We start from the raw sequence: 72,089 nt of genomic DNA, 5'->3' as shown, positions 1-72,089 counted from the left end.
ATTGACTACCACAGAAAGCTTAATAATGATATTTTGTAAACATTGATCAAGTCATTTCTCTTTAACATCACCGGTACTGCATTTTCCTTGAATATATCTGTACAGGCCTTAAATTTTTATGTAAATATGCAAATACATGTAACAGGGAAGTGCACAAAAAATTCACAGCATGAATTTCGGCATGCAAATATAATTTTAACCTGAGAATTAAGAAACAGATAAAATTCGATAAAAAGACATAATAACATGGTTCATTACATCTTTTTTTCTTTAATTTTCAAAAACGAATATAATTTGGTGTAGCAATCTTTTACGAATATTCAAAAATCGTTTTAACGCTTTAAATTCACATTAACTTTTAATGTATAAATTAGCTCTAATAAATTAATATATATTTTCTAAAGTCCTAAATGTCGAATTGGAGTAAACAAGTTTAATTCGTTAAAACAGATTAAGACAGAAAGATTTAAAAGAAGTATTAACGAAATCGATAATTCAATTAAATTATAGAACTCCAAAACATTTCTGTTAGGTTTAAAATGGTCCTCCGAATTTTTTTTTATAGGATTCTAAAATATCTCTATTAGGTCTTAAATGATTTTCCGTATTTTTGAAAATATCATTATGATAACATGTATGTTATCAAAAATATTTCTTATAAAGCGTAAACTGTTTGTTTTCACGGATCAAAATATAAATATTTAAATCATTGTAACATGGAATTTCTAATTAGAAATTTGTCATTGAATACCTTAAACGTGATGCATGGATAGAAATCTTAAGATAGGTATTGACAAGGATGTTCCTGTAACAGACACTCCTTGTCAAAACCGCTATCGAAGATGTTTTTCTATTCAACTAAGAAAAACTATTATCTTCAAATCTTCTCTAACAGAACTTGACAATTTTCCAAAGCTGAAAAAATGGATTTAGAATATAAAAAATTCTCGTTAATATATTTCATTAAGAATATTGGAAAATTCCTGTGCATGTACTGGTGGTTTTAAATTTAAATTTCATCTGATATTTCCCATACATAGTTATCATAACTTTCATTTTTTTTATTTTATTGTTTCAGAGAAAAGTTAAACCAAAAATTAAATCATAAAAAGACATATAATGACAAAGATTAATTTTTGGTGTGCACTCTTATTTTGGATGATCTGATTATCAGCTTTATGTTTGAAAAAGGTTTCCCCCTGAGTTACATAGAAAAAAGAACGCGCCAGGCTCCGTAGAAATGGGGAGACGCTTGTTTAAAAGTTTCTTCATTATTTTTGACTAAATGGACCAGATTGATCAAACTTTGGTCTAAACATCTTTTGCTATAACAACGTACGGAATTTACAGTCTGACAGAAAGTAGGGATGGATATTGTTTTGGTCTTATCGGGTAAAAGGCGTCACGATTGTCCGTTACCCAACTGACTTAAGGGAAATCCAACCAAAAAAATTATCGCATGCGAATCGATGCATAATTCTTATTCAAGATAAGAGACGATGGCATTCACTTAATTAATTGACGTGTTTGCCCTGAGGCGTGAGATTGTATTCAAATAGCAGTGGCTTGTCGTTGTCTAAGTCATACGGTAGATAGGCAGACGAGAGAGAGGGTCGGTAAAAAACAAAAGTATTCTTAGTTTGAATGCCACTTCCGATCCTGTTTGCTCGATAGAATCAAAATTTTACTTTTATTTATTTGGATAGACAACAGACACTTTCAAAATGCCTAAATTAAGTCTTTTGATTTTCTTTATTCTGCCTGGAATCGTTCTATGTGTGTCCAGTAGTTGTAAACAAGGTGGAAACTGTGTGCTTCCTGGATGCTATTGTAGCACATTCAAACACGAAATGGACACTACCAAAATACCGCAGATTGTATACTTTGGATTTGACGATGCCTTAACGACTGTGCTTCCAGCGTATTATGATCGCCTTTTCAATCACACTTCTAGGCGGAATCCGAACGGATGTCCCATTGGAATGACTCTTTATGTTTCTCATACATATACACAGTATCCATTGGTAAAACGTTATTACAAGGAAGGTCACGAAATTGCCGTGCACAGTGTTACTCACACGCATATTAAAACTCGAGCAGATCTTCAACGCGAAGCAGATAAACAAAAGAGAAATATCGCCAAATTTGCCGATATTCCCCTTGATGATATAATCGGGTGGCGGAGCCCATTCCTGGAGACAGCAGGAGACGAACAAGCAGAAGTCTTAAAGGGATTAGGATACAGATATGATATTTCTCTCACCTATAAGAGGTCCAAAATGAGTGGACAAAGCCCTTTTCCTTTTACTCTTGACTATGGTTGGACATTCTACTGTCAAATAAAACCTTGTCCGACAAGGTCCCACAGAGGGTTTTGGGAATTTCCTGTCAATTCATTAATGGATTATAAAGATCAATATCCATGCGGCTATGTAGATGGTTGTTACAATGCTCCAAAAACTGAAGAGGAAGCTTATCAATACCTGTTCAAGAACTTTAAAAGTTCATATGAAGGCAATAGAGCCCCCTTTGGACTTCACATGCACGCAGGATGGTTTTATACACAATTTCATTTAGATGCAATGGATAGATTTATTAACGACATATTAAAAAACGAAGATGTATATATTGTTCCAGTGAGACAAGCATTAGAATGGATGGAACACCCAACACCAATGAATGAACTTGATACTTTAGGAACATGGTCATGTCAAAACCCGAAAATTCGACCATCTGCTCACCATTCACAGCAACAACAACGACCAATGGCACCGGTGCCTCAACGCCCTAAATCATCAAAAACAACAACTACATCAACCACTACCACCACCACAACTACAACTACACCAAAACCATCTACAACGACTATCAAAATGCCTGTGTGGAAACCCACTCCTCCAAAAACCACGAGAAAACCTGCCTGGGCTCCACCCCCTCCCCCAAAGAGATTGCCATCGCCTCCAAAAAAGAATTTCTGGTCTTGGGTACAGCCAACAAAGAAATTTGAACCAAGCACCACGTCAACATTACCTCCAACAACTACTATTTCTACAACTCCTGTTCCAACGACAATATCAATTCCCAAACGTCCAGCAAATCCAGGTGGACCGTTTGTTTTAACATCGAATTCATTGAATCCTGAAAATATGAGGGAAAACTTTGCTAACAATCACAACATGATGCAAGCTTTGGAAACTTTCTCGTCTACTCCCCGAGTAATTGCCGAGGGTTTTATTGAAATTACACCTCGTCCTGACCTAGACAATAATGCACCAACTACGTTTCAACCATTGGGTGACGGATGCATACAGGGTGCAAATTGTCAACTGCCGTCTTGTCTCTGTAAAGGAAAGACTCCACCAGAACATATGGCTTGGACAGACACTCCGCAATTCGTCTATCTCACATTTGACGGGCCTATTCAAGAAAGAATATATCAGAAATACTATCAGATAATTGGAAACTCTAGGAAGAACCCAAACAATTGTCCTGTTGTATCAACCTTCTTTGTTTCTCAATCGGGTTCGTCAAATAACCTCATTAAACGACTTTATGACAGGAGCAATGAAATAGCACTTAAAGGATATGGTGGAATGCCGACGACTAATATGTCGATTTTTGAGGAAGGCATGATTGCTCAAATTTCAGTTTTACAGAGAATGGGCATTGATATAATCCAGGGCTGGAGAAGTCCTAATTTGAAGCCACTAGGCGATGAACAATTCAGGATTCTAAGAGACTACCAATACGTTTACGATGCCACGCTAACAACTCAATATCAGAAAGGTCCTCGATATTGGCCTTACACCTTGGATTTCAACAATGGAGACGAATGTGTTATAAAGAAATGTCCGAAAGAATCCTATAGTGGATTATGGGAAGTCCCTACTTCGCCTGTTTTGGACTATCTCGGACTCTATCCATGTAACTTTGTTGATGGATGCACCAATTCACCTACAACTGCAAATGACACCTTCAATTTCTTATGGAAAGAATTTACTCAACATTACACAACCAATAAGGCACCACTCGGTTTACATTTTCGGCATATTTGGTTCACACATCCTTTCTTTAATGATAATCTAGTCGGACTTCAAAAGTTTTTGGACAAGGTTGGTGAATATAAAGACGTTTATTTTGTTACCATTCGAAATTTGATAGAATGGATGAGACACCCTACAACGGTAGATCAGCTGAATAAGGGACACCTCTGGCAATGCTAATGGGTCGGCTTCCTCTACAAATTTCCATTCATTCCTTAACTAAATTTTGCCCAACCTTTTTAAATGCAAAATCTCAATAATTGTCAAACTAAAGAATATATTTTGGATAAGAGCGATCTGTGGTGTAATTTTTTATGCTAATATGTTGGGAATATGTATAAGGTGATAAAAATACACATAATGCACGAGCCAGAGCATATGGCAAAACCAATAACAGATCATGTTTCCGTATTTTATGACTGTTTTATGAGAGTAGCATATCAACGATCAATCCTCATTACTTGTGTATGAACTAATACAATTAAATAGAGTACACCATCATAAATTAAAAACACGCGTGATTTAATAAAAATTGCTAATTGTTTTCAGTAACAAATATAAAGTATCACTTGCTTTTCGAAGAAGATTTTTTAAATTCTTCAATTAGTAATTTTTCTCTCATGCAGAGGAGAACAATACGAAAATTTTTCTTTTGATTTTTTATTTAACGATTGATAAAAGCAACGATTATATAAAAATTATACACAATATTAATTATTCCTTTGTGCATTCATATGTCAGTATAATTATAGACATATCTAGAATCTCAGAAAAAATGAAATCCATCTTTGTGCTTTTTGCTGTGATATTGAACTTGCTTTTCTAAACGACACTGCCTGTGAGAAAAAAATATTGAAAAATATATTTTGTGAATATGAAATCTTAATTTGCATCATTAAATTTTAAAGGAAACTTTGGTATAAATAACTAAGTCATTATTGTACAAAAGCCGGTCTTAAGGCTGCTCTCATTTATAATTGTTTCTCTACCACAAGGTTAGTTTCTTTAAGTAAATTTACTGGTAGATCCACTGTTATTCAACGTAAGTTTTTCACCTGCCTTTTACCATTTTGGAATGCTAATCATTATCGCTAGTTCTAAATATATTTTTACGAGTTTTTTTTTTATGTCGCTTGATGATTTATATATTAAAATATGTTTATAAAGAAGGCGTTGGTTTGTCTCAGATATAATAATCACAAAGATAATCAAGAAAGAGGCGTACAGGTGGTGATTTTTCGATTAGAATCTAATGTATCGTGTGGTCCCTGACTTAGGTTTTTATTTCCATGTGGTCAGATTGTTTTTGTCTTTTAGAACAATGATCTGTTTCACACGTTTACTAATATATATAAAAAAATATCTTCATGGACTCCACGTTTGCCACAGACACTGGTTCCACCATAATGTTCCGTTGTGTATTTTTTTCCTGTTGAGGCTTAGTATAATTGCGTCAGATCGAGTCTTAATCGTGACTAGACTTCGATTATATAAGGAAGCATGCAAACTTTGCAAATCATTCAAATACATCGTGAATGATTGATGAACGTAAAGAAATAGCTCAACATAAAATTTAGGGTTTTGTAGTTGAGTGTAGATGTTCTTTAAATCTTGATAGTAATGACTTGATTGGAGGATACATGTATCGTTTGTGTGATATCATCAATTCAATACTACAGTTTTGAAAATTCATTTCTAGGAAAATTCTTATTTATCGTTTTTATTTTCATTGAAAATACAGAGGTCTAAATATTAATGTCACATTAAAATTAAAAAAAAATATTACTTGGTGAAAAATGAAAATTAATGTGAAAAATATTCTTCGCGTGTTTGCTCTGCTCCTATTTTGTATTGTTTTATGGACTTATGATCTTGAATACTGTTCGTTATCTTCATTTGTTTCATTGATCGACTCCCCACCCCCTCCCATAAAAATCTAAACGCAATACAATCTGTGAACATGGCATAAAACAAAACAAAAACAAACAGAAATTTCAGGGTTGGGATCAGTTATCTTGTAGATCGATCACACACGCAATGAGCCAGTACACTATATTGTCCCCCGCTGAAATCGGGTGATACAAACTTTGGTCTGTGTGTCCGTATGTCTGTCGGTAGTTCTGTCTATAACATTTATGTTTCCACGCGATATCTCGAGAAGCCTTTGAGCTTTTGCAATGACATTCAATATCAAAACTTCCTATTTATTTTGAGGTGAAGGTCGTTCTGTGTAAAGCTTTCATTTCTGGGTGATATCTCGAAAAGTTTTGCGTTTTGCAATTCAAAACTATAGCTTCCCATGGTCCCGCCCGCCCGTCCATCTTGTAGGCCGCCCCCTTTAGATTCACGCATGCTCTTCTTTTCTTAAGCGGGGGGGGGGGGGGGGGGGGCACGAATTCTTTTTTTTAATTGGTTCATGTTTATGATTCATTAAATTTTTTTCCATTTATTTTTAAGCATATAATGTATACCAGAAATTAAATATGTAACGTTAATTTTATGTTACAAGATATGTTAAATTATTTATTATCGAAGAATAAAACACTACGTTTTACTTGCCAATCATTAATAATTCATCCAGACCATTTCAATGTAACAGTACTATTTTCTTATGACACGGTAATCTGTTACTTTATTTAAAAAGTCAATATTTTTCCTCACATTTACGTGTTTGTACGTACTTAGAATAAATTTATCTGAATAAAATTGATTGATTTTGAAAATATATTTTCTTTGATGCTGTCACACATTTGCATTGATGTCTTTATGTAAGAGTATTTTAACCACAAAGAACTTTGACGAATCAACTGAAAACAAGATCCTATCCACGATGTCTACTGTCTTTGTTTCTATTATTATATAATCAACAACATTTTTAGGCGATAATAAATAATTTGAATAAATTGTACTATGGAGAGTTCAACTGCAAAATGCTAATGAATTGTCGGCTTATTATTTAAATGATATTTACTATTCTTCTTTACGTCCTAGACGTCAGCAAACTAATCGAATTGTTTTGTCCCGGACTAGAATGACGGTCTGTCATTGAGTAATTTGACAACGGACCTCACGTTTCCACATACATGTGTATGTCTATATTCTTGTGGACGACGTATTACAAATACAGACAGCAAGGTCCACGTTAATCCATGATTAAGTAATATAACAAGAGATATTTTTCCCTTTTTCGTAAAAGCAGTTTCATTTTAGTTACGAAATTTTGATTATGTTCTCAAAATCATCATAAATTTTTAAAAAATTGATGTTTTAAATTTCACTTAATCTGTTTCGTTATTTTTCGAAGTCAGCATTTTTTAAAATAGATAATACAGACTTTGTCATGTTCGGAGAAAACAATGGACACTATGGACTGTATGATCTACAATATATTTTGCAGGTTTCGTAATTTCCAGAAAACACTGTTTTCCCTTTTGCTTCCACAATAGTAATGGTATTAGTTGTAAACGCCGAACTTACAAGCTAATTCAAAGAATCTGTATCCTCCGTTTGAGAAAAAAGGAAGAGCATATCCGGATCTATGGATTTCGAAGGGGAGCATTTTAAGAAGGGCGGGTTGGGCCATTGGGAGTTACGGCATAAACATTAATTGCAAAAATGAAACATATGGAGATAACGAACAGTATTCAAGATTAAAAGTCCATAAAACAATACAAAATAGGAGCAGAGCACATACGAACCTCCAAAACATCAAAGAACTCGGTTCACTTCATATCATATTTGGCCCTGACAATTTCCAAAAAATTTAGTTCAAACTGAATCAAAACTATATAGTAGAAATAATTCTTGGATATATGCTTGCTTAAAATATATATTAAAAATTTGAGAATGTGTCCCTGTTTAACTATTTAGAAAATTTTAAAAATCAAAAATCAACTACAAAAGCATTTTTCAGGAATCAAAAATTTTCACTTTTTAAAAGCCTTTATGCAAAAAATTGTAATGGTGATATTGTGGGCCTCAAAATGTTTATTAAGTAGTTGATTTTAAACATTTTTCCGGCGCATTCTTCTTTTTGACCCCCAATAAATAGTTAAGGCATAGTATATCCAACATTTATTTCCACTATATAGTTTTGAGGTATATTTTTTGGAATATCATTGAAAAGTGAGCTTTTACAAACAGACAAAACGCAAACACTTTTACTCAAAATATATTGGCGTCTTCTTTAAGGCATAGTGAGTGGAGGTATATAATATCATTGAAAAGCTCGAACGCTTTTCAAAATATAGAGCGGAAACGAAATTGTTAAAACGGTCCTAATTCTCTCGACCTTTGACCTCTTGACCTCCAAATCGATGGGACTCTTTCATAGATCATTGGAGGTTGTGTAAAATTTCACTGCAAAAGCTTGTCGAGATATCGCGTGGAAACAAAAGTATTACAGACAGACTGACAGACAAATAGACCGAAATTTAAAATTCCCAACTTTAACTTGGGGAAAACAAAAATGTCTCTTCTAAAGTTTTATATTGTTTGCTTGGATCTTGCATCATTCTACATGATAAGGGATTTCATGTGTTCTAAATGCAGTCCAAGTGTGGAAAAACAAGACTCTAAAGTGACCTTAATCGACAGTCAAGCTTTAAAATCTCATACAAATCTAACTTTTTGTACTTAATGGTTCCCAACTTTATATTAAATCAGACTTATGTTAAAGCGAAAACGAGTTTGGTAAGAAAAAAATTATTAGTTGTTAAGGATGGCATTAAAATTATAGAAAGAAAATAAGTATAATATATTAAATTCAGAAAAAGTAATTAACCCTTCATATATGGGGCCAAATTTGTCAGTTTATATGAAAATAAGACCACAGCAATCATGGACATTTATATGGTAATGATGACAGGTTTCACTGTGACCTGTGGCAAATTATGATAAATGTTATCAGACAAGGAATAAAAATGAGGAATAAACGTCTCTGGGCTCAGTGAAAATCCATGTCGGACACCAATGGACTATATAAAACCTGTATTTTACACACAAAAAATAAGGCAAATGATTCCTTACAAGATGTGTATAGTGTAAATATATGCATTGTATAAACGTCTGAATCGCTCGCCTTTTGTGTTTACATGTTTTACATGCACTGGCGGTAGCTAATGAGATATGTCATGGTATGGAAGTCGGGCATTGTCAATTTGAATGTAGTTTCCTAATTGAAACATGCTTACTGTATGATACATTGAACAACACGGACATGGTTTCATCTCATCCTAAGGTTATACCATGTAATACAATGCAAAATAATAATTTGAGGTCTAAATTGACAAAGAAATCACAAAAATGATAAAAACTCATGAAAATGTACTAGTCCAATATATAGTGTATACGTCACTTAAAGTAGATTGAACAAACAGAATAATTTTTACCAACGGCCCAGCAAAGTTTAAACTTATATCACACGTTTTGACACTATCGAAATGCTATGCAATGCTTGAGAAGTGCTGCATAATCAAACCCTTTGAATTAAAACGGAAATATGCTTTACTTTGGATAACTTCCTTGACATTTTAAAATCGCAATACACCATTAATAGTACTGGAGAACACTTTTGATATTCGTTTCAAGATGAGGGAAATTCCTTCTATATTTGTACAAGCTAAATTCTATTCCGTTAATGACTAATTTATATATAAATAGACACGTTAATTAATACTTGAAAGGTGGAAAGAGGCCTTTATCAATTACTTGCATTTTTGGCAAGGAGAATGGTTGTTAAAGTTTTCTTCATTGACAGTAATTAACATTTTAGCGTTAGGAGCAGTACACAGACACACAGACCCTTTGTATAGGCTTTGGATGAAGAACCCTTTTCTGTGAGGGAGGGTGTTTTTACATGACAGTGATTGCTAATTATGTCACCATTTTCTGACATTATCTATGTGTTTTTAACTGATCAGTTATCTTTATATAGATATTGGACGACACATAAAACTGTATTTTTAGATTATTAATTAAGTACCTAATCATGAAAAATAATTCATAAGTCAATGCTTCAGAATAAGGTATTTCGTTTTTGAAAGAGGGTCTTATTGTATTTTACTAATATTGTAACTTTCTTTATTTACATCCTGTATATTCATAATTTGTAAAATATTGCTGTGCTTCCAATAATGCTCATTTTTAATGCTGCTTATACGTGTAAGTACGTACATTTTTATTTCCTTAATTCTCAATACAAAAACACATCAAATCGCCATTTTTTGGTCGATGCGATACGAATCCTGACTAACGTTTTCATGCAGATTGTTAATAGGTACTTATTACAAACTAAATTATTGGCAATTGGCAAATTTTCATTTTCCCGTTTACCCGCTGACAAGGAGCACGCAGTGGATGGAACCAGTCCACAGAGAATGCTTACCCTTCCATGGCACCTGATCCCACCTCTGATGCTTTTAGAGGTTTACTCAGCTCCCCATTTGTATTGTGTCAATGAATTTTTGAGCTTGGTTAATGTTTGTTACCTTTAGTTTTGCTGTGCTAATATATTTTCTTAGATAAAAAGTCTTATTCTGTATTTCAAGACACCCGACACACCTCTCCTGTGCCTCCCCTCTACCCATGTGACAACTTCTTATGATCGGAAAATGAAAAAAAAAATATTCCATCTGGACTTGATAAAACATACAGTTATGGAGACAAACGAAAAATATTTGAACAGATCACAATTCCATAAACCAATACAAAATAGAGGCAGAGCAACATACACGTACCTCTAAAACATAAGAGGTGGGATCAGGTGCCATGGAAGAGTACATTGTACATGAGCCTATCTTTTTTCGAGCTAACAATTTTCGTTTGAGAAATCGTTCGTCTCAGAATGATTTAAATTCAGAATCAGAATAACGATCTATTAAAAGGGAAATTCCCCATGTCGTCCTCATAGAAATACACGTATTTAATCACAGTTTATTAATAAAGATGTTTAAGAATTAAAGATATTTCAAGATCTCTTTTTCCTGACACATTAATCATGAAGCCCTGTATCATTCATGTACATGTATTGTTTCAAAGACCGTTTTTTATCGGTAATAAATATTAACTTAATAGAGATCCGAAGGTGTGAAAAAATAATTTATGTTTTGCTAATCATTATATCGTAAGCGAAGCATGGTAAAAAGACTGTTAGGCGTTAAGCCTAATGAAAATTATTTGAAATTAATCGTTTTGACATGAAATTGCAACATATCAGCACTGATACATGTAGGTATGTCAAACTATGCAAAATATATATTGAGAATATCAGTATGGTTTTTTTTCTTAAAAGGTCAAGGTCAAGGCGCCATGTAGGACGGGTTTAAATCGAGCCATCAAAAAAATGAGTGAAAATGTATGTTATTGAGTTATGAAGTAGATGGTTATGTTGAAATGGATGCACTGTATATTGGAGGTAGTGATTAAACAAAAGTTCACTTTCATCCTTCAATTCTCAAAAAGTTAGATCGAGCGAGTGACTACGGTGAGCAGGACTCACTGATTCACTGTATGTGTGCTGTGTATTCACTGCAGTTATTCCTTATAGGACATGCCTAAAACTAATAAAAAACAGTTTTCTAAGAATCAAGCTGGTAACATTAATACCCCAAACAGAGGACTTGGAGGTGGAAATAAACGTTTCAGGTGCGATCTCAGTGAGAGTGATACCTCCATGGCTAACTCTACAGGGCCCAACTTAGATCAAGATCTACATAAGTTAGATTCACTGCTCCACACTCTTTCTAAAGATGAAAACTTTACAAAAAGGGCTGTCTCTGTCATCTTAAATAACGATGTATTCAAATCACATATTTCTGATGCACTACTGGAAAAGGTTTCCTCTCTACAGACACAAGTCGATAGACTAGAGTGGCAGGTAGACGACTTAGAACAATATTCTCGTCGAAACTGTGTAAAGATAACGGGTGTCAAAGAAAATGAGGAGGAAAATACGGATAACTTAATGTTATCAATAAGCTTATCCTTGCCCCAAAAACCTATCCATATATAAGATTTCGAACCCATCGTGTAGGCAAGCAGCTTTATCATAGTGAAATTTACTTCATATTTGTCTATGCAAATAAGAGTAATCTGAAAGAATACAACAAAAATGAAATGAATGAACACAAAATTTTCATAAATGAAGCCCTGAAAAACGACGAATGGGCCTCTTAATAAGCACAAAAAAACTGCTCAAAGACCAACTTGTCGAGTCAGTGTGGACGTACGATGGAAAAATCATTGCGAAAACCCATAGCAGGAAAAGATGGACGATCACGCGATATTCGGACATCGAAAAATTAGAGGGCAACATTATGCGCGGCCCTCAAACCTCTACTCCAGCTGCGGCAGTGTTCAAATAAATATAATTTAAGACAACTTTGTGTCACACATACCTCTCTTCTCACTTGGATATAACTGGACTCCATCTTTCATAAGTTTCAGAAGTCTATTCTGCAATATCTTAAATGTATTATTTTTAGTAAGGGTTTTTCCCATACTAGGGTAAATACTTTTCTATAAATAGATGTTTACCTAAACACTATATTTTTGTATGGCTTAATACACCAAATCCCATACTGTACCTTTTTGTAAATGTGTTCTTACGTTTTCATACTCAGTTTACTGATACTCTTGTGTTTACAAGTCAAATTTGTGTTTTTTGTATATATGTTTTTTGTTCAGTTCGTATTCATTTCTTATGCGTTTTGTCTTATTCCAACCATACCGGTTTCATTTTTACTTTTATACACAGCATATCCGATGTGTGAATCCATGCCATCCAAATCAAATATAATGATTTTTGACACAAATGATTAAGGTGATTATAACTACTTTTAGGATGTCATGGATAAACTATCAGTTAGATTTTTGTGTATGTTTAAATCTACATTTTCGTCGTATTATTATATATATACTGTTAATATTAGGGTGCATAGAGACCAATCCTGGCCCCAGTTTTATTAAAAGTAGCCATAGTAGCAAACCTTTAAGTATAGTCCATAACAATGTTTGTAGTCTACTACCAAAATTAGATATCATAACTTCAGAGTTATCAACATATGATATTATTACCCTTAGTGAAACGCATTTAGATAATAGCATTAATGAAAATATTTCAATAGAAGGATTTCACCCACCTATTCGAAAAGATAGAAATAGACATGGCGGTGGTGTTGCTATATACATTTCGGACCAATTAGCTTACCATTTTCGAATGGATTTGTTTGATGGATTAGAAATTCTTTGGTCAGAAATACATAATGGCAAAAAAAAAATTTTATTAGCTGTACTTTATAGGCCCCCATCTTCACTAGCTAGCTGTTGGGACTTATTTAGCTCAAATTTGGAAAAGGCACTTGAATGTAATCTCCCAATATTCCTACTAGGAGATTTTAATGTTAATGTTTTGTCAAATCAAAGTAGCAGTTTCAAACTAATGCTACAAAAATTAAATTTAACAAATTTAATCGATTGTCCAACCAATTTTACAAAAACTGAGGGTACTTGCATAGATCTTATAATTACTAGCAATCCAACCTTGGTTGATAGTACATTTGTTTCAGCCCCATTTTGTAGTTCACATTCCCTTGTTGGACTGGACCTGAAATTCAATATACACAAACAATATGCATATAAGAGAGAAATTTTTGATTATAGTAATGCTGATTACAATAACCTCAATAATGATTTAGAAAATATAAATTGGGATTCAGAAGTTTTCAATACTACTGATGTAGATGAAATGTACTCTAATTTTACAAAAGTATTAACCAAAGGCATAGATAAACACATCCCTAAAAAAGCAATTACAATTCGACCAAAGGACAAAGTATTTATGAATAGTACAATTAGAAAATTGATGAGAAAACGAAATCGAATCCATCGTAAAGCTGTCAAATCAAAAAATCCACTTCACTGGGAAAAGTATAGATACCTGCGAAATCAGGTCATTGATGAAATTAGAATTTCTCGGCAAAATTATAACAAAAAACTTACAGAGCTGATAAATAAAACAATACCACCTGGTAAATGGTGGAGAATAGTGAAATCATTATCCAAACTAAACAATAAACATAAGCCAACACCTCCTCTTAAGGTCGATGGCCAAACACTGTTTCATCCCATAGACAAGGCCAATGCTATAAAAAAATTCTTTACAAATATCTCTTGCATTAACGATGAGCCTGATTTACCACCCCAGGGACCAGGTCCCCCCTTACATCATATGGAAACAATTAGAATTACAGAAAATGAAGTCTTAGACCAGTTACAAATCATCAATACATGTAAGCCATCAGGTCCTGATGGTGTTTCACCTCGAATTTTAAAATCTACTGCACAATCAATCTACAAACCACTGACAAAATTATTTAATATATCACTAAACAATGGAACTCTTCCTAATATTTGGAAAATTGCCCAAGTTACTCCTGTTTATAAAAATAAAGGAAATGCAGATGATGTCAATAACTATAGACCAATATCAGTAACATCTGTTGTTTGCAAATTATTAGAAAAAATTATTGTCAAGCATCTGCACAACTATATACTTGAGAACGATATACTATATAAGTTCCAGTCTGCTTTTCAAACTGGCGACTCAACCAGTAATCAGTTGGTGGTTTACCAACACTATCTTCTTTCATTAATGCTATTAAAAAGACTCATTATAGAACACCCAATAAACTTTTTAATCATGGAAATCGTAGTCAAAATATTATTCATTGTCAAGTAAGAAATAATGCTAGTAGTTTAAATGCTGATTTACAGAAAGATTATATAAGTGATTGCTCAAAATGTGAAAATTGTGATTTTCATATAGAAAATGCATATCATTTTTTCTTTGAATGCCCATGTTATGTTGAGCAAAGAAACACTCTTTTTCACTGTATATCTAGTATAGACCTGCAAAATCCTACATTTCCCTTAATCTTTTATTATTTGGTGATAGTAGTATTTCATATGCAAAAAATATGAAATTATTTTTGTGTTCACAATTATATATCACAAACCAAAAGGTTTCATAAATGAAGTGTAACAATGTAATACTTATTCCAGTTTATGTTTTAAGTTAAATACACATTCATTGTATGTTTATAAATTGCTGTAGTTCTCATTTTTTCGATTCAATTCATTTCCACATTTATAAACCGGTATTCATATGTTGTTTTTTTTTTCCTTTTCTATCTTTACTCATGTATCTTTCTTTCCCCTATGTTCTATTTAAATTTGTGTCTGTATACAACTTATTGGTCATATATAAACCTGTTACTATATGTGTATTAATTAACCTTGTACCTTTGGAGAGGGCTCATATAGGCTATGCCTGCTGCCCAATCCTATTATGTATTTTACATAATAAAATATGTTCAAATCAAATCAAAATCAGAAAAAATATGTGTCTGCGAAAAATGCATATATAAATGACAAATTCATTTTTTTTTACAACTTTTAAAAGAATAAATAATTCTGTGAAAGTGATGGAGCATAACGGTTAACAGTGCATGTTCGTAATCTCTTACAAAGTGTTTGGCGTGGAGAATTCCTGCATAGAGCCAATGTGTTGTGTTTAACCGTGTGTATAACATCAATAAATGTTGTTTGAAATTTATATTTTTAGCACTTTTTCGCATTTAATTTTTTTGTGTTTTTTTCAACAAGTTCATGACATTCATACATGTATGTTGTTCTTTACGCTCAATAATATGCCAGTTTATCTAAATATATAAAAATTGACGTCTCTTTGAAAAAGTTTTTCAATTGTGACTTCAGCTGGTGACCGTTAATCCAATTCAATCATTTAAGGTTTCTCTCTTTAAACAAAGGAATGATCCTTGAAGAATGGTGTTTTAACATCCGTCATAAAATAGGAAAAAAGCTTAAGAACTATACGCAAGTACTTAAATAAAACCTTCATATTATTTTGTAAAAGTGACAGATTTGATGAATCATTCCATCCGCTATTTTTACTCTGATTTTATTTTGATAGGTTATTGGATGATTTAAAGTTAGAAACATCTACAGAAATGTCAAGGAGGAGACAGAAATATTGTCATTGTTTAATATTATTGATGGATATTTTTTCGTACAATTTTTTTTTTGTAAATAGAACTAAAATACGCTTGTACAAACTCCAAATAAGTAGAATAAGAAGCTAGATGACTGTATTTTTTAACGTATGTATTACACAAAATACTGTCGACTTGGAACAGAATATTTTTGTCTACAATTTATTAATATCTACTAGCAATTATACACGTGCGAGTCATACATTTTGTAAAAATCAAAATTCATTTGAATATAATACATATGTATGAATTTTAAACTTTAACAGTGACGTAGTATCGTTTTTGACGGTCGAGGGGGGGGGGGGGAGCCAGAGAAAAAATTTACTCACTAGAAAAAGTTCACAAGCGAAAAAAAGATAATTTCCAAAACTCGAAAATCCTATTTCGTGTGTGGGTGGGTGGGAGGTGGGGGCAACACTTTCTTCACCAACTTCTTTCAATACCACTTTTTTTTCCCGCAATGTACTACAATTAAGGGGGGGGGGGGCTTAGAGGCCAACTTTTTCTTTCTTTACCAACTTCTTTCAATACCTAATTTTCCCCCCTCAATATACTAAAATAAGCTTATTTCAGTATACAGTTGCACAAAGTGGGGGGGGGGGCAAACAGCCTTTTAATGAACATTTTCAAAAGTATAAGTTGAGTCTGGGAAAAAAGTGGCCCCCCTGTTGCTACGTGCCTGTTTAAAGCTTATTTGAAAGTTGATTATGTTTTCAAAAGAAAGCACATCACTTTAAAATTGAGATTTTATTTTTCCTCTTTTAAAAGTGGATCCAGTAGAGTTTATTGCAAAGAGGAGACTTGTGGGAATAATTCAGGAAATTTCAAGAATAAAACGTTAATGTTGTAGTGATATGAACTAGGCGTGCCTCATGATATATTCGTATGGTTTCACGACTTATTAATTGCGTGCTAAATACATCAAAAATTGTACCTTTTTCATTGCCATAGATTTTCTCCGACCCCAAACTCTGCCATATTTAGAAAGGTCATAGGTTTATTTAAATGTTATGTTAAATACAAAACCACACACATAAAAAGTAATAATTTTATTTTTTTTAATTTTTTTTTGAAAGATGCGGAGAGAAAGAAATATACATAATATCTACACATTTGTGCAAAAGACAACGATCACTGGCACAGAAGGGAAAGTTCTAAAAACAAGAGGCCCACGGGCCTTATAGGTCACCTGAATATCCCAGAAAAACTTTCCAACAATTTAATTTGATTCATGTTTTAAACCAGAGGCCATGAAATTCACAATTTTGAAAAAGGCACCATTGCTTATCATAATTACACACTTAGATTGCTTACTTTGGTTACTTAATACCCAGAGGTACATCAGAGTAACAAAGAGAAAATGCATGTCCAATGTGTAACCAGTTGTGCACCCCATCCCCACGGACCATGGGGCTACATTTGGAAATTTTATCATGAATTTTATTTCATCATAAATTGTTGATTAATACCAAATTTCAAAGCATTAATTTATTTTCAGACTATGCCCCCCCCTTCCAAATACCTCTGACTCAGGGGCCCGGAAATTAACCAATTTGGAAAAGGCGGCTTTCTTCATCATAAATATGTACTTAGATCATTGGCATGATACCCAGAAGCAAAGGAAAAAAAATCAAATAATTCATGCATTTTCATTATTTAAACATTAGAGCCCCGCCCTAACATAAAAAGCCCTTACCCTGGGGCCCTGAAATTCACAAATCTCAAAGAGACATCCTTCCTCCTCATAACTACACGTGTATGTACATAGTTCTTTCCTTTAATACCCAGGCGCAGAAAAGAAGATTAGATTTTCAAAGAAATAATTCATTTTCACTATATAATCTTTATAGCCCCGCCCTAGCACTAGAACCCCTGACCCTGGGGCCATGAAATTCACAATTTTGGAAAAGGCCGCTTTATTCAACATACTAGTAACTCTGCACTTGGTTAGTTTATTTTACGCCAATGAGCAGAGAAGGAGAATTTCAAAGAATTTAGTATATGCATTTTCACTTTATAATCTATTTAATCCCGCCCTAGCACTAGAACCCCTGACCCTGGGGCCATGAAGTTCACAATTTTGGTAGAAGACGCAATGCTGATTACAATCATACCAACAATTTGACTGCTTGATGTCCAGGAGTAAAGAAGAAGATGTTTAAAGATTGCACTAATTTTAGTGGTTTTGGTCCCACCCACCAGGGGGGCAGGGACCATGAAATTCACAATTTACTCAGGTGACCTAAAAAATGATGAAATCCACATGCGCCTCAAACGGGGAAAATATACTATTGATATATAAAATAATTATTCAGTTTTTTTCGCTCATCAGTTTCAAAAGGACATTGAATATTAGCCCTTCATATTGATCATAGTGTTCTTCAATCAAGTTTTACCATTACAGTCTCTGGATGTACGAAAAAGTACAACATGTACACATGAAAATTGGGATTTAATTGACAGGAATTAAAAGAAATAATAAGCTTTTATCATTTTTTTTAAATCAAAGTGGAGGAATGGTGGTCAACATATCAGGTTCCTGCATGTGGATGTTTTGTGTTTGTTGGGAATAAGGAAAGATAACCCTTGCTGTGAACATTCTGATTACTTCAATCATTCTTCTCTCAAATTGTCGCGCAATTCATTGACATATAAATATTCCATATCTCTTTAATTTGAGACTGATTTCCTAAATTATCAAGGCACAAATACGAGAAAAATCGCAGTCAAATGTTACTACGTTTTTAAGAAAATATATAATGTCATTAATTCCTCTGAAGGGCCATTAATTTACATGTCTGAAAAATAATCTATTCTTAACACTGACCTTTCTGCAATTCTACGTAGTAAAAAGAAACTTGAAATAAAACATTGAACCAAAATTAAAAGCAAAAAACTAAAATCATGGGGGAAAATATACGATATCATATCCTCCATGTCGATGTTTGACATCTACATACCGGGTATCACATCACGTACGTGGTATGGTAATAAAATAACTCTAATAGAGAAGTTTATTGAAAACGTCCCAACAATGTATACATGTATATGCATTGTAGACATACTTGTTTTATTTAACACATATTCTTATGCAAAGTGAAACACCAAGTGTTAGAAAAAGAATTATTGAACAACACATATATGTACAAAGTATATAAATGAACATAAATACAACACAGTAAGATACTTTTATTAAAATTCAGATCTTACATAAAAACAGGTCAATATACTATACATCAAAATTTCCTGTCAATTCCTTTTCCGTATAAGTACGAAAAAACATATGTTTTGCCTCGGGAAAAACACCGCAGGCTAGGAATGAAATTAACAGCGATTATAAGATATATTACCATTAACTTTTGTATCCCGTGATAGCTCAGTTGGTAGAGCGGAGGACTGTAGTGGTATTAACATTGAAATCCTTAGGTCGGTGGTTCAAATCCGCCTCGCGGGATTCATTTTTTCCCTCATGTTTGTCATCATTTCTTTTCCCAAAGTCTCCAAACAAACTGCTCTTTGAACCATAAAGTAATAGAAATCATTCAATATTTTATTATCATATTCTATGACCAATGTATGGTAAAAGCAAATACACTAAGCCACACACATCTTTTGCAAAGATTTGATAAATTCTGAAAAAAAATGATCACTAATTTGTTGTGTTAACTTACATAAAGATGACTTTCTGTAAATTACACAATTTAAACCAATCGCATTTCAGAGATAAAAAGAATTTTAAACAATAATAGATTTATTTTCCAACCCTAATTTAAAATAAAATTTCATTATGCTAATTAAATGTTATTATAAAGTGTGTGTCATTTTTATTAATTTTACTAAGAATATTTACATTTTGTTTGTTTTCCAGTACCCGTTTTGTGTTCCACTGGCATTGTATTTAACAAGACAGTTTGGTTCTCGAGAACTAGATCCAATTTTTATACATTTCAGAGGTGCGAGTCCGTGACTCCGAGTTCCAGCTGCTTAATATGAAAAAAAAATAAATAAAATAAAACAACTCTAATGGTCAAAGAGGACAGGTAAGATGAACTGCGTACAAGAGTCTACATTTACTATCGATTTTCTCTATATCGTACGCACGTGATTAAATAAATTAAATTTATTCAACACGTAAAAAGATCTGAAAAACAAGCAAACATCCACAATCAAAGATCTGGCATAGCTTACGACACAGCTACAACAGAAAAAGTAATTGCATGAGAAATGTGATTGTAAAGAAAAGATTTATGAAATTGATATAATCTTAACAACAGAGACTACAAGAAAACACTTTCTGACCGTTTCACGATGACTGAAAGACGACGGCAAAATGTATTATGACGTTAAGTCGGGGCAGCGTGAGTAAGTTACATTCTGTGTGGAGCTCGGGGTACCCCTCTCCAGACCAAGGACTGCTGGAACAAACAAAAGTTCTAGGTGTCTAGAGTTCTTGTCTATCATTGGCATTACCGTGTCACGGAAAACCTAACGATTCAGATCGAAAGCAAATGAGCAGAACTGACGACCAGCAACTATTACCGATCTACTAACATCAGAGGTGCAAGAGATGGTAAGAGCTAGCTAGGAGATGCACATCAGACAGTAAGAGACATCTCAATGCAATTTGATATTGGTATTGCTACAGCACAAATAATGTTAAAGGATTGTTAAACATAGAAAGGATTGGGTCCCTCGCTTACTATAACACTTAAAGACAGCAGAGTTGACTCTTTACGATCGTTTTAAAAAAAGATGAAAGTGAGAGGTTTTGAGATGGAGTCGTACCACAGAAGAGAACTGGCCCTGTTACTATGCCCTTGTGCCCCCTCATTAAAACGTCTGATAAACTTTCTGGCTTTTCAAGATTTTTGATAGTTTAAAACTGATAATATATGGTTGTTCCCCCGAACTAACATGCTTCCCATTGGACCTGTCAAGTACAGATAAGTACCCTTAAGGTGGTCCTGAAAATTCGCACCTGACTGGTAACAGCAATGATGTGAAAAGGATAGAATAGGAATCTTCTATGATCGTTCTTTGCATCTTAGAAAACCACAAAATAAGCACATGTACATGTATTTGCAAACTTTCTACCGAAAACCCAGAACTTTTTCTACAACTATTCCTGAAATATTTTTTGAGGCATATTAGCGTTGCCCATCCAAAAGACCGAGTCATTTCTTGCTATTGTCATCATCTTGAAAGCATGCATTTCTTACAGGAAGATTTAAGACGTATCAAATCCTATTATGTAGACAAGTGCAAATTTAATATTTTTACATCATGTACATCAATTTCCAATTTTATCAGAACGTAATTTTTATTATGTTTTGGAGCCGAGGCTGACGTCATTACTAGTCACGCTGCAGCCAGAACTACATGTCAGATTGTCTAAGTGCAAACCTTAGCATTTTGTATTTTTGAAGTACTAAAGTTAAACAGGTGTGTATTATGTATTTTTGCTACTTTTTACCTAGTGTGCATTTATGTAAATCATTATAATTATGCATTTCTTAGAATTTCATGATTTGTACATGAGTTGTGTATTCGGTGAAATTATTTCCCGCCAGACGCTACATGTGCGCTAGGTTAGGAAATCGTGCATATCGATAGAATTTATAGAATTATTACGTAGTTAATAATGTCATATGTTTCTTGATCATAGTTATGCATAATAACGAGGTTGTTGCAACTTTATTTCTATTTTAGTGTAATTATAAACGTGACCTTGTGAAATTTGTATGTAGTATTCCGGAATTACGGATTCTTCAGTTCGGAACTAGGTCTAGGTTTTACTTTTAGTAGGCGATATGTGTTTCCTGTTTGTTTGTTTGTTTACCGATAAGTTGTTTTGATTTGTATGCATTTAATAGTGATTCAAGGTAAATTGAACATGAAGAATAGATTGTATGAATAAGATTTCATGATGTAGCAAATGTTCAATGATTTCTATACATTATAATGTCATTGTTGTTCATAATAATAAGGGAATAACTTGTCTTTGTAAACTTTGACTTGTGACCCTGATGTTTTATATATCAGTTTGATGGTATAGATGTTGATGGTTAAGTCTATTACTTTTCTTGACTGAATACATGTAGAAGTCTGTTATTTGGTAATGGCTATGTATACTATTCTTTAATAAGAGTCAAGCTAGGTATTGAGACAGTTGTATATTATAGAAGTCAGTATCTGTGTCATATTAAGTTGACCAGTTTAATCATATTAGTGTTTACACTTTATCGTGAGTACATAATAGTACCATGTCTTATATTTAGTGTAGGTCTCACTATATATGCTTTTATATGACTTAAGTGTTAAGTAGGTTGATCAAGAGTTGTGCATGCTCATGCTACTAGGGTTTATTTATGAAATAACATCATGAACCATCATTCAGTATATACACTTTGTACATACTTTATTACTGTTGTTTATTATTGTACTTTGTTCTTTGCAGATATCACTGCTGCCTTTTGGTTTTACTAAATAAATTGGTGAACCTAAACAAAAGTCTTATCGCTTGGCTACAATTATATACCATGAAATCCGATTTCCCACACGAGAAAGGGTAGGTGGAACGTTCTATCGTTAAAATGATATTGTCCTACGGACCCGGTTTAACGACAGAATTCGTTCCTTGTATTCGTAATGTAGCAATAGGAACACGGCGATAACTCGTACTCAGTGATTTACTACGGACAATCTAGAGAGTTCCGAATGTAAACATCGAAGCGAGAGAAAAACGTTGAGAAAATTAACTGGATTTTCGTCTTTATATGGATTATTTTTTGGGATAAAAGGCATAAGCAATCTCAAAAAGGTTTGTTTTGATTAATTTGGTAGTTATTTCAAGTGCAAATCCTTTTATATTCTCAAAATCGTTTCGGAGCGGATCCGCTCCGATTTGCTACATTGCAAGTAAATGAGATGTATTCTAACTGTGGTGAGGGCTTGTACCGAGACACAGTTAGATTAGTCTAACTAGAGAAAGGGTCCCAACGTCTCCTAGCTTTAACATTGATACCGCCCGGGTTTTTTCAATTTTCAAACCATTGAACGATATACTTTAAAAAAAAACGCAAAGAAATGAGCCTGTAAACTAGAAAGAACCTAGCAAAAATATTGTTTGAAACGCGCTTCTACCGCTGCTGCGTTTTGAGAAGGAAAAAACTCTAAATGCTAGAAAATTGAACACCTTGTCCCCTTTCCTGAAGAAATGTAAAGATTCCACCACCAAAATCCTGCACATATTTATATAATTAGTGACGTTACAGGAATCTTTATCAAATCCACCTTTTTAATGGAATAAATTTCAACTTCGAATTTTTGCACAATTAGTCGTATATCGAAAGAGAATTTAGCACACACTATATAAGTTTGTTTTCATTTCTTCCCAGTCATCTAGCTTCAGCTATACAAAGCAGAAAAAACAGCTCAACACTATTTATGAGTCTTTGTGTGCCAGAAAATTTCAAATCGATTGAAAACAAAAATGATATGAAGAGAGTCAAAATCGGTCCAAAACCCATTCAACACTTTTCAAATGTTAGAGAAAACCAAGCAGAAAGGATATACTGAGTACCATGCGTGCAAGAAAATGTATAGTCGTTTAACAGGACCAAAAGATGAGAAACTTTACGTTTTAGAGCATGTTTGACTCAGAGAAAATCATATTATGAATCTAAAGCTCTATTTGAAAAAAAATTGCGAAATGATGTCTCGAAAGTCTCTCATACAGTAACCATAACATGAAAGCAATGTTTGATGGAACACTGTGGTCAGTGCTCCAGCATCGGACGGTCATTCTCCAGATGTGGGGTTGTTTTGAATATATTTAAAAGAGAAGGGGAAAAAAAGACCCGCTGAGTTTCTAATACTTGAAACGATTTCTAACAAAGTCCCTCATTCGGGAACAGAATATGCTTACCATACCGCACATGTGCAACAACTTAAGAATTTGCGAAATTTCACACAAAATCGTTGCTGTTCTAATTAATGTATGATGTCTGTTAAATTTCAAATGTTTGAATGGAAATGATATTCTATCAAAGCACTATATATACATGTACGAAAAAGAACGTTTCAAAATAGATGTACGGACGTACATGTATAGATATATTTAAGGCCCCAGTTGGCATATTTAAAAAAATATATCTGACTTAGCTGTTCTGATTTCTAGCTTACTCAGTAGTATGTTGTTTAACGTTCCTCTCTCGAATCTTTTGCTCGTATTGAGACCTTCCACTTGCCGATGGAGGGCTACAAACTTTTGACATACACTAGGCTCTCGGGGTAATTGAGCACCACTGTAACATTGGACCTCGTTGATTCGAAGGACCGGTCTCCACATCCCAAAGGGGAATTTGAGTCCGCGACGTAAGGATCAACTTTCTCCGCAACTCTAGATCATAAATTCAATAGCTGAACAATCCCTCCCGTTTGTATAAAAAATAAACGCCGAATGTTTAACCTACCCCCGGTACTCCTTGTATTCCAGGTTCACGTATCTAAAAAGCAGCTCTTTAATTTCATATTTCGGGAGGCAAATTTGTGAGGTTTCACTCGTTTTTGCATGTTTTGTGAAGAATATTTAAAGACGTTGCACGGTATAAATTTCTGAGAGCTAATTCTGAAGTTCAAAATCGACGTTAAATTTTTTCAATTACAATTCTCTACAGTAATGTCAGCGTTAAAACGCACAAGATTTGCTCATGGCACGGCTTGCAATAATTTTGATAAAGAAGATTAGTAACGAGTCTAAAGGCAGTTCCCTGCACACCATGTGACCGTAATTATGACACTCATAGCAAAAGTAAGAATAAATGCTTCTACGCACGTAACTCGTGCAATCGCCTGATAACATGTACGTTTAATGCTAAAATATTTTATGCATTATTCAATATAACAAAGCTAGACTAACAAAGATAAACACATGCTTGAAGTACCAACCTTATGTTTAATAACTATAATATACCAAGACTGATCCGCTCAAATGAAGAGGGAAGGTGTGCATATCCCTTGTGCTTATCATTAAGCACAAAGGATATACAACCAGCCCCACCCTCATTTTTGCTTGCAAAAGTCTTTAGAACCCTATCTTAATCACCTGTTCATAGTGTCTAAGTGATGTTGTTTCTCTGTGTCGAGAGTCGCCCGCGTGGTGCAGTGGTTAGAGCGTCTGCTGTAGAGTCGCGAAGTAAGGAGTTGATCCTTACGTCGCGGGTTCGAATTCCACTGTGGGACGTGGAGACCGGTCCTTCGGGTGAGACCTTATTTATAAATCGAGGTCCAGTGTAGCAGTAGGTGCTGGTACGAAAAATATCCCTTTTTACTCAATGACCCTGAGAGCCGAGTGAAGGACAAAATTGGCAGCTCTCCATCGGCAAATGATATGATTTATAAATTCTCGAGAAGGACATTAAAAATATATAATCAATCTGTGTAGAGAAATGATATCACAAAACCATGACAATATGAAGATTTCAGACTTTGAAATAACTAAAAATTGAATTTATTAGGTCACCTGAGGTGATTTATTGCTACAATGTATCTGTTTTCGTCCGTCGTCGTAAGTCGTTCGTAAATTTTTATCATTTTTAGCTTCTTCTCTTGAACCACTGAACCAATTTCAACCAAATTTGGTATACAGCATCTATGGGTAAAAGGGAACAAAAATTGTGAATTTCCTGGTTACTGTCCCACTGGGGCCTGAGGGATGGCCGGCCAAACCACTAAAATTAATGCAATTTTAAAAAATCTTCTTCTATACTCCTGGACATCAAGCAGTCAAATTGTTTACATGATTGTATTAGTTGAGTCCTCTACCAAACTTGTGAATTCATGGCCCTGGGGGCAGGGGTTCTAGTGCTAGGGCGGGGCTAAATAGATTATATAGTAAAAATGCATTATTTCTTTGAAAATCTTCTTCTCTGCTTCTGGGCATTAAGTAAACTAAATAAGTAGATAGTTATGTTGAATAAGGCTGTCTCTTCCAAAATTGTGAATTTCATGGCCCCAGGGTCAGGGGTTTTTAGGTGCTAGGGCTGGGCTATAAAGATAATATAGTGAAAATACATTATTTCTTTGAAAATCTTCTTTGATCCTGGGTATTTAATAAACTAACAATTTATATATAGTTATGTTGAATAAGGCTGCCTCTTCCAAAATTGTGCATTTTATGGCCCTGGGGTCAGGGGTTCTGGTGTTAGGGCGGGGCTCTATTTATTACATAGTGAAAATGCATAAATTCTTTGAAAATCTTCTTCTCTGCTCCTGGGCTTAAAACAAAATAATCAAGTACATAGTTATGATGAGCAATAACGTCTCTTCCAAAATTGTGCATTCCAGGGCCCCTTTGTAGGAGGTTATGGTGTTAGGGTGAGGCTCTATTGATCATATAGTGAAAATACATTAATTCTTTAAAAATCTTCTCTGCTCCTGAGTATTAAACCAATGAACTATGAACATAGTTAAAATAAGGAAGGATGCCTCTTCCAGATTTGTGAATTTTAGGGCCCTAGGATCAGGGGTTTTGGTGTTGGGTGAGGCTCCAATGATTATATAGTGTAAATGCATGAATTCTTCGAAAACCTTTTCCTTTGTTCTTGGGAGTTATGCAAATGTTCTACGTACATAATAATAGGCGCGCTTGATTTGTCCATACCTTACTTCATCCGGTGTAGACGATTTACACCTTATAAACAAGTGAAATTGGGTGTAGTGTAGCAAATTCAACATGGACGTCAAAATTTCAACCAACTGAGGGGAACCTATTTGCAGACGATTTTTAAAAAAAATATTTGTTGCGATTGTAAACATTTTTTTAAAAATTCATTTAAAAACAAAACATTTTATGAAAAGGCAAAGCATTTTTTATAAAAACATTTTCTTAGCTGCTTACAATTACCCCTATAACTAAATATCTGTCCATTGTCAATTATATATAGAGACTTTATCACCCAAATTTGCAAGACTTGCTTATTTTTTTCATTTTACAAATTATGAAGTATTTCATTTTCCATAAAATGGCCAAAATACGGTCCACTAAATTACTAAAAACAATTCATCACAATCAACCTTACCTATCAAATACTTGACGGTAAACTCAAATACAGAAAAAGAATTTCTGCAGTTTTACCATCTCGTCATTAGCCGGCCATATTGAATTTTCGGTGCAATTCCCTACACATGTCCTTATTGTCCTGCACAGGGTGTAGAAGGTGTACACCAAAACTGTACACTTTTGCGCTTGATTATGGAAAAGTGTACACTGGGTGTAAGGTGTAGACAAATCAAGCGCGCCCAATGATAATGAAAGGTGCCTCTTCCAAAATGGTTGATTTCATGGCCCCTGGGTCAGGGTACTTGGGGGTGGGGGTAACATAGTCTGAAAAGAAATTAATGCTTTGAAATCTGCTTTTTGGTATTATCAACCATTTATGATGAATTCTACCACGATTATTGCCGAGATCAAAGAAATGCCGCGGACATTATTCTCCAATAAATCACGAACGTCATCAAAATATTATCAGATTACAAACACGTATCAAACCTGTGCAACTGAAATGAATTCTCGAAGCTTATTTAGACCTCATCGATGTGTCGTCTTTCAAAGCATAGATACTCAGATCTCCAGATAACATTTTTACCCCAAATTGTATTTACTCCCTGATTTTCAAATCAATGCAGATTTTGATTTTCAGCCAAATAATTGAAGAGTATTTTGTTTACATTTAAATGTTTTGACCTTATTTTGATTTTTAACTTATACTCGAAATATAAATGTTTTTGAAGAGGGAAAGAACTACAAAGGTCAGTTCCTGCATGCATTTACTAGTATTTTCATACCAATTGTTAGTGCATTATTTATACACTGAATTGACGACGGATTTTCGCTATATTTCATGACAATGAGCACACGGCGGGTGTGAACGGTCAGCAGGGGCCTCCATGGCACCTGAACCCACCTCTGATGTTTCGGAGGTCCGTGTTTGCTCTGCTCCTACTTTGTATTGTTTTATGGACTTTGATATCCTACTTAAAATAAAATTTGAAAATACCAACAAAACTTTTTGCTAAAATTGGGAAGCATTCTTTTTTGACAAGGAAGATTACATAGTAGGTCAAGGTACCATAGAGCCAGAGACACAGAAAACTTTCCTTCATTTAAGATATTGTATCAAGAGTAAACTGAGAGAAAAGAATTCGTTAATATGGCAAGTTGAGAGAAATGAAAAATTGGCTATGAACCCATAATAAAACCAGAAGTCTCTGTCGAGACTGAAGCTCTACTGGTTTGTACTTATAATAAAGAAAGAGAAAAGTAGCAGTTGGGATATAAAACTTTACAAAAGCAATAAATAGAATAATGACAAATACCGATACACAGAATTATGTATCTTAGTGTAGTCTACTTGTGTGCCAAGTTATATTGAAATCAGACCAAAACTGTAGGAGGAGTAGCATTTTAAATGTATTTCAAAGAAATTTCTTTTTTAAGTAACAACAGCAACACCGTTCATTGAAACAAAAACCTATATACAGAATTATGTATCTTAGTGTAGTATACTTGTGTGCCAAGTTACATTGAAATCAGACCAAAACTGTACAAGGAGTAGCATTTTGAATGTTTTTCACAGAAATTTCTACTTTTAGTAACAACGGCAACATCGTTCTTTGAAATCAAAAACCAATATACAGAATTATGTATCTTAGTGTAGTCTACTTGTGTGCCAAGTTACATGTATATTGAAATCAGACCAAAACTGTAGGAAGAGAAGCAATTTGAATGATTTTCACAAAAAAATCTATTCTTAGTAACAACGGCAACACCGTTCATCGAAATCAAAAACCGATACACAAAATTATGTATCTTTGTTTAGTCTACTTGTATGCCAAGTTATACTGAAATCAGTTTAAAACTGTAGGAGGAGTAGCATTTTGAATGATTTTCACAAATTGTTATACTGAAATCAGATTAAAACTGTAGGAGGAGTAGCATTTTGAATGATTTTCACAAATTTTTCTATTTTTAGTAACAACGGCAACACCGTTCATCGAAATCAAAAACCGATACACAGAATTATGTATCTTAGTGTATTTTACTTGTGTGCCAAGTTATATTGAAATCTGACCAAAACTGTAGGAGGAGTAGAATTTTGAATGATTTTCACATTTTTCTATTTTTAGTAACAACTGCAACACCGTTCATCGAGATCAAAAACCGATACACAGAATTATGTATCATAGTGTAGTCTATTTGTGTGCCAAGTTATACTGAAATCAGACCAAAACTGTAGGAGGAGTAGCATTTTGAAAAATTGTTTACAGACGGATAGACAGACAGACAGACAGACGGACGGACGACGGACGCATTACTATCGCATAAGCTCTTCTGGTCTCTGACCAGTAGAGCTAAAAAGTATGCATTGGGCACAGTCTTTCTATTTATAGAAATCTAAATCTTTGATTCTCCCTCCCTAAATGGAGATCGTTGTTGCCATTACTAGAATATTCCTGGTCACTAAGAGACTTTTAAATCTGTACTTCGTTTTTTGAAAAAATCAAACACTGAGTTAAACTGCAATTCATATCACTAAGTAAGTTGTACCTGTATTTTTCAACCTGTTGTATGCAGTGCTTTTGTGGTGTAATAATTATCTACGATTGCTAATGCTTAATTATACGCCCTATTTTAATTTCCAATGCGTATTTTGTAAAATTCAAAGCGTATGTCTGCAAATACGCACCTTATCTGGAGCTCTGATATTACTGTATATTGCATAAAATAGCTGGTGAATGTAGGTTTTTATAGTTACACCGTATTTGATCTTTGTGAGTTTAGTGATAAAGCAATAAAATAGAAAACTAATTTTCTCACTTTGAAAAATGATGAATTTATAACGCAAACAAATAAATAAATAAATGGCTATTTTTAATGCAGCGAAAGCTGAAATAGTCTGCCTTCCGTACGCAGGTAACATAACAAATTTACCCGCTGATGTTAAATAAAACAGTGTTAATCGAGACATGGTGACCTAATTCGTTTCCCGTTTCTAGAGGAAATGATTCCCATTACTACATAGCTCTTAGTAGAATAGAAATAAAGTCTTTGTTGTGAGTGTTGCAGGATAACCGCGGAGGTCGAGAATTGTTTTCTGAAATCAGAGTTGTGGAAAACTGCCGGTCATGCCGGCAAAACCGATTAAAAATGCACGTGACCGGTAAAAATGCCATCAGTATCGGTCCAAATGACCGGTCATGTTTTTTGTTTAAGTTTTGTTTTTTTTAGTTTATCTTCGGCGCACTTACCAGTGCAGTTATCATATAAATTGAAAATGCGATTGCTTAATACTTCCTCTTTAAACGAGATCGAGGCTAATATTAATATAAAGTGAAACCAGCATGGCTTCGTCAAGTTCGTGGCCAATTAAGTTTGGTACTGGCGCAATACCAGGTAAAAAACGTAAAACCAAAGATAAAAGCAAAACTAGATATGAACGATCTCGGAAGAGGGAATTTAAACACAGTTGGACAGAGGGGCGGGAATGGCTAAACTACGACGGTGAAAAAATGACGTGCAGTATCTGCATTGACAATAACAATAACAGTACCATCGTGCCAAAGAACCGTGAACAAAATTTTCTGGTCGGTTCTACTAATTTCTGATACTCTACTATCTCTGACCATGAAAATTCTGCTCTCCATCGAAGATCCATGGAAATATTACGAGCAGAAAGGGATGCGGAGGAAAATCGACAATCTGTTGGCCAGAAAACATTACTAACCATGAATCAATCCATTAGAAATATGATAGAACAAAAGTTTCGTAACATCCACGCAATAATTAAACATAACCGAAGTATTTCCGATTTTGCTTGAATGAATTCCCTTGATGAGGCAAACGGAATGCAACATGGCTCAACTTACAACAATAGATGGGCAGCTACAGCATTCATAGAGTGTATTTCTGACACTTTGAAGGAAGAAATGTTATCACAGATTAAAGGTACGAAGTTTTTTTCTTTAACTATGGACGGAACCACTGACAATGTTACTGCTGAGCAGGAGACACTTTTCATTAGATTTTGCTCTGCTGGGAAAATAAGTTGGCATTTCCTCTGTATTGGAGAGCCAAGATCTACTACTTCGGCTGACCTATTAAAGTTTGTTAAAGATAAACTTGATGAAAATAAACTGTCTGATCAAATGGAGAAACTCGTGGGCTTTGGGTGCGATGGAGCATCCAACATGGTGGGAAAGCGTAATGGCCTTGTTGCACTACTGCAGAAAGACTTCACGGAGATAATCGGAGTTCATTGCCTGGCACATCGACTTGAATTAGGATGCAGTTAAGAATGATCCACTCTACAGTCGCCTTACCACCCTACTTCTTGGATTATATTACTTTTACAAAAACAGTTCCAAACAGAAAAAACTTGAAAGAATGCATGAAGGTATATATGTTGTTTATTCTGGCATGAAATATTGTCACGTACAATTAACAAGAAAATGAAATCAAATCAAATTAACTTACGGTATGTTGTGAATGAACATCTGTTATTAATTATTAATAAAAAAAAGTTTTGTCATATTACAATCTTGATTTTTTTTCTTCAATCAGGTTTTGAACTTGATAGGTACTCTACCTCACCGAGTAAATTCTACAAGGTGGCTACCTCACATGAGAAGGGCTCTGAACACATTATTCACTACTTACCCGGCTTTTTCTCGCCACCTGCAGGATGCATCACACACGAATGCAAAGGCGAATGGGCTTGCACGCTTGCTTGAATCATCCTCAATTATGACATATGCAGGCTTGTTATTGGTAAGTAACTGTTATTAAATTTTCAAAAATGGTTACTATTATACACATGTACAAGTGTTATGTTTTAGTTGTATATAATTTCCTTGATGTATTTTGGAACAGGAGATCATTAGTCCACTTGTCAGACTTTCACTCACACTGCAAAGACAAGACATTACCATTGGAGATGCAAGAGTTGCCATTTTGGCCACAGTGGATTATCTTAAACAGTATGATCCAAAGTAAGTTGAACCTCAATATAATGTTTATTAAAATTTAGTTAGTAATATTTTCAAAGGAAATGTCCTAGTTAGTATTTTGAATTTTTTTTTTTTACAATTTTAGCAACAGTGAAAAACTACAAGGCATTATTCAAGAGCAGTCCTGGGCAGGTTATGAATTGAAAGGTGGCTCATCTGATGTGAAACAAAGGAGTTGTAGTACAGTTGAGAAGATAATAGAGAAAATCAGTGAAAGATACCAAGACCTCAGTGGGGAGCTTTTGGATGCCACCACTATTGGGTCTTTGAAGAACTGGCCAATTGAAAACCAAGAAAGTAAATGAATTGTTTTTGTTGTTTTGTTGTTCTGTTATTGTATGAAAGTTCTTGTTCTTTTCCCTCCTTAGTTGATTTTTGTTTACAAGTTTTGTTTGGGTTTTTTTCCAGCCCTTTTTGTTCAATAAATGATGCTGGACCAAATGGTAAGCCTAAAAGGGGTATTGAGCATGTAACAAAATTCTATTTTCATAAAAAAAAAATCATCTTAAAAAAAAAATGCTGATGTTATGATATGCAAGGTTATATGTTAAATTTCTTCATAACAATTTTTTCCATTAATATAAATTATTATTATTTATTGAATATTCCCAAGTATATTTACATGTATGTCTTTCCACAGAATTTGGATCAGATCATGTGAAAACTCTGGTGAACAGGTTCAGCAATACACTGGAGAATGCCTAAATAAATGTCTCTGAGATTATGGAAGAGTGGCAAATGTTGAGATGTCTTGTTTACAGAAGGTATGTGTTTTCAGTACAGCACACCATTTTTAGCTTACTGGTCAGAGACCAGAAGAGCTTATGCGATGGTAATGCGTCCGGCGTCCGTCCGTCTGTCTATCTGTCTGTCTGTCCGCCTGTCTGTAAACAATTTTTCAAAACGCTACTCCTCCTACAATTTTAGTCTGATTTCAATATTACTTGGCACACAAGTAGACTACACTAAGATACATAGAATAGTGCATCGGTTTTTGATTTCGGTGAACGGTGTTGCCATGGTTACTAAAAATAGAATTTTCTGTGAAATTCGTTTAAAACACTACTCCTTCTACAGTTTTGGTCTGATTTCAATATAACTTGGCACACAAGTAGACTACACTAAGATACATAGAATAGTGCATCGGTTTTTAATTTCGATGAACGGTGTTGCCATGGTTACTAAAAATAGAATTTTTTGTGAAATTCCTTTAAAACCTACTACTTCTACAGTTCTGGTCTGATTTCAAAATAAGCTGGCACACAAGTAGACTACACAAAGATACATAAAATAGTGCAATGGTTTTTGATAAGTGCAAACCAGTAGAGCTACAGTCTCGATAGAGACTTCTGGTTAACAATTTATATGGCAAAATGTTTAAAATGACAATTTTCTTTGTGATTATAAAATGCTTTTGAGATAATTTTATTTTTGTTACATGCATTTGTGGGTATTTCAGATTTGGTGGGCAATTTAAGGTTACCTCTTGGCAAGATATCCATGCTGCTTTTGGTGAAAGTGGTGTGCCAAACATCCTTGCTCTGATAGATCTGATACACAGTCTTCCTCCAACTAGTGTTATGAATGAGACCGGTTTTAATCAGCTGTCACTGATTAAAACTGACAGGAGGCATCGTCTGACAGAAAGCCACCTCAATGACTTGATGGTCTCCTTCTATAGTTCCTTCTATAGTTAACTTTGACCCCAACCCTGCTATTGACAAATGGATGGTGAGTTATTATAAAGAAGGAATTATGAATAGAAATGACTGTAATTAAGCAAGAAGAATTGATTTATTTCATTATTTTTTCTCAGGTATCCTCATCAAGACAAAGACGCCGTGCAACTTACAAGAGATGCAAGAAAAGACCCCAATCAGAAGAACAGTGTGAATGGCAGAAGTGACAGAAGAGAACTTTTGAGGGAGAGTGAGGGTGAAAAAGAGAGTGAGAATGAAGTTGAGAGTGAGTCTGAGATAGTAGAGAGGCGAGGCAAGGTGCGGAAAGAGAAGAGGAGGTAGACAGAGAAAGTGATGAAGACTCAGAAGAGGACCTGGAACAGGACTTAGATACGAATGATAACTTGTTGAGAGAAATCATAGAGGAGATTGAAATGGAGACTGAGTAGATTTACATTAAAACTGCTCAGTGTCCTTTTCTATCTTCTCTATTAATGAGTTATATTATGAAGTAATAAAAGAAGATTAAAAAAAAAGATATTTTTAGCTCTACTGGTCAGAGACCAGAAGAGCTTATGCGATAGTAATGCGTCCGGCGTCCGTCCGTCTGTCCGTCTGTCTGTCCGTTTGTCTGTAAACAATTTTTCAAAATGCTACTCCTCCTACAGTTTTGGTCTAATTTCAATATAACTTGGCACACAAGTAGACTACACTAAGATACATAATTCTGTGTATCGGTTTTTGATTTCGATGAACGGTGTTGCCGTGGTTACTAAAAATAGAAATTTCTGTGAAATTCTTTCAAAATGCTACTCCTCCTACAGTTTTGGTCTGATTTCAGTATAACTTGGCACACAAGTAGACTACACTAAGATACATAATTGTGTATATCGGTTTTTGATTTCGATGAACGGTGTTGCCGCGGTTACTAAAAATAGAAATTTCTGTGAAATTCTTTCAAAATGCTACTTCTCCTACAATTTTGGTCTGATTTCAGTATAACTTGGCACACAAGTAGACTACACTAAGATACATAATTCTGTGTATCGGTTTTTGATTTCGATGAACGGTGTTGCCGTGGTTACTAAAAATAGAAATTTCTGTGAAATTCTTTCAAAATGCTACTCCTCCTACAGTTTTGGTCTGATTTCAGTATAACTTGGCACACAAGTAGAATACACTAAGATACATAATTGTGTGTATCGGTTTTTGATTTCGATGAACGGTGTTGCCGTGGTTACTAAAAATAGAAATTTCTGTGAAATTCTTTTAAAATGCTACTCCTCCTACAGTTTTGGTCTGATTTCAGTATAACTTGGCGCACAAGTAGACTACACTAAGATACATAAATCTGTGTATCGGTTTTTGATTTAGATGAAAGGTGTTGCCGTGGTTACTAAAAATAGAAATATCTGTAAAATTGTTTCTAAATGCTACTCCCCCTACAGTTTTGGTCTGATTTCAATATAACTTGGCACACAAGTAGAATACACTAAGATACATAATTCTGTGTATCAAATTTTAATTTTGATGAACCGTGTTGCCGTGGTTACTAAAAATTGAAATGTCTGTAAAATTGTTTCAAAATGCTACTCCTCCTACAGTTTTGGTCTGATTTCAATATAACTTGGCACACAAGTAGACTACACTAAGAACATAAAGAGACTTTATCAATGATCATTATTCTATATATTGCTGTTGTAAAGTTTCAAATCCGAGCTGCTTAAGTACTCTTCCCTTCCTTTGCTATAAGTTCAAACCAGTAGAGCTTCAGTCTCGACAGAGACTTCTGGTTTTCCTTGCGACTTAAGTTTTCGGACTGGCTTGTTTTGTCTTCTAGCCAGTCCGAATGACTGGTTACCTGAAAAAGTTTTCCACAACTCTGTGAAATATAAAAGCCTCGGCTTTTATCTTGCAAACATTTCTCGACCTCGGAGGATATCCTGCAACATTCACGAAATCGCGGACTTTATTTCCTAAATAAAGTTTATGATAAAATTTCCAGAATTTTAAAATATGTGCCTCCAGGGTCAGTGCGTAGGGGTGGGGTGCACAACTGGTTATAAAGTGAAAATGCATTTTCTCTTTCTTACTCCGATTTACCTCTGGGTAGTAAGTAACTAAAGTAAGCAATCTAAGTCTATAGTTAAGGTACGCAATAGTGCCTCTTTCAAAATTTTGAGTTTCATGCCCTTTGATTTAAAACACGAACTAATTCAATTGTTGGGAAGTTGTTACATGATACTCAGCTGACCTATAAGGCTCGTGGACCTATTGTATTCTTTAACGTTCCTCTCGAGAGTTTTTCACTCATGCCGGTGTAGTCCTGCAAATTGTGTCCTATACTCGGCACTTTGGGTCACTGAGCAGGAAGGGATCTTTATCGTGCCAGCAGCTACTGCAACACGGAGCCTCCATGAGGGAATATAACTAAAGAAACTAAAAGGCCTTGCAGATTGTAAACTTGTTGTAGCTTGTTGTATTGCAATGTAGATACCACCCTTACGACATTTTAACTCCCCCCTCTCTCTCTCTCTCTCTAGACACGCCAATGTGTACCATTAAAATTAAATTAAGAATATACAAAATGAAAGATGGTTTCAAAATTTTAAAACAGTCAAGACACAAATAGTCAAAGAGTTAATCACTACTTAGGAACCAGTCTTTGTTATATGATTCACAAGCCTTTTTGCTGCCTGGAGCAATTAAAGTTCTTCCATGTTTTCACAAGATTACATTGTTGTTGTTAATTTCGTGGTAAGTAGGGCACAGATGGTTTTATTGTAAACATTAGCACAAGTCTCTGTCTGTATTTTCCTCTCCGTAGAGAAGACGCGTTCACGTTCAGCATTGGTGTTTGGCACAGTATAAAGCATGGCTTTGACTATTTTCCCCATCATTTGATACCTTACTGTCGTAGTGATATTAATTCTGTTGTCCTAGATTCTAACCAGTAGATGTACATGTATCTGTTCTTGTGTCTTTCAGAAAGCTTGGGAGGACCATAGCAAGAATCGTTTGGTAATCCATGAATTCTTCTATGTACCCACTGATCCTTTTATATATCACATAGGGCGGTTTTATTCTCATTTCACGTATTAAGAATTAAAATGATAATAAACGCATTAATGTCTCCCCCGCATTTCCAAACAACCGTTTCTATGGCAACTACCATAGAGTTCCTATCATAAATATCTGAATTTTTTTTAAATTTAAAATATTCAACAAGTGTCCATATTCTCATTTGTAAATTTCAGCCAATTTTACCTATGAATAAATAAAATATGAAGAAATTCCACGAACTTTTGGATCAACCCTCGTACATGTACATATTATTTGGATCATAAACAAGAGGCCCATGGGCCTTGAATCGCTCTTCTGATAAATTGTACAACCTATCACTTCTATTGGAAGCCTCTAACCCTAAGTATTTTAAGAGCCAAGTTGCATCAACTGACAAAGTTTGATGATTCTTAGCCAATTATAACTGAAGATATTTTAATAAAGCTATAAAAACCAGAAGTCTCTGTCGAGACTGTAGCTCTACTGGTTTGTACTTATCAAAAACCATTGCACTATTTTATGTATCTTTGTGTAGTCTACTTGTGTGCCAATTTATTTTGAAATCAAACTAAAACTGTAGAAGGAGTAGCGTTTTAAAAGAATTTCACAGAAAATTCTATTTTTAGTAACCATGGTAACACAGTTCATCGAAATCAAAAACCGATGCACTATTCTATGTATCTTAGTGTAGTCTACTTGTGTGCCAAGTTAAATTGAAATCATACCAAAACTGTAGAATGAGTAGCGTTTTAAAGGAATTTCACAGAAAATTCTATTTTTAGTAACCATGGCAACACAGTTCATCGAAATCAAAAACCGATGCATTATCCTATGTATCTTAGTGTAGTCTACTTGTGTGCCATGTTATACTGAAATCAGACCAAAACTGTAGAAAGAGTAGCATTTTTCAGGAATTTCACAGAAAATTCTATTTTTAGTAACCATGGCAACACCGTTCATCGAAATCAAAAACCGATGCATTATCCTATGTATCTTAGTGTAGTCTACTTGTGTGCCAAGTTATATTGAAATCAGACCAAAACTGTAGAAGGAGTAGCGTTTTTAAGGAATTTCACAGAAAATTCTATTTTTAGTCACCATGGCAACACCGTTCATAGAAATTAAAATCCGATGCACTATTCTATGTATCTTAGTGTAGTCTACTTGTGTGCCAAGTAATACTGAAATCAGACGAAAATTGTAGGAGGAGTAGCATTTTGAAAAATTGTTTACAGACAGACGGACAGACAGACAGACAGACGGACGGACGGACGCCGGACACATTACTATCGCATAAGCTCTTCTGGTCTCTGACCAGTAGAGCTAAAAATAACATACGTAGGTCACAATGACCTACTTTAAGATTGAAGTTTTCTGAGGACTCAAGATGCATTAATAGACAAAGATTGAAGATTCTAAGCCAATAAGTATGTGAGATATTCAAAAGTAAGTCACCTTGACCTACTTTTTCATCTACATTCTTGGAAAAACCAAAATGCATCAACTGACAAAGTTTGATTATTCCAAGTCAATAAGAACTGGATATACTTAATTATAGCCATAAAATGTTAAAAGTAGGTCACTGTGACCTAATTTTAAGTAGGCGATTTTCGAAAGCCCAAAATACATCAACTGACAAAGTTTGATGATTCTAAGCCAATAATTACCAGAGATCCTTAAATAAAGCCATAAAATGTCAAAAGTAGGTCACCGTGACCTACTTTTTGGTCGTCACTCTCCAAAAACCCAAGATGCATCAACTCACAAAGTTTGATGATTCTAAGCTTATCAATACCGAAGATGCTTAAATAAACCTATAAAATGTCAAAAGTAGGTCACCGTGACCTACTTTTTGGTCGTCACTCTCCGAAAATCCAAGATGCATCAACTGACAAAGTTTGATGATTCTTAGCCAATAAATACCGAAGATACTTAAATAAAGCTATAAAATGTCAAAAGTAGGTCACCGTGACTTACTTTTTGGTCGTCACTCTCCGAAAACCCAAGATGCATCAACTCACAAAGTTTGATGATTCTTAGCCAATAAATACCGAAAATACTTAAATAAAGCCATAAAATGTCAAAAGTAGGTCACCGTGACCTACATTTTGGTCAACATTTTTCAAAGTCCCAAGATGCATCTGCTGACCAAGTTTGATGTTCGTAGGTCTGAAGGTAATCAAAATGTGCCTTTTAAACAATATGAAAACATATGCCTGCAGAATTCAAAAAGTAGGTCACAGTGACCTACTTTTTCATAAATATGTTTTGCGGTCCCAAGATGCAGCAATTTACAAGATTTGATGATTCTAACCCTCTCAGTGTCTGCAATAATGGGGTTAAATGATTTAAAAAGGAAAAGTCATAAAGTTCAAAAAGTAGGTCAAGGTGACCTACTTTTAAGTTGACGTTGTTCAAGGACCCAAGATGCATCAACTAACAAAGTTTGATGATCATAGGCCTTAAAGTGTCCAAAATATGCCTTCAAATCAATTTGAAAACAGATGCCCGCAAAATTAAAAAAGGTAGGTCACTGTGACCTACTTTTGATTTAACATGATGTGAAGTCTTAAGATGCATCAACTTTGATGATCTTAGTCCTTATAGTAAGCAAAATATAAACGTTTTTATCAATTGTAAATTTAGGTCAACTTTGAAGTGACCTTGAGACCACGCCCTTTGCCCCAGGGTCATGCCTTGAACAATTTTTAATCTTCAACATATTCTGATCCTTGAGTGTAAGTTTGGTGAAAATCTGCCTGGTGGTTCTGGAGAAGATTTTTTAGCAACCAGTACTTTTGGTTTTGTTTTCCTGATTATCTCCCCTTGTTTAAGGGTCCCAACCCTTATTTTAGTATAAATGGTAGCCCTTTGGCCAAGGATAGCCTGTGACAAATTTGACACTGATTGGCCAAGGCGTTCTTGAGTTATGGCCCATTTTCTAAAAAGTTAACGCACACCGCACGACGCACACCGCACAAATGGCCATAGCATAAGCTCTTTGAGCCTTTTGCTCAGAAGAGCTAAATACCTTAGCTTTAATGCTAATAGCTAAGTAAAAATCTGACTTCCAAAATCCCTTTCTTACTGTGCAAAAGTGCTATGAAAATTAATATTGCAAAATTACAGATTTCTCATCTAATTAAAATATATTATAGATATGTTGAAGTTAGTAAATAAATATTAGCTTACCATTAATGACCCTTTAACGGTCCGAATCAGTCCTGTATATAGTTTGTAATGTCGGTTTAAAAGAGTTCCATTTCCACGTCCGTACCCACAAACAACCATTTGTTAGCGTTGTCTTGAGAGGTAAGTAAATGATCAGGAATTGAAGTTGAATGTATAATTGAAAATTTTATAAGTGCGCTTTAGCGCACGCAATGGAATTTTAATTTTATGAGTAAACTCAAGTAAGGTACACTGTATAATGATGTATTCTTCCGCGTTTCCTCGATTCGCAAGCCCTTTAAAGTAATCGGGATCGAGATGTAAAAGTCATTAACATTTCCTTCTGACGATGGCGAGCGATCAAAGACTGACTTCCGCTAGCAGATAAATAGATAATAGATGATATAATTCAAACAATTTTATTTTAACTTAATGATAAATATAAGGATAATGTGTATATCCCTTCCTTTTTATTTAAACTATCTGGTTGTAAAGTCAAGAACAAATTTAATAATTTTAAAATAAGACTGTCTAATCTCTTTTGGCACCGCATTTCACTTTTCAGTGTTTCTGCTGAATCTGCGCATTCTCATGCCTCTAACTTGTTTTCGTCGTCTTAGCTACTTCTTGTCTCTGAAAACAAACAACCGACCATTACAAACAATTTCATTTTAGGTATATAAATATACACATTTTCATATTTTTTTTATTTTTATTTTTTTTTTATTAAAAGATTTCTTATTTAATTAGAATTATTATACATAATGTACATGGTATACAAGATTTCAAATATGTATATATTTAATAATTATACTTGTTATATATACATTTTTTTTGTAATACTGGGTTGGGCAGGGTGGGAGTGTTATACCTTACTTCAGTTTACTCATAAGATTATCATTTCATTTATATATATTCAGCGCCAATGCGCACTTATAAAATTTTCAATTTTATATCGTAAACTGAAGTAAGGTATAATGATGTTACGGTATTGTTTAAAGCCCATGTACATTATAGTTTCAAAACATATTCTTGAAATCTGTCATTATCATCATCAACAATTGTGCGATTGTAGAACTTCCTAAATGTTTCACAAGATTTCCAATTTCCCTTGCTAATAATCTGCTCAATTGATAAACCATACTTATTAGCCTTAGAAGTACTTGCCCCCCTTGTTGAGTGGGGTTTGAACACTGAGACATCAATTCCTGACAGGGCCAAAATATTTTTTAACCATTTTGCTATTGTGCAGGATCTAAGTGCTTTGTGTGGTTTTATTAAACTCACGAACAGCTGTGTTTCCTCTGCCCTAATAATTTTGGGTTTTTCCAAATATTCTATTGTACAAGAAATGACATCTAACTTTAAGTTTTCTTGATATTTTGTAAACTTGACAGAGATTGGATTTTGACCCACTCTCCTTGACTTTGTTAAATCTTTCAGTGTAAATACTATTTCATCCTCAGTGATGTTCATGTTCTCAGTCAAGATTGTGAATTTCAGATGACCTGATTGCTGAGGAAAGGGCCATTATCATGCATAATTTCATTGAAATTTCCTTCAATGACAGCTCTTTATTGCTTTTCATGCCTATGATATAAGAAAGTACTTTGTTGACATCCCACATCTTCGTACATCTTGGCCTTGGTGGTTTTTTATTAAAAATTCCTGTCATAAGTTGGCAGATAAGGTCATATTTCCCTATTTTGTTGCCTTCAATTTCTACACGAAATGCAGAAATTGCAGACCTGTAATTGTTAATTGTTCTATACTCATAACCTTTAGCATATAGTTCTGCCAAAAAATCAGTTACATGCTCCACAGTGGTTTGAAATGGATCAGTTTGTTTTGATTTACACCAGCTATCCCACTGTCTCCAGCAGCTGTTGTATGCATCTGAGTTCCTTGTCGCCATCCCGCAACCAAGAGCTCGGAAGTTTGTTCCAAAACTCCTGCTTGTTTTTCGTCTCCTTAAACCTTCCAGGCCACTAGTTTTAAGGTTTGACTTTTGACTAGTGGGTGCGGCTGTCCCTCTGGTGACAGTAGTGAGTTTTTCATGGGAGGTAACAACATTGGATGGTCTATTGACAAGGTAGAAGTAAGGGATAGTATGGCTGAGTCTGCCATGCAGGGGTTATCATGACCATTTCTGATTTTTCTTTCAGAATTTTGGACAGGCACCTTATTATTAGGCAAAATGGGGGAAAAACATATCCCCTTTTGCTGTGCCATGTTATCTGGAATGCATTTGTTCCCTTTGAGTATGGGTCTGGGCGCCAGCTCATGTAGTTTCTCAGTTGTGTGTTCAACCTGTCTGCAAATAGATCTATTTCTAGTGGCCCCCACCTCTGATTTATTTGTTTGAATATTTCCTTGTTCAACATCCAATTGCTGCTGTCCCTCATCTGACGACTCTCCAAGTCTGCTTGAACATTCTGTATTCCGGGCAAATGTTCTGCAGTAATCATGATCTTTTTGGATAGACAATGAGTCCAAATTTGTTTTGTTATTTGTAATAATAGTTCTGATCTGGTTCCCCCCATTTTGTTCAGATAAGTAACAACTGTTGTGTTGTCTGATTTTATGTGAATATGAATGTTCTGTTTGTGTTTGATCAGTGACTGAATTGCAAACTGTACATGTACTGCCTTGAGTTCCAATACATTGATATGCAGCTTTTTCTCTGAGGGGTCCCAGCCCCTCCCCCCTCTTTAAGTTCTGATTGAGACATACTGCCCCCCCCCCTCCTGTTTTTGATGCATCTGTTTCTACGATCAAGTCGGGATTTGTCGACATTCGAATTTGTTTTCCGTTCCAGTGTTCTAGTTGCTGTAGCCACTAGTTTATCTCCCCTCTGGAGGTTTATTATCATTCGTTGATAATTTCTTTGTGCTTTTAACAAGCATTTTGTCTGGAACATTTGAAGCTCCCTCACATACAGTGAGGCTGGGATGACCGCTTCGACTGTCGCATTCAGTGTCCCTATTAAACTTGACAATTCTTGTATTAATACTTCTGTTTTGCTTATCAAGTCGATACATTTTCTTTTGATACTCTCTACTTTTGTTGCAGAAATTGTTATCTCCATTTCTACTGAATTTACTGTTAGACCCAGAAATTCTAATTGCTGACATGGAGTTAGAACTGATTTTTTTTCCCAGTTTATTAACCAGCCTAGATTTGGAAGCAACCATAAAAGTGTTTCTCTGTCTTTTAAGAGCCCTTCTTGTGATTGATTTAGCAACAATATGTCGTCTAAGTAAATCACAAGTCGAACTCCTATGCGTCTCAATAGCGCAATGATTGGTTTCATTATCTTGGTGAAAAGTCTCGGACCTGATGCCAGCCCAAGTTTGTTCTATGAGGTTAAGCATGTCAAGAACAGTAAACTCTGTATTCTCCTCCTGACCTTTCCTGGCCCCATCAACTGCCTGCCAGATTTTAGCCAATGGCTTCATAATCTGACCAATTTTCTGATAAATAAATGACAGACTTTTGTCCTGCATTTTTAAAAATTTCATAGCATTATAATCTATGAAATGCTCCACAAAATCATCAACTTTTGGAGGTGTACAGAAAGTAGCAGGCACAGGGGCTGCGTCTAAAATATTGCGTTTAATACTGTCTTCTGTCAAATGCTGATAAAAGTATTTCTGACAGTACGTATACGCAGCCATGCTGCCTTCCAGTGAAAATGAATTCTCACCTTTTGTACGGTCAAATCTCTCCCCATCAGATTCTGCCTCCAGAGAAATGACATCAGAATTGTCTTGCAGGTCTGGTTCTTGATGGGTAGAGTTATCATCGTCAGAGAGATTAGATCTCTCAGACTCCTGCCCCGATTCATAGGGGTCACTCTCCGAGTCGGAACCTACATGGCCATCCTGACTATAACTCATGATGAAAATGCACAACGTGCCCTCATAAAGAATGTTTCCACTTAAACATAGTGCCGTTATCCCTTTTTTGGACCCCTCTAACTTTATCCAATTAACTCAAATCTTAATAATTTTACACCTAACCTATATTTTGTTATAAGTGTGGTACATCACTTTCAAAATTTTTCATTGAAAACGGCGCTTTAGTTTTATTTAAGGTAATTAAAAAAGCCCTCTAGTGGAAGTTAATTCTGGAATGTTGCGCTTGTCCGAGTATAATCGATCGATTGAAAACATGTATAAATAGGGACTGTAAGTCTCGTTTAGCGTCACTTCCGGTATCAAGCTTCCGGTGACATGGCCATCTCGATAAAGTACTGGGCAAATTATACTGCCGACAAGCCTAAGCTCATGAGGAAATCCGATAATGCTGTTACAAGCGAACATGTTCTTAAGTTTTTATTCGACAAGGAAACAAATACCTTACAGGTTGTCGTCCAAGAGTCGATGAGAAATACATCGTACAAAGTCACGGTAAGTGTGGATTGTGGATATGCCTGATATATTCGTGATCACTGCACTTGTGTCAGTGTTATTTAAAAAAACATCTTATACATTTTTTTAAATCAAGAATATTGATGTGCACATGTACATCGTATCGTGCATGGCTCCGTTTAAATATTAATTTATTCATTCCACGTTTCTGTTACGGGGGGGGGGGTATTTCAACTGTTCAACAGTTCAAGTTAGATATTAATCTTATATTTATTTTTTAGGCAACTCTGGCGGATAGTTATGCTGTATGTGCTTCTTCCTGTGAATGTCCTTTGGGCAAATTTGTGTGTCACCATGTTGCAACAGCTTTGTTTTATGGGTACATACAAAAATTTCAAATGGGGGAAGGGGGGGGGGGGGCATGCCCGGCGCACTGGCCCTGGATCCGCCTTTGCAACACTCTACCAATTAAATTTTTTCTAATCTTTGCAACAATTTTTTGCTTGAATCAGTGCTGTTTTTATTCTCATTATACATTTCAGATATAAATGCGTTAGCAAAACAGATGTAAAGTGTGGGTGGCTCAAAAATCCAAAGACATCTATAAAAAGAAATACCAAAACTATGGATGAGTTGTTTCCTGCAAGTCGTCCAGAATACAGGTAAAAATTGTAGATGTAGGCACATAAAATTCAAATTCTTAGATTCATCAGTCACAATTCACGTGTCAACATGCCACAGATTCTAGATAGCCATTTTTGGATCATTCTCACCGTTTGTTTTTAATGTAAAAAATAAAGCATTAGACAGGCCCTTTGATGATATGGACAGAAATTTCCTTCACCAGGAATTGGCCAGACTTGGCAGGTTTATTGGTATAAATTGGAACATTTAATGCATTTAGTTGTGTTTTTTGTGTTATGTACATGTATATTTCAGTACATGTACTACTTTTGTCATGAACTTGTATTTTTAATACGGTACTTACATTGGTTATTGTTATGTTTAGTTACTTAAAAATATTTACATTTTCTAAAAGAATTGATATAAAGATCTTTTTAATGATTAGTATTTACAACTATTTATTATGTACATGTCCATGTATACATGTTATAGATTAAAAGATACATGTATAAGAATAGTGAAGTGGGGTATAAACAAGCACTGATTTTATTAAAGGAAGATTTATTTGAACATGTTGAAAGTGTTGTAATGTTTTGTAGGATAGCTACTATAAAACTTTTATGTTAAACCTCACCTGTTTTTCGATTCAGATATTTTTGTCATGTATCATCTAAGGATCTAAGAAATATTACTTATCGCCAAAAATTGTTTTTAATATTTTCAGCAATGGAATGGATTCTGCAACCTGAGCCACTGCGGCCAGTTCCTCCTGCTCCTATTATAGAGGATCTTTTGACCAATCCAGAGTTTATTAATGCAGATGCCCCACTTGCTTGGTTACGCCGTGCAATGATTCTGTCAGAGGAGATTATTAAGTCCACTGCAGAGGCAACGAAAAGACAGAGAACAAATCCTATGTGGGCAGTCATGAGGAAAAATAGGATTACTGCCTCCAACTTTGGAGCAGTGCTAAATCTTAAGCGTAAACGGTAATGTATTTGCACATTCGTAAATGGTTGTGTTGATTAATATAGAAAGAGTGTGTGGAAACAATTTAAAGCTAATGTATTTGTTTAATTTATCCACAGCTTCAAGCTTTTAATAAATACATGCAAAAAAATGTAAAGGGGAGAAAGATAAGAAAGATAGGAGGAATGATAAAGAGAGAAAAGGGGAATTACATATCAGATTCTTTCAATCTTCCAAAGATTTCATTTTTACTAAAGTTTGATTACTTATTTTTTTGTGTTATTTTTATTATCATATGTTAAAGAAATTTTGATAAGCCGAATCAGATTAAAGTTTTGTTTTAATCAAAAGAAAACTATTTATTTCAGACTCACTGCTTCTTTAAAGAAGCGTCTCATGTCGTCCTACAATTTAGAAAGTGTCAAGTCCATTGCATGGGGGATAATACATGAGGATGATGCCCTGAAGAAGTACCAGAATGACTTTGGTGCACTTATTCAGAAAACTGGTAATTTGAACATTTTAAAACTAGGAAAATTCAAGAGAAACTAAAAAGAAAAGAATTATTTTCTTCAATGATTCAGACTTATATTTCTGTTGACTTTACAGGAATTTGGCTTCATGAATCAGACGCTTTAGGTGCTTCACCAGATGGTTTAGTTCTGCACCCCCCAGATGGTTTAGTTCTGCACCCCCCTCTTTGTGAAGTGTCCTACCAGACTCCAGATGCCAGGGCAGCAATTCCTGAGTTAGTAGAAGTTAAGTGTCCCTACTCTGCTGCCTCGCTCTCAGTTGAAGATCCTGTCCATTGTCTGAAGGACTTCTACTTAGGTACATTTTATTGTATACCTGTTAATATGCAAAGGAGCATACACACAATTATTACACCAATGTTCATTTGGACTATGACCACTGTACAAAATTTATATTAGAAAAGTTGACCTTAGTTTACACTGATATTTCCTATATTTTCAGAATTCAAGGAAGATTCATTGCATTTGAAAACTGACCATGCCTACTACCATCAGATTCAAGGTCAACTGTACATGTGCAACAAAAACTGTTGTGACCTCATGGTTTGGACCCCGGTTGACTGTGCCATCATCAGAATTGTAAAGGACAAGGAATGGGCAAAAAATGTTACAGTTCTTGTTGATTTTTACTTCAGTACCTTATTCAGGCATTAAGAGAGAACTAGAAACTTTCTCAAACTTCTATGGTCTATATTTAGTATAATTATATGACTGTATATCGAAGATAAAGCATTCATGGATTAAAAAAGATTAAAAGAATTCTGTCCATTATCTTTTTATTCAAGGTGCATGTCAGAATATTTTTATGTATTATCATACATCTTAAGACTTGACATACTATGTTATGGTGTTCATGTACGTCAGCTGATACTTCTTGGGTAAAAGAAGTGCTGCACATTAAAATAAGGTTGCTCTGTGACTGTCTTTTAATGAATGAAAATGTTATGGCATAATATGGTAAAATCCTTAACATTTAATTTTTTTATCATTACAATTAATTGCTGAGTAACATGTCTCACTAAGACGACAATTTTATAGTCTAAAGAAAAGGAATTAAATTTGTTTTGATATTTTATTAGGCTGTAGCATTTTTAATCAATCAAAGTATATAATGAAGGCTTCAGATGGGCATTTGTGGAGCTCTAACACAACCAGCTGAGAAATATGTGATACATCAAACATGATAAAGAATGGAAAAAATCATTGAGATCTTAGGAGCACTTTATTTGGTTGTCAAATACCATAAAAATTTACCTCCATGATTGCAAAATAGACATTTTTGCATAATGCTTAAATTTTTTAAATAGTAATCTGAATATTGCTACATGTGACATTAGTTTTGAAAGAAAAAAAAACATACTGTCACGGGAGTAAGGGTTACAACAAATCATGAAATAGTGAATTTGTCTCATAAAAATGTAAAACAAAAACAAAAACAAAAAACAAAAAAAAACACTAAGCTCCATCATGAAGAACATAAGAAATAGTAGTTAACTACATGTCAAACATATGGCAGGAGTAAAAAAGTTTAATTTATGCAATTTCTTTCAAAAGGGGGGCTTGTAAGTTGACAAGACTGGAACATAGTTGAAATATTACAGTAGACATAGCTCTGTAAGTAGATGGAATATGATGAAGTATCTCAAAGTTTTTTATCCTTTCATTGGCACGTTCCACATGGATTCGAGCCGTGGCAATTTTGTAGCACAACTCAGCCTCTGGTTGGGTAAACTGACCCCGAGATGAAAGAAAAGCAGGTATGTTTAGACACACTCCTTGAGGTAGTTGGTCGTGAATCGTAAATCCTTTATCTGCTAAGATAAGGTCTCCTGCACTGATTTTTTTCAGAACCTCACTATGCCGAACAATGGCAACATCTGATGTAGACCCTGGATACAGCTTGGAGCAATAGGTAATGGAGCCATTCGGAGCTACACAAGTGAGAGCCTTCACGGTGTGACGGCTCTTGTAAGAGCTATAGGCTATGGCCTGCATGTCCATGTGTGAAGGAATGTCTTGCGTCATTTCTAGTGCATCCATCGAGGCCCTTGCTGAAGAAAACTCGGCAAAAGACTTAGGCATCGATCCTTTGCATTTCAATTGGCTGGGGAAACAGTGGTTTACAACTCCCTTAAACAACATTTCATGAAGGGCATACACAATGGTATGAAAAATGTTGGAAATAACTGGGCGGCTCACACAAAACCTTTGCGCTAAGTCTAGGTCACGAAGGTTAAGCTTGAGTTTCATCAACACTATAAGAAGTTGATCTTCTATCCTGATTGTAGGTGACCACTCGCTATAATATTTCAGGTTAAATCTCTGCAATAGTCTTACCAATACACTGAATATGTCAAATGGCAGTGATGTATACAGCAGCATCTGGAAATTAAAAAAATTACACAATAAATAGATTGCATTTGACTTTGTTGAAATAAAATTAAAATTAAATAAGTTTAAACTTATCTCCATTATCCCCTTTAAATATAACATTTTTAAAAATATAGGTAAGGGCGGTCAACTATTTGTTTGCATACTAGTATTATTACTTTAGTGTGCAGATAGATCTACATAGGGAAGTTTACAACAGAATACAGTATTTATGTAAAAGATTGACATTGAAAAATTCAGCGAGATTTTTATTTAATTTGGATGCATTCTTGATCATGACTGTTACATTTTCTCAAGATTTGATTGCAGATTTGCAAAAAATGACATCACAAATTTATTTACAAACATTGCAGTGTTTCCCATAAATTACAGTTACGTTAGTGACCAAGTTAGGGATTTGGCGATACACTTCTCAAAATCTTAGGTTCTCTGACAGACAGAAGGAAAATATATAAAGTGATCTCCAAGTTTCATTCTGCTTTGAAGACAACACATAAATTTAGCTTTGACTAAATTTTATTCAGTGGTTTTAAGTTGAAATCATAAATTTAATATATATAATAAATATGTATAATACCTTGTACATATTTTTCTTAATCATAAATATCTTCATATTAGGTCCCAATCACCTGGGAAAAAATTCTGATCATTTGCAGTATAACTTGAAACTTTTGTACCTTTTCTTCACTGTCCTTAATTTGGTCTATAGACATTGGTTTTGTCTTTGCAGCATCTACAGTCAGTGAAGCAATTTGTTCCTCCAAGGTTTGGCACTGGGACGCAAGCCTTTTCATTTCTGCTGCACATGTCAGAGTGCATGGTGTGGCATAACTGTGCTCTACCATAGCCTAGTTGTAGTAAAATGGACTATTGTGTACATAAAAATGCATGTAATGTATACAGCATAGTTTTGTGATTTCCATATACATGAATATGGCTTTGCTGAATGAGATCTTTACAAGTTTGATTTCAGAATCTAACTGTAAACTTCATTTACTATACCTGTTCAGGGTTTTGGCATTCAGTCCAGTTAGGCTGCTCTACTGGCTCCTCTACTGACTTAGTTTCATTTGAATGACATGTTGTTTTTCTATAAGTAATTTTAAGAACAATAAAGATCTCATTAACTAAGCCAGTATTAATGATAGAATAGGAACTTATTAAGATTCTTCGAATATAATACAGTATATTACTTTACTGGGTTTGACGTAAACTTTTACAAGAACTAGACCAGTCTCTCTACTTCAAATATTTTTATACCACTGCTTGACAAGTGGGAGGATATATAGTAATCGTTATGTCCATCCGTCTGTCTGTACGTCCATCTATCTATCTGTTACACTTTGGAATACCCATCTCTTATCTGCAACTCCTCTCATACCACTGATTTAAACTTTCAAAGAATCTTTATTCATATTGCCTCCTATTTTATTTTTTGATCCAACACATAACATGGACACTCCCATTATATTCATATGGGAGGTGGGGGTATCATTTAGTGAGCTCATTGCTCACAGTACCTCTAGTTATCACTAGCCCTGGCCGTAGAATCACTAGACTTCGGACACCAAAATTACTTAATATAATCCAGAATTTTAATGAGATAACTTTCGAAACCATATTAAACCAGAAGTCTCTGTCGAGACTGTAGCTCTACTGGTTTGTACTGATCAAAAACCGATGCACAGAATTATGTATCTTAGTGTAGTGTACTTGTGTGATAAGTTATATTGAAATCAGACCAAAACTGTAGAAGGAGTAGCATTTTAAAGGAATTCCACAGAAAATTCTACTTTTAGTAGCCATTGCAACACCGTTCATTGAAATCAAAAACCGATGCACTATTATATGTAAATTAGTGTAGTTTACTTGTGTGCCAAGTGATAATGAAATCAGACCAAAACTGTAGAAGGAGTAGCGTTTTAAAGGAATTTCACAGAAAATTCTATTTTTAGTAACCATTGCAACACTGCTCATCGAAATCAAAAACCGATGCACTATTTTATGTATCTTAGTGTAGTCTACTTGTGTGCCATGTGATACTGAAATGAGACTAAAACTGTAGAAGGAGTGGCGTTTTAAAGGAATTTCACAGAAAATTCTATTTTTAGTAACCATGACAACATCGTTCATCGAAATCAAAAACCGATGCACTATTTTATGTATCGTAGTGTAGTCTACTTGTGTGCCAAGTTATATTGAAATGAGACTAAAACTGTAGAAGGAGTAGCGTTTTAAAGGAATTTCTCAGAAAATTCTATTTTTAGTAACCATTGCAACACCGCTCATCGAAATCAAAAACCGATGCACTATTTTATGCATCTCAGTGTAGTCTACTTGTGTGCCAAGTGATATTGAAATGAGACTAAAACTGTAGAAGGAGGAGCGTTTTAAAGGAATTTCACAGAAAATTCTATTTTTAGTAACCATGGCAACATCGTTCATTGAAATCAAAAACCGATGCACTATTTTATGTATCTTTGTGTAGCCTACTTGTGTGCCAAGTTATATTGAAATCAGACCAAAACTGTAGAAGGAGTAGCGTTTTAAAGGAATTTCTCAAAAAATTCTATTTTTAGTAACCATGGCAACACCGTTCATCGAAATCAAAAACCGATGCACTATTTTATGTATCTTAGTGTAGTCTACTTGTGTGCCAAGTTATATTGAAATCAGACTAAAATTGTAGGAGAAGTAGCGTTTTGAAAAATTGTTTACAGACAGACGGACAGACAGACAGACAGACGGACGGACGCCGGACGCATTACTATCGCATAAGCTCTTCTGGTCTCTGACCAGTAGAGCTAAAAAGATAACTGTCTTTTGCATGTGTCAATATTTTTGACTGACTATTTGATAGTTCCCAGCTAACTGAATCAGATTCATTGAGACATTCAAGTCACACATCATGCCTTTTAAACATTCAACAATCTTAAATAAAATATTTAATTTGCTGTTTATAATTTTGTCCAAGACAATACTGAAGTAAGAAATTTTCTTTTAAAATTATCTCTAGGAGTATTTGAAAGACTGAAATGGGGGTTACCATTCATTTTATCAACACAAATAATCTGTCTAGTTCAAAAACATTTTACATGACCGGTGTAACTTTGGGTTGGTTGTAGGCACCTTGGTGTCAAACCCTGTATTGTAAATATTTCTGACTACTAACACGTGCATTGTACAGTGTGCATGGTTAATTCATGTAATAGCAAACCTTTTGTGGTGTTCTGGATCAGGAAAATCCATGAGTTTTCCAGAGTTATGCTGGAAGTAGATAGGGTCACCCTGTTTAACACCATCTTTAAAATGACAAGAACAAATCCTGTCATTCTGGTCACTAGGCTCTTTATCAGCTCTTCTACAGGAAAAAAAAAATCTTTTCAGTTACCTGTTGTATTTGTTTAGGCCTTTTAAGCAGTCTATATGTGATGATTCCAGGAATACACTGTGTGTCGATATTGCCTACATAATAAATAATGAACATCTTTTTCAATATACCTGCATAACTGACCCCAAAGAACTCTTTTCTTAGGGTGAAAACGGTAGAAATGACAGTCTGATGACCCACTGCGATGGTTGCACCCATAAGCAAAACAAATGACCATTTCTGAAAATGTATAGGAGTATTTATTACAACAATCTCTCGAACTGTTTGTGCATATAAATTTGGTTCGATTTCTTACCATATTAAAACTTACTGGTCGTGATTATATACCCGAACGACACAAAGTGAAAGTGGTTATCTCTTCTCAAGCGTCTGCTCTATAAGGGAAAAAATAACCATTTCTGAAAAATTAGAGTATTCATTACAACAAAAATCTCTTGAACTTTTGTTCATAAAAGAAAATAAATTTGATTCTATTAATTTTCATGCAAAAACTTACTGGTAGTGATAATACGCCCAAACGAAACAAACTGAAAGTTATATTCTCTCTTCTGAGCCACGCTTTGTTTGTCACCGGAAGTTACATCCTCTCGCGAAATCTCGTGTACGAGCTTACAGTCCCTATAGCCAGTTATAATGGCTACAAAAAATACAGAAAAGTAAGAACAAAGAACTTCTCAAGCTTTACGCCAGTTTTTTTGTTGTTTGATTTGGGAGGGGGGGGGGGGAAGAGAGTGGCGCCGGGGGATCTTGCGCGAGGATGTACATGTATCCCTCCCTAAAATTTAATCCAGATTTCTCCCTCAATTTTAGTCGTTTCTATTTGAAAATTTAACACTCAAGATAAACGGATAAGGAAGCCTACAATTTTGTAAATATAAACGGAATAAAATTCCATTACAGAAAAAAAAACTTCTTTTGCATTTTCTAAAAGATTAGTGCCGTATCGAATTTATTAAATCTCTCTCTCTCTCTCTCTCTCTCTCTCTTTCTACGTACTTTTAAAAGTACAGTAAATACTTATAGTACATATAATGGTGTACAGAATTTTTGTGTTGTTGTGATGCTGCGTGTGGTGATATTTTATTACTAAAACAATTTTATTAATAGTATGTGTGATTGGTTTTTTTTTTGTTTGTTTGTTTGTTTGTTTTTTTTTTTTGCTTGCTTGCTTGTTTTTTTTTTCTTTTGGGAGGGGGGGGGGGGGCTCCGAAAGCAATCCAGTGTTAAACCATCTACGTACTTTTATACCCTGTGTGCCTATATTTTTACAGTAAAAACACTTTGAGGAATGATGGTATTGCCACGATTGGGACCAAATCTCTTTGAAATTCTTTGACTCTCCAAACGTGTCCCCTAACTCCAAGGACTACAATAAATAAAATATAACATTTTGTCCAATTTTATATTTCATTACCCTATAAAAATACTACGCCGAAAAAAAGAATTCGATGTTAATAAATTGAAAATGTACATTTAACGGTATAAGTTGGTCGCTTATAGATGCATTGTTATCAATCGGAGCTACAGCCACGTGATTTATTGATTTTTTTGTATTCATAAAGTTACCTGAGTCTACAAATCACGTGATATATTGGAATACTAAACAGGTCACAATGAGGTCAATAACATGTAAATACCCGTAAATAGTGAAGAAGACGGTCGGCGTTTTGTACCTTTTTTCAAAAAGTTTACCCCGAGCGCAGGCTTGCCCAAAATTCTCCTTTAATTATGTTGTATTTCCAATAGTTCTACACCTTCTGTCCTTTTGAGAAATTTGGGCAAGAATGCGCTCACCATGTATTCCAGCTTTAAAGATCGGAATAACTTTGAATAACAATGGAAATTCATGAATTGCAGTGACCCCTCTCACAAAACACAGCCTCGTTCTTTACTTTTACTTACTTTTAATTCATGTAATTTTGCAAAGTTGCGATGAACATAGGCGTCGGAACCGGGGGGGGGGGGGGGGGGCTAGGGGGCTTAATCCCCCCCAACTTTTTTCCCAAATATATTCTTAGTATAGACTTAGCCCCCCCCTTTTATAGACAGATATACACAGTATAGACAGTGAACATTGCTTCGTAGGTATAGCCCCCCCCCCCCACTTTCCACAGCCACGTCACAGTATAATTGGGGAATGTTGAAAAGGTGGTGTTTGGAAGAAAAATTTGGTACTGAAGTTCAAATTTACCCCCCCCCCCCCCCTTCACGAAATATGATTTTCGTGTTTGGGAAATTGACATTAACCTTTTTTTTTTTTTAATTTGCTTGTCAGGTTTTTTAAGAAGGTTTAAAATGTTTTTTTTATACTTAGCCCCCCCACTTTCAATTTGCTTCCGACGCCAATGATGAAGACCTAGAAGAATTGCTTTATTAATTCTATTAGGCTAATTTTCAGTACTTTATTTTTGCGCAATTTACCGGGGGCCACTTTTTGTACACTAAGTGCAATCATTCTTTCACACGTGCCTAAATAATAATGCACAACGTGCCTATAGAATCTATTGAAGCTTTGTTGATAATAACAAACAAAAAATTTCGACTAAGAAATGACGATTTTTTCCGATACCAATATATGCTGAAAAAACCGTCTGCTCGTTCGCGAAGCCAGCGGAAGAAGGAAGTGTTAGTTTTTTACATCTCGATCCCGATTACTTTAAAGGGCTTGCGAATCGAGGAAACGCTGAAGAATACATCATTATACCTTACTTCAGTTTACGATATAAAATTAATTATAAAATACCATTTAAAATTATTTTCAAGCTGAGGAAAATATAAAGTACACGAAAAAATACCCATAGTGAGCGACAAAAAATCGTCGGCGTAAATCGAAGGTTTTTACAACGCTTGCATCTGTAACTCTCTGCTTTATCTGTCCGAATTTTCTCAAGCAGAGAGCTACAGTTCTGCAGCTATGGTCATTACGTAATACCGGTAAATTTTTGTTATACATAAAGAAAATTTATCAAAACAAAAGCACTAAATATATTTTAATGCTATAGTTAATGTTTGCATGGAGATAGAGAAATTAGGCCAGCTCAAAAAACTGCGGATTACTCTAGCACAAATTATGGTAAGGCATGCATGGACATTTTTTTCTGTTAGGAAAATGAACAATGTTAAATAATAAAGAAAACCAATGTCATTTGAGTGTTGTTTTAATGCAAGGAGAAAATACTTTTATGATAAGGGGACGAGATGGCGAGTCGAATATACTTAGCCTTTAACTAAATCATATTATTGACTTTTACCTTTCGCGTACACGTTGTTACATTATTTGTCACAAAATCTCTATATTTTTATATAACCATAGGCGTCGAAACCGGGGGCACCACTTTTTTGTTGTTGCAAAGACATATATTATATAGTTATTGAAAAATTAGGGTTTACCTTTTTTTGTTGGTTTAGACCCCCCCCCCCTCTTTCAATTTGCTTCCAAAATTACAATGCTGAAAAAGATCATCAATGCAACCTTCGCAATGATGGTGTACAAATGTAATTTTTGCCAGAAATAACGAAACTAGCTGGTGAATAGCCCTAATGCCAGTCGAAGGTTTCTAAAATCTTTGTTTTGCTTAAGGGATTTTTTCAACGTTTTTAAAATTCTTCGGCGAGCATTTGTCTAATCTTTTTCAATTTATAGCCCAAATTAAGGCTTTTGGCGTCATATATAACGAAAGTACAATTTAAATGGCAATACCCGGCTTGATCTCTTTTAAAATCTGACCGCAGCATCTTGTGGTTCCTTTTTAGCTCTACTGGTCAGAGACCAGAAGAGCTTATGCGATAGTAATGCGTCCGTCGTCCGTCCGTCTGTAAACAATTTTTCAAAATGCTGCTCCTCCTACAGTTTTGGTCTGATTTTAATATTACTTGGCACACAAGTAGACTGCACTAAGATACATAATTCTGTGTATCGGTTTTTGATTTCGATAAACGGTGTTGCCGTTGTTACTAAAAATATAAATTTTTGTAAATATCATTCAAAATGCTACTCCTCCTACAGTTTTGGTCTGATTTTAATATAACTTTATACACAAGTAGACTACACTAAGATACATAATTCTGTATATCGGTTTTTGATTTCGATGAACTGTGTTGCCGTTGTTACTAAAAATAGAAAAAATTGTGAAAATCATTCAAAATGCTACTCCTCCTACAGTTAGTCTACACAAAGATACATAAATCTCTGTAGCGGTTTTTGATTTCGATGAACGGTGTTGCCATTGTTACTAAAAATAGAATTTAAAAAAATACTTTCAAAATGCTACTTCTCCTGCAGTTTTAGTCAGATTTTATTATAACTTGGCACACAAGTAGACTACACTAACATATATAATTCTGTTTATTGGTTTTTGATTTCAAAGAACAGTGTTGCCGTTGTTACTAAAAATAGAAATTTATGTGAAAAACATTCAAAATGCTACTCCTCCTACAGTTTTGGTCTGATTTCAATATAACTTGGCACACAAGTAGACTACACTTAAATACATAATTCTGTATATAGGTTTTTGTTTCAATGAACGGTGTTGCTGTTGTTACTTAAAAAAGAAATTTCTTTGAAATACATTTAAAATGCTATTCCTCCTATAGTTTTGGTCTGATTTCAATATAACTTGGCACACAAGTAGACTACACTAAGATACATAATTCAGTGTATCGGTTTTTGTCATTATTCTGTTTATTGCTTTCGTAAAGTTTCAAATCCCAACTGCTACTTTTCTCTTTCTTTATTATAAGTACAAACCAGTAGAGCTTCAGTCTCGACAGAGACTTCTGGTTTATGCTTGTTTCAAAGAAATTCCTTATAAATTTTAGATAACGAAATTAAAGATATTCGTTCGACTTTTATATTGCACGGTACAGGCATAGCAAAATTCACGAATTTTTCCGACCTCTTTAAATTTTTGTTTGTTGTCTAACATTCCTCTGGAGAATTTTTCACTCATGTGAAGAGGCTATCGCTTGCCGGTGGACGGCTACGAATTTTGTACTGTATTCGCTACATGTACTCGTACTCATAAGGCCATTGGGCAGTGAGGGATCTTTTTCGTGCCAGCACCTACTGCTACTCGATTTATACTCATCCAAAGGACTAGGCTTACTTCGATGTTAGTGAAATGTTGAGTCGGCAAATAAATTGGTTTTAATAAATTTAATCTTTTTGACATCTCTGAAACACGATTAATTTCATTCAATTTTACAATTTACATAAAAGTCATATCTTTATATTGCAATAAAGTAAAAAAAAAAAAAAAAAAAGATCTTTTAATTTTAATCATTTGAATCTATCACAAATACAGTGTACTCCATATATAGCTTTAAAAAATTTAAAGTATTTCTAGGAAAATTATCTCCATAACACTATTTATGGAATGTAATCAATACTTCCTGTTACTGAGTGAAGCTCATACACATATATAATACTTTCCTGATTGTTTCAGAATATCCATCCATATAGAAAACATATTAGAATTGTATCAGCGACAGAACATGTTCAATATTTGTGTCAAAGCAATACTGATTGGATACGCATGTGAACTCATTATATGTCAATCTGTGCAAACAGGTGAGATATATCAACATTATCTTTATTTTACTATATGCAAACTTTGATTTAAATCAACATTCATTATATAGACATTGAAATTATATGAAAACTGGAGAAAACTATAACAGAGATAAAATTATTTTAAAGGCTGAAAGTAAAAAAAAATATGTGTACAATATCTCGTTGTTTGAAAATTTATGCCATTAAGAAGATACAGGTGTAAGTATTTTATTTGTATGAAATTTGTTTTGTTTTCCTTTTAAATTCTGCAAATCCTAGTTATCTTATTTGCAAAGACCAATTAAAAGTGTTCTTTCTTAACTGAGACTTTATCCAAGTATACAGAATATGAATTACACGTTGTAATATATAAATTTTACACAAATGTGCTAAAAGAGCACACATTTCCTCTTAACGACTTGGTGTGGATATTACATGTATAGGACAAAAATTGCAATCAACAAAAATCCTTGCTTCTAATTGTTCGTTAAATTGCATGATATATTTTTAATTAAGCGGTTTCTCGATTGCCTTTCCGAACAAGTATTCTTTTTAATCAATAAAAAAGAGTGAACTTCAAACCACTTAATGAGTAAAAGAACACTTTCAGCATTATACACTGCATTTTTAGCTATTGAATGTAAAGAAGGAAGTAAATGGCAATCCCCGTCAAGTAGAAAGAAAATAAAACTAGAAAATTAAAATTATGTTATTAAATATAGTCCATTTAATTGTGATAGACATTAAGTTTTGTTTTACATGTACGGAAAGTTTCGAATGATATTAACGGGTTTCAGATCATAAATACATGTTTATTTTATGAATTTTAACGATATGATGATAAATCTTGTTCTCAGTCATTCAAATCGCGCAAACCATACTTCATATTCCGAAAAAGCATTACATCATAAGATTGTAACCCTGGAATTTTTTTTTTATTTGCGGAGATTTAAAAGATATGCTGCAGGTCCAGTTTTTGTATTTGCAACAATTTCCTCTCTTACATAGAATGATTGGAAATAGGACGTTACGGTACTTAAAATATATTCTGTCTATTTTAGATAAACGCTTAAAACGAGAAGTAGATTTATCCTTTAAAGATAAACATGTTGCTTTCGTAAAGGATGGAAGGAAGGTCGATTTTAAACTTTTGTATGGCAGATTACCAAAGTACGCAAGAGATCAACCAAATAGGAAAAAACACTCATTTCTTCTGGTTCCAGTTAAGAAAGGAGAAAATGTGGCTGTAAGAAAAACTCTTTTTACGAAATTATTAAACACTGCTGTATCAAAAAGTTACAGAGGCGGAAAATGTAAACAAAAAAGGGATCAAAAAAATGCAAAGCAAAGTAGCATAAGGAAAACATGCCCAAATAATCTGGCTGAAAAGGGACAGTTTCCTGATAAAGAGAACATCGACACTTCCGACTACTTTGTATGTTCAGTTGACGTAGCAGAACTTGGGAAGAAAATTCTTCTTGTCGAATTTAATGTTCAAGATGACAACGAATGTGAACTTTCTACAAAAGGATCATTTACCGTCGGCGTTGGAATACTAAAGACTGTAGGCAAAAAGCCAGTAAATACAAATATCCAAAGAAAGTCAACTGACTGGTTTCTGATAAATCACTTGGATGGATCAAAATTAGAGGAACGCATAAAATGTCATGACTTTACTTATAAATATACTTAAATGTTTATCGATGTCATTACAAGTATAGAGTGGTGAAATTGTCAAACAGAAATTAATAAGGATGTAGTAAATTCTGATTAAAATGTTTTATAAATTGTTATATTCTACGAAAATAACATACGAGAAGGAAAATCAATAATGAAAAGACGTCAATTTTTCAGCCCAAGTGAGGTTTTTCTTAACACATTTTGTAAGGCATTCGTCTGTAAACTTTTTCACAGTTTCATCTTCTCTTAACCACTGGACAAATATCAACTAAATTGGAACAGAGTATCCCTGGGTAAAGAGGATTCAAGATTCATCAATGAAGGGCCACATCCTCTTCAAAAGGCTTGATTGAATGATTGAATATTGTTTAACGCCGAGTCGGCATTTTTTCAGCCATGTTTCGGCGGTCAAAGGGCTTGATAATTTTAAAAATTGTGAAAAAAGAGTTAAGCCCACGAAGGGTCAAAAAATGCCTCATTAAAAAATTTAATGAAATCTTGATAACAGATAGTGTTGACTTCAAGCTTTATACCCTAACAAAAAAATACTATAGTTAACTATAGTTTACTATAATTAACTATAGTAAATCAAAGTGTCAAAGTTTTCGCCAAAGTTTTTCAAAGTGTCAAAGTTTTCGCCAAAGTTTTTCATAGTGTCAAAGTTTTCGCCAAAGTTTTCAAAGTGTCAAAGTTTTCGCCAAAGTTTTTCAAAGTATCCAAGTTTTTCAAAGTGTCAAAGTTTTCGCCAAAGTTTTTCAAAGTGTCAAAGTTATCACTATAGTAAATCAAAGTTTTCAAAGTGTCAAAGTTATAACTATAGTTAACTATAGTTAACTATAGTATTTTTTTGTTAGGGTAGAACTTTTTTTTTTTTGGATATCTATATTACTTTTCCTTTAAAAGAGTTTGCAGTAAGGCATTGTTGTACTAGACAATTGTGAACGGAACGTTATAATTTGTATAACATATTGTAACGTCATATAGGGCAATAAAAATTATGTGATTGTAAAAACATAAATGACTTGGATAATTGAATACCAGGTATGACATTATCAGTTCAATGATAGAATACTAAGTACATGACCAGTAATATTTTGTGCGATCCTAACATTGCAAGGCCCAATAGCAATGGTTCATTTTCGAAAGTAAGTTGGGGGTGGGGGTGAGGATGGGGGAGGGAACCTCCACAAAAAATTAACATGCAGTAACAACCCCCTGATAAACTGCACCCACATTGGCCGGTAATACTATATATGTTTGATTTTACTTATTCACTAAATACACCAAAAGAAATATTTCTTACTTTGTATATGTACATGTGTATATTATAGCGAGCGCAGCGAGCGTCGCGAAGCGAGCTCAGTAGACTAACGTGTATGAACAGAGGTAATTCGGATTGAAATCTGTACATACGTCAGGCAAATTTCTCTGTGAAACATTCCCAGAATTCCTACACTACCCAATGTCCTTTGCGCGAATAAATAAATAAATAATGACGTAAAGCATAAAAGGCTTTCAGTTTGTAGAAATCTTTCAAAGAAACAAAAAATAACTCGCAATGTTTTTCGACCTAAGTTGCACTAGGTCTATAGTTTCAACGAGACGCTCGGCTGTCTCCGTAAGCTCCGACGAGCTCCGTGACGTCGTGTGACGTCACAGCTAGTCGAGATGTCTCGTGCGGCTTGATGTATGAAGTGGCTGATCAATTTTTCAAGTGTTTTTGATGGTACAACTGCGCTCGCCCCAACGGTCACACAGTAAAACATATTATATTTATATAGCTGAAACGTAAAAATGAAATATACTTATCTAATAATTACCGGCCCCTGTGACTGCAACTACTCAAAATTAAAAATCCTATTCTGTTTGGGGTGGGGTGGCTTCCTCTTATTTTTCTTAAATGCAGGAATTTGCCAGTGTTTAACCTTTTAGTTTTAGCAATAGGTAGCATCTTAATAAGAATTTTCATAACTAGGCAAAAGAAAATTGTCAGAAAAAAAGTTACCTCCCCCTACTCTGTTACGGACAAATGTAAAATAAGATTTTAACGTGATTAATTTCAAAATAACAAGTTGTGTATGAGAGTGCGCTAGCTTGCACCCCTATCATAGAAATCATTATTCATCCGTTTAAAGTTATTTAGCGAACTCTTGTGTATGTAATATTTGAAAAATGACTGCCAGAATGCGCAAATATCCACCAAACCGATGCCCGTTAAAAAAAAACTCTGGTTGAATTCAATTTTTATGGAATTTTGATTGCATAAAGATGTTCCTGTAAGGAGTTTTGCGGAAACACTCGCCATATTGTCAACAGATACAGTTTGGTCAATAACCATTTAGCCATCTTTATCAACATTAAACCTTCCGAATATTCGCATAAAAAATCTGGGACGTGATAATCATTTATCATGGGCGATGTCCCAGGTCAAATCGTTCAGAAATTAACAAATGTAACAAAAAATATTTACAAGATCGTTAAAGGTTTCCAGACATTAATTTTACTACAAACCACAGATTCATTATAGTGGACTGTTAATATGATAAAGACATCACCGAGATTTCAGCACACCTTTGAATATGATGAGTATATTCTTGAGCTTGAAAAATCATTTACTTGTAATAAGCCGACAATTTTATTTTTCCCAGATGTCTTGTGTGTAAAGAAGCCTTTATTAATGAAAATAAGATTTTATCCTAGTCATAGTAGGCGAGCCCATTTTTGTTAAGATCGTCCGCCGTCGACACTTCCGGTCGTCACAGGAAGTGATCAAAGAAATGGATGCATACATGTTTAGGCAATTCATCTTCGTTGTCAAGTGTAAATAAAGGTTGAGAATATATATATATATATATATATATATATATATATATATATATATATATATATATATAACTCTTCAAAAAAAGAAACGCATCGTAGAATTTTAGTGACACATTGAACATAAAGATTATTTAGTAAAATGATGCATTGATAAAACAGAAATGTGGTAAGCAATAGGAATACTATCTAAATGTCATAATTACTCAACAATTTTAAAATTATATTTAATTTAAGAGCATGGAAGATCAATATCTGGTATGCCCCCCGCAGACACAAATGATAGCCACAAACGGCATCTAATGGAAGCAAATGTGTGAAACAAAAACTGTATAGGAATACTCTCCCACTCCAAGTGTAGTAATTTAGTCAGGTGTTGCAGAGTCTGGGGATGCGATTGTCTTTGGCAAATCATTTTAATCCATTTTGGCAAATGCTGCTTAATTTGGATTAAATCTAGCAATTTAGATGACTGTGACTGAAACAAGTTGTTGTTTCTTAGCAAGAATAGGTGTGTCAAATGAGCCATATGTGGCTGTATATTGTGTGATTGCAATACGGCTCTAGGATGCTGCATAATTGAATGGGTATGTGTAGGTAGAACATGGTTAGAGTACCTTTTGCAATCAACGTGTATTGGATTCGAACCAAATCAATCTTACTTTCTTATAATACCATTTTCCATATCATTACACTACCACCACCAACTTTTTTAACGTCCTGGAGGCAGTTATCTATCTAACCTTCATTAAAAAGCATTAGCACTCTTAAACTTATAAGAGGCTTTCAGATAAACATTTTGGAGTATTAGGTTAACCAAAATGTTCAGCAGTTGTTGTGGTCATACTCTATTCATCTGAGATCTTTGAATCGATATTTGGGGTGTTGTATCGGAACAATGACATGAAAAATCCTCTTGCAATAATTCGTAGTCAACTGAAAACGGTCTTGTTAGATGATCTGTTCAATTCAGGGATAACTAATGCTTTAGATGACGTCCTTGCATTACATGCATGCAATTTGCGTAATCCTCGGAAGTGATGCTGTACTGCTGATGTCACACGTAGTCTACCATATTTTTTGCAAATATTGGGTGTTCGATGTTAATGGTTTACATTTTATATGTTAGATATGGTTTGTGTGTAACATTAAAACCTCTTGCAACTGTAGAGTGCGGTACCCCTGCTTCCAGTCGCCCATTTTCCTTTTTGTTCCACGCAACATTCAGATGCAGCAATTTTAGGAGGCGTCATTTTTCAGATAAAACAAGATTCAAAATATCGAGAACCCCCGCTTTTGATAGCCCCTTAGTACCTAAAGGAATTGCATCGGAATTCAACAAATGAAAATTGAGATCAACATTTTGGGGGAAATTTTGCAAAATCAGGACTTTTTGTCTGTGAGACTTGTAGAATAACTGTAAAGTTAACAATTGCATTAAAAAATCATTCATTTTACTCGAATACATCGTATTCATACAAAAATAAAAGGTATGACAAAACTATCAAAAATTTTCAGGGCATTGTTCCTACTATGCGTTTCTTTTTTTGAAGAGTATATATATATATATATATATATATTTATATATATATATATATATATATATAGGTAAATCTTTTTAAAAAAGAAACACGAAAACCTTTAGTTTAGCTTAAGCGCTTTCATTTCAAATCTTCAGAAGTTTTCGTGTTTCTTTTTTAAAAAGATTTACCTGTAAACTACCGAGCACTGTGGATTTTTTTCTGTTTCAATATATATATATATATATATATATATATATATATATATATATATATATATATATATATATATATATATATATACATGAAATGATGAAACCAAAGTTAAGCATGTTCATACATCCTATTGGCAGTCAAAGGCATACACTTCTATTAAATAAAAAAAAAAAATCAACCACTGAATCTAAAATTATAGCTTTTAATTAAACTGCAAATTACTGATAAAAGAAAGAGGGCGTAAAAGGCGAGGACAATCTCCCGCTCTGAGACATTATATTTCTCATCCAAAACTCTCGGAAAAGTTTTATTTGTCTAAAATTATGTTGTCAGTAATGTCGTCTTTAACACATTTGATTCATTTATCTTATCTCATGACTTATTAATTGATATACATATACATCGGAGGGGAGGAACGGGGCTCTGAATATGACTTACAGTAATTTTAAATACATATTTGAAGACCAGTTTATTTGAACTGAGGTGTTTTATGCCTACTAATGCCAATTTACACTAAAAGATAGATAATAATGATTAATTGCGGCTTTATCCCCTGAACAATATTGTACCTTTACGTTATTTACTCCTGCTAGTCCAGGAATTTTTTTGTGGGTTCGTGGCTTCAACCCTCCATCCCCAATATTTCTTCGTAAGACCTTCATAGCTCTAATAATGCCTGAAAAAAGATGATTTCCATTCCTAATTTACCCAAAAGCTATAAGTATTAGTCAGGCACGTACAGTGTAGCAACAAGGGGGGGGGGGCTGCCCCCTTTTTCCCCAACAGTACTTTAGTTATTCTATAGGAAATGTTCATTAAAAGGCTGGTTGGCCCCTCAACTTTTTGTGATATAAAAAAATCTAGTATAAAAATTGGTACTGGAAGGCATTGAAACAAGTTGCCCCCCCCCCACACACACACACCCCACGAAGTAGGATTTTCGACTTTGGGCTTCTTTTCTATTTACCCCCCCCCTTTTTTTTTTTGCTTGGCAACTTTTTTCTGGTAAGTGAAAAAAAAAAATTCTGGCTGCCCCCTTTCAAAAATTATGCTACGTGGCTGTTACTTTAAAAACAACAGAAAATTAATGTGTCTTTATTTATTTATAAAACTTTTTTGTCCTTTCTGGTATTTAGTGAAAACTTTACTTTCACTTCTCACCTGCTGTAGACCGATCTTCCAGATGGTAGTTCGTGCAGGCTGATATATCATCGTATACAAACATGATGGTTTAAGCAAAAGCCATGATTTTAAATTAAGGATGAAGATGTAGAATTTTACTTGTTATACGTGCGTATTTCATGTTGTCCATTTTACTGAGCAATGCCAAACAATAACAATAGCGAACATGAAGTATAAACTTCGAATATACACTCCGTATCTGTAGTCAACTTAAAAAATTAATGTTTTTTGTGTGTGTGTGTGTTTTTGAAAAGTTATGAAGCCCTTATATAGTAATTTTTTTTAAAATTTATTCTTTTCTTGCTCCTATATGATACAGACGTTTTAAAAGAAAAGTTCCAAATGTTTACCTCTAGTGTGGGATTCAACTAATTACAGTAAACTGCCCCCCCCAAAAAAACGTCAATAATTTAAATAATGGACCTAAACACTTACTAAAGTGTTAGTGATCAACTAAAAAATCGTAGTATGATACGTTTTATGAAAAATGTGCAATTTTCTAACAAAATCTAAACGATATAATTTACAATGGGCAAAAGGGTTGAAATTGAGGAAATTCGGATTTTTTGGAAAGTTCTTTTTAAGGTATGAGTACACATCTGCCCCACATTTTTTTCTTCAAAAATAGAAACCTCTTGATGTTAGTTTTAAACTGAACCCTAAATTAATTGGGGCCTTGCCTGCATGTGCTTTATATAAAATTTGACCATTTCATCACGAAAAATGTGAAAAATCAAGCAAATTCCTGTATCTCTATGAGTTTGGGGCTGTAGATCTCAGGTGTACAAGTACGGAACTCCGAGATTTTTTCCACTTTGATAAACTAGAATACCTAGACTATCTTTTAAGCACAAAATATTTGGTCAAAACTTCATTTTAATTTTGACCATTTTACAAGGCATATTTTGACCCTTCGTGGGCTTACATGTAGGTCTTTCTTTTAAAATTTTGCTTAAGAACTACTGTGCTAGAAAATATGAAACTGTGAAATCGTTTTGATAGTGTAGATTCAAAAATGTTCAAATCATGAAGGAAAGTCAGTTTATCTAAATGATTATAATGCATATGAGTATTGAGCCCTCTACCAAAATTGTTAATTTCATGGTCCTAGGGTCAGAAGTTCTGGTATTAGGGTGGTGCTTTGTTGAATGTATCGTGTAAAATTATTTCTTATAAATTCATAATTATTCTTTGTCCGTAGGTTGAAAGGAAACAATTATATATAGTATAGCTATGATGAGGAAGAGTTTCTTTTTCTAAAATGACCCATGGGTAAGGGATTCTAGTTTAAAGACGTTTCTCTGTTGATTGAATAGTGAAAATACATCATTTCTTTAACAATGTTCTTCTTTCAATGCTCTTGGGTATTAAGCCGACTAAATAAATGAAGACCTCTTAGTTATGATGAGCAAGGGTGCCTCATCCCAATTTGTAAAATGTGTGACCCCATGGTCCGGGGTTCACCGAAAGGGAAGATCTATAAATGAAATTGAATTAATGCTTTGAAGATCTTATCCTCTGCTCCTTGGTATTAGGTTGAAGAAAATAAAAACATAATTATATAAAAATGATCAAGAAGGGTGTCTCTTTTAAAATTCTTAATTTCACGATACACGGTAAGGGGTTTTGGTGTTAGGGAGGAATGTCATTAATCGATTATATGGTGAAAATGCATTACTTCTTTGAAAATCTCTTGGGCATTGTGTTAACAAAGTAAGGGTGTGGTTATAATGCGCTAGAATGCCTTTTCCAAATTTATGAAATCTATGACATCAGAGTCAGGTGAAAGGGGGGCAGTAGATATGTTAGTGAAACAAATTATTCCCCTTTGTCATTAACCATTGTAAATAATGTATTTGTATTGGGTTAGTAAAATAAGAGAATGATGCAAGTATATTTATTTTCTAATACAAAAGTACTTGTAATGAACAGACAGACCTGTAAATGACAAGAGGCCCACGGGTATTATAGGTCACCTGAGTATTGTGCAACAACTTTCAAACAATTAAATTTGGTTCGTGTTTTAAACCAGTGGCGAAGAAATTCACAATGTTGAAAGAGGCACCATTGCTTATCATAATTATTAACTTGGCATGCTTACTCTATTTACTTAATACCCAGAGGTAGATCAGAGTAACAAAGAGAAAATGCACTTCCACTTTATACCCAGTTGTGCACCTCACCCCAAAGGAACCACTGACCCAGGGGCCACATATTTAAAAAAAATTTGCAAATTTTATCATAAAATTGTTGATTAATACCAAAGAGCAGATTTCAAAGCATTAATTTATTTGCAGACTATGTACTCCCCCCCCCCCCCTTCTGACCCAGGGGGCATAAAAAACCCACTTTGCTAGATGCACCTTTCTTCATCATAAAACCAGAAGCAAAGGAAAATATTTTCAAAAAATTAATGTATTTTTACTATATAATCAATAGAGCCCCGCCCTAACATCAGAACCCCTGACCCTGGGGCCATAAAATTCACAATTTTGGAAGAGGCACTCTTGCTCATCATAACTATGTACTTAGTTAGTTTATTTAATACCCAGAAGCAGAGAAGAAGATTTTCAAAAAATAAATGCATTTTCACTATATAATCAATAGAGCCCCGCCCTAACACCAGAACCTCTGATCCTGGGGCCATAAAATTCACAATTTTGGAAAAGGCACTCTTGCTCATCATAACGATGTTTTTAGTTAGTTTATTTAATACTCAGAAGCAGGGAAGAAGATTTTCAAAGAATAAATGCATTTTCACTATATAATCAATAGAGCCCCGCCCTAACACCAGAACCCTGACCCTGGGGCTATAAAATTCACAATTTCGGAAAAGGCACTCTTGCTCATCATAACTGTGTCCTTAGTTAGTTTATTATATTTAAAAATTTTATCATAAAATGGTTGATTAATACAAAGAGCAGATTTCAAAGCATTAATTTATTTGCAAAGAATAAATTTGCATTTTCATCATATATTTTCAAAAAATTAATGTATTTTTACTATTTTATAGAGCCCCGCCCTAACACCAGAACCCCTGACCCTGGGGCCATAAAATTCACAATTTTGGAAAAGGCACTCTTGCTCATCATAACTATGTACTTAGTTCTTATTTAATACCCAGAAGCAGAGAAGAAGATTTTCAAAGTTTTTTCATTATATTTCAAAAAATTTTTTTAAAAGAGGCATAAAATGTGCTTGATTTATTTAATACTCAGAAGCAGAGAAGAAGATTTTCAAAGAATAAATGCATTTTCACCATATGATCAATAGAGCCCCGCCCTAACACCAGAACCCCTGACCCTGGGGCCATAAAATTCACAATTTTACAGGAGGCACTCTCGCTCATCATAACTATGTACTTAGTTAGTTTATTTAATACCCAGAAGCAGAGAAGAAGATTTTCAAAGAATAAATGCATTTTTACTATATAATCAATAGAGCCCTGCCTTAACACCAGAATCCCTGACCCTTGGGCCATAAAATTCACAATTTTGGAAAAGGCACTCTTGATCATCATAGCGATGTGCTTAGTTAGTTTATTTAATACTCAGAAGCAGGGAAGAAGATTTTCAAAGAATAAATGCATTTTCACTATATAATCAATAGAGCCCCGCCCTAACACCAGAACCCTGACCCTGGGGCTATAAAATTCACAATTTCGGAAAAGGCACTCTTGGTCATCATAACTGTGTCCTTAGTTAGTTTATTATATTTCAAAAATTTTATCATAAAATGGTTGATTAATACCAAAGAGCAGATTTCAAAGCATTAATTTATTTGCAGACTACTCAGACCCAGGGGGCATAAAAAACCCACTTTGCTAGATGCACCTTTCTTCATCATAAAACCAGAAGCAAAGGAAAATATTTTCAAAAAATTAATGTATTTTTACTATTTTATCAATAGAGCCCCGCCCTAACACCAGAACCCCTGACCCTGGGGCCATAAAATTCACAATTTTGGAAGAGGCACTCTTGCTCATCATAACTATGTACTTAGTTCGTTTATTTAATACCCAGAAGCAGAGAAGAAGATTTTCAAAGAATAAATGCATTTTCACTATACAATCAATAGAGCCCCGCCCTAACACCAGAACCTCTGATCCTGGGGCCATAAAATTCATAATTTTAAAAGAGGCATTCTAGCTCATCATAGCGATGTGCTTAGTTAGTTTATTTAATACTCAGAAGCAGAGAAGAAGATTTTCAAAGAATAAATGCATTTTCACTATATAATCAATAGAGCCCCGCCCTAACACCAGAACCCCTGACCCTTGGGCCATAAAATTCACAATTTTGGAAAAGGCACTCTTGATTATCATAGCGATGTGCTTAGTTAGTTTATTTAATACTCAGAAGCAGGGAAGAAGATTTTGAAAGAATAAATGCATTTTCACTATATAATCAATAGAGCCCCACCGTAACACCAGAACCCCTGACCCTGGGGCCATAAAATTCACAATTTTGGAAAAGGCACTCTTGCTCATCATAACTATGTGCCTAGTTAGTTTATTTAATCCCAGAAGCAGAGAAGAAGATTTTCAAAGAATAAATGCATTTTCACTATATAATCAATAGAGCCCCGCCCTAACACCAGAACCCCTGACTCTGGGGCCATAAAATTCACAAATCTGGAAGAGGCATTCTAGCTCATCATAGCTATGTACTTAGTTAGTTTATTTAATAATCAGGAGCAGAGAAGAAGATTTTCAAAGAAATAATGCATTTTCACTATATAATCTACATGTATATAGCCCCGCCCTAGCACTAGAACCCCTGGACCTGGGGCCATGAATTTCACAATTTTGGTAGAGGACTCAATGCTCATTACATTCATGCCAACAGTTTGCCTGCTTGATGTCCAGGAGTAAAGAAGATTTTTAAAGATAACAATATTTTGGTGGTTTTTGCCCCACCCCTCAGGGACCAGGGTGGCGGGGACCATAAAATGAGCAATTTTTGTTCCCCTTCACCCATAAATGCTGTATACCAAATTTGGTTGAAATTGGTTCAGTGGTTTCAGAGAAGAAGCTGAAAATGTTCAAATGTTAACACACGACGCACGACGGACGAAAACGGATAGCAATAGGTCACCTGAGTTACTCAGGTGACCTAATAAATAAATAATAATGAGACAAAAAAACAACATTTTATTAAATGTTTTTCACAGTGTAAGTAAAGACTCTACAATCTGATGTGAAACTAAGTCTCACTAACAAACAATCGAAGGTAAAAATGTATAATACATCAAAGCTTAAAGAAAATAAAGTTATTTTACACTGTTTTCATTCATTTTTAAGCATTGAAAAAAATTATATATAAATTCACTTGCAGAAACTGTCAACACTTTGTTAGACATTCAGTCAAACCTTTAAAGTTGGTGGAGGAATAACTGTTATTCAGTACTGAACATAAGTTAACCGAGAAAGTACCATTCAGTACAATAAACTGCGAATTATTGTACACCTTTTATAAAGACGAGATGGTTTATTTTCAAGAAAGACTTTTAATACAAAAGGAAAGCAACTTGTAGTAAGTTCAAATTCTACGATAAAAGTTCTTTTTTTTTATTTAGAAAGGGACAGGCAAGTATCTTATTTTTTAAAATGTATCAGTATAAAAAAAAAATTAACGATGAACTCCCTTCATTGTTACAATGACAAAGATATAAAATCGATGGGATTTCTGTTAATTATTATATTGGTAATCAGAAATTCAATAAAATTTTGAAATTTTGATATTATTAATTCCTTGTATTATGGTATTTTCTATTGAGGATAAGATCTAAAAATTTAATTTTCCGATGAAATATAGGATAAAAAAGTTGTACAGTTAAGACGCGTAATCTTCCTATATTAGCTGCTTGTATTAAGGGTTTAGGGTTGTGTACGACCATCAATGCCTTCCACTCTTCTGTGATGTCACAGGTTTTTGCAAAAACTGTTATTAATTTAACTTCATACCCAATATAAAAATATCTTTTGTATGATTGCTTTTCAATTAGTGTAATGCAAATAATTTTCGGATAAACGAATTGTGAAAATGTATAATTTCTACATTTAATCAATTTTTCATTATTTAATAAATGTTACCAAGGGCAATAACTCCTCATGTATCTTTATTTAGGCATTTTCTTTATTGTACTTCTAATGTAAAATAGTTACCCTGACATTAAAAATTCGAACATATTTATTAAATAGCTATTTTCCTGATACTTTTAATATTAGTAATGCACGCTGCTCTGTTGTCTACGAACATCTGATAGCACTTTCAATTATGAATTAAAAGTATCTTGAACAAGACGTGTTTGTAAAACAGAGATGCCCCCGTGTGGCAACAAATCGAAGGTTAAGCTTTCTCAAATGAAGATCAAATACGTTGATACCTAAAGTAAGGCCTTTTCACAAGAAATACAAATGTGAAATATAAAACCTTAGCAGCACCTGTTCAAAGGGTATAAAGAAGGTAAGGTTTTTAAAGGTAGGACAAACTCTGGGGTCAAGATCAAAGGGTCAAGGTTGTTGGTTTCTAAAAATAGGCCTTGTCTCAAACATTACAAATGGGAAGTATGAAAGCGCTGGCCCTTACCGTTCTAAAGTTATGGCCAAGGTTAAAGTTTGTAAAAAGTAGGCTAAACTCCAAATGGTTTAAAATGTTGATATCCAATGAAAAGTCTTCTCACAAGGATAACATATGTGAAGTATGAAAGCCCTAGCTCTTACCGTTCAAAAGTTATAGCCAA

The 72,089-nt window shown here is 34.3% G+C and overlaps 7 protein-coding genes and 1 non-coding gene across 8 annotated transcripts; 7 read left to right on the top strand and 1 right to left on the bottom strand.

Moving 5' to 3' along the window:
- The first annotated feature begins 1,577 nt into the window (after positions 1–1,577).
- On the top strand, positions 1,578–4,339 carry LOC134273290 (uncharacterized). The gene has a single exon (XM_062755481.1). It carries the CDS (start codon positions 1,725–1,727, stop codon positions 4,221–4,223), a length of 2,499 nt encoding a protein of 832 aa, XP_062611465.1. The 5' UTR covers positions 1,578–1,724; the 3' UTR covers positions 4,224–4,339.
- Positions 4,340–19,479: 15,140 nt separating this feature from the next.
- Positions 19,480–19,568, top strand: Trnay-gua (transfer RNA tyrosine (anticodon GUA)). The gene is given in 2 exon segments: positions 19,480–19,516; positions 19,533–19,568. It is a non-coding gene; the product is annotated as a tRNA-Tyr (tRNA).
- Positions 19,569–31,021: 11,453 nt separating this feature from the next.
- Positions 31,022–31,468, top strand: LOC134273288 (zinc finger protein 862-like). Its single transcript, XM_062755479.1, has one exon. The coding sequence runs from the start codon at positions 31,022–31,024 to the stop codon at positions 31,466–31,468; it is 447 nt and encodes a 148-aa protein (XP_062611463.1).
- A 272-nt stretch (positions 31,469–31,740) lies between these two features.
- Positions 31,741–33,749, top strand: LOC134273284 (uncharacterized). Its single transcript, XM_062755474.1, has 6 exons — positions 31,741–31,943; positions 32,046–32,164; positions 32,268–32,479; positions 32,591–32,625; positions 32,823–32,946; positions 33,642–33,749. Exons 1-4 carry the CDS (start codon positions 31,797–31,799, stop codon positions 32,605–32,607), a joined length of 495 nt encoding a protein of 164 aa, XP_062611458.1. The 5' UTR covers positions 31,741–31,796; the 3' UTR covers positions 32,608–32,625; positions 32,823–32,946; positions 33,642–33,749.
- Positions 33,750–44,326: 10,577 nt separating this feature from the next.
- Positions 44,327–46,551, top strand: LOC134273283 (uncharacterized). The gene is made up of 4 exons (XM_062755473.1): positions 44,327–44,507; positions 44,750–44,847; positions 45,011–45,130; positions 45,817–46,551. Exons 1-4 carry the CDS (start codon positions 44,331–44,333, stop codon positions 45,839–45,841), a joined length of 420 nt encoding a protein of 139 aa, XP_062611457.1. The 5' UTR covers positions 44,327–44,330; the 3' UTR covers positions 45,842–46,551.
- LOC134273287 (uncharacterized) lies at positions 45,942–47,321 on the top strand. The gene is made up of 4 exons (XM_062755478.1): positions 45,942–46,081; positions 46,430–46,569; positions 46,671–46,892; positions 47,037–47,321. The coding sequence occupies exons 1-4, from the start codon at positions 45,942–45,944 to the stop codon at positions 47,246–47,248; spliced, it is 714 nt and encodes a 237-aa protein (XP_062611462.1). The 3' UTR covers positions 47,249–47,321.
- A 368-nt stretch (positions 47,322–47,689) lies between these two features.
- LOC134273286 (uncharacterized) lies at positions 47,690–55,175 on the bottom strand. Its single transcript, XM_062755477.1, has 8 exons — positions 55,172–55,175; positions 52,873–53,013; positions 52,487–52,595; positions 52,203–52,346; positions 49,988–50,075; positions 49,663–49,833; positions 48,194–48,976; positions 47,690–47,749 (listed from the first exon to the last, which is right to left on the bottom strand). Exons 1-8 carry the CDS (start codon positions 55,173–55,175, stop codon positions 47,690–47,692), a joined length of 1,500 nt encoding a protein of 499 aa, XP_062611461.1.
- Positions 55,176–57,783: 2,608 nt separating this feature from the next.
- Positions 57,784–59,971, top strand: LOC134273282 (uncharacterized). The gene is made up of 2 exons (XM_062755472.1): positions 57,784–57,945; positions 58,989–59,971. The coding sequence occupies exons 1-2, from the start codon at positions 57,870–57,872 to the stop codon at positions 59,618–59,620; spliced, it is 708 nt and encodes a 235-aa protein (XP_062611456.1). The 5' UTR covers positions 57,784–57,869; the 3' UTR covers positions 59,621–59,971.
- The last annotated feature ends 12,118 nt before the right edge of the window (positions 59,972–72,089 follow it).

The sequence above is a fragment of the Saccostrea cucullata genome, unplaced genomic scaffold, assembly GCF_032062105.1.
Source record: "Saccostrea cucullata isolate Sc308-1 unplaced genomic scaffold, CSIRO_AGI_Scuc_v1 ctg153, whole genome shotgun sequence".
Lineage (NCBI taxonomy): Eukaryota > Metazoa > Mollusca > Bivalvia > Ostreida > Ostreidae > Saccostrea > Saccostrea cuccullata.
This window is presented reverse-complemented; position numbering and strand designations above follow the sequence as displayed.

Excerpts from the sequence above, each read along its gene's own strand:
- LOC134273290 (XM_062755481.1), top strand. The coding sequence starts at position 1,725 with ATGCCTAAATTAAGTCTTTTGATTTTCTTTATTCTGCCTGGAATCGTT.
- LOC134273282 (XM_062755472.1), top strand. The coding sequence starts at position 57,870 with ATGTTCAATATTTGTGTCAAAGCAATACTGATTGGATACGCATGTGAA. Across the intron at positions 57,946-58,988 it reads ATGTCAATCTGTGCAAACAG|ATAAACGCTTAAAACGAGAA; the intron begins GTGAGATATATC and ends TGTCTATTTTAG.
- LOC134273284 (XM_062755474.1), top strand. The coding sequence starts at position 31,797 with ATGAGAAGGGCTCTGAACACATTATTCACTACTTACCCGGCTTTTTCT. Across the intron at positions 31,944-32,045 it reads CATATGCAGGCTTGTTATTG|GAGATCATTAGTCCACTTGT; the intron begins GTAAGTAACTGT and ends ATTTTGGAACAG. Across the intron at positions 32,165-32,267 it reads CTTAAACAGTATGATCCAAA|CAACAGTGAAAAACTACAAG; the intron begins GTAAGTTGAACC and ends TTACAATTTTAG.
- LOC134273286 (XM_062755477.1), bottom strand. Across the intron at positions 52,596-52,872 it reads TGGGCGTATTATCACTACCA|AAATGGTCATTTGTTTTGCT; the intron begins GTAAGTTTTTGC and ends ATACATTTTCAG. Across the intron at positions 50,076-52,202 it reads GATCCAGAACACCACAAAAG|AAAAACAACATGTCATTCAA; the intron begins GTTTGCTATTAC and ends AATTACTTATAG.
- LOC134273288 (XM_062755479.1), top strand. The coding sequence starts at position 31,022 with ATGCAACATGGCTCAACTTACAACAATAGATGGGCAGCTACAGCATTC.
- LOC134273283 (XM_062755473.1), top strand. The coding sequence starts at position 44,331 with ATGGCCATCTCGATAAAGTACTGGGCAAATTATACTGCCGACAAGCCT. Across the intron at positions 44,508-44,749 it reads ATACATCGTACAAAGTCACG|GCAACTCTGGCGGATAGTTA; the intron begins GTAAGTGTGGAT and ends TTTATTTTTTAG. Across the intron at positions 45,131-45,816 it reads GCAAGTCGTCCAGAATACAG|CAATGGAATGGATTCTGCAA; the intron begins GTAAAAATTGTA and ends TAATATTTTCAG.
- LOC134273287 (XM_062755478.1), top strand. The coding sequence starts at position 45,942 with ATGATTCTGTCAGAGGAGATTATTAAGTCCACTGCAGAGGCAACGAAA. Across the intron at positions 46,570-46,670 it reads TGCACTTATTCAGAAAACTG|GAATTTGGCTTCATGAATCA; the intron begins GTAATTTGAACA and ends TTGACTTTACAG. Across the intron at positions 46,893-47,036 it reads TCTGAAGGACTTCTACTTAG|AATTCAAGGAAGATTCATTG; the intron begins GTACATTTTATT and ends CTATATTTTCAG.